Source organism: Thermobia domestica, chromosome 18 (assembly GCF_964235325.1).
Source record: "Thermobia domestica chromosome 18, izTheDome1.hap1.1, whole genome shotgun sequence".
Classification (NCBI taxonomy): domain Eukaryota; kingdom Metazoa; phylum Arthropoda; class Insecta; order Zygentoma; family Lepismatidae; genus Thermobia; species Thermobia domestica.
In genome coordinates this window covers 172508278-172580366 of record NC_137471.1, presented here as the reverse complement: position 1 = coordinate 172580366, position 72089 = coordinate 172508278, and the positions used below count along the sequence as shown (strand labels likewise).

Genomic DNA, 72089 nt, shown 5'->3' with positions numbered 1-72089 from the left:
CCTAGATTTACAAAACACTTAACAGATAAAATGATTGATGAGATCGTTAAAGATGGGATAAAAATCAAATACACTGGTCTAAAAGAAAACTACCCAACTGTTGAGTTCTGTATGTAAATCCAAAAAATGAACGAAAATGAACAAAAATATGTTGTCAGAAGCAAAAAATGGAGTGTTTAGAAATGGATCCTCAAAAAAGTTCATTCTTACTAATAACTTTAATGTAATTGTGAAAAATGTGCAAACCGAAGTTCAAGTTGTTTTTGATATTAACGGTTGTCTATTCAGCTTGAATTACGATCAGTGGACAGAGTTTAAGAAGTCATTGTTTCCTATAGAGAACGAGGTTAACAGAAGATTCCATTATCAGTATCCGAACTTGTAATTTGAAGTATGTTCTAAGTGTTTTATGGTGATAAAGCCATAGAACTGAGATCTTTAAACATACCCAATGCATAAGGAGAAGCAGTACTTTTGAATGTTATTTAAATTTTAAAGATACATGTATAAATAAGAGATTTAATTTGAGTTTTTTGTAATTATATCCTTAGAGCTATGCAATTTATAAGACATTCGATAAATAGGAAATTTATTTGTCTATTGACTGCCGTTTGAATTTTGAAAATCGGTTAATAAACAACGGAGATACGACAAATTCGGAATAGTATCCTTAGAGGTATGCAACCCACAATACAGTCAAAAGATGGCAAATTTATTTCTCTGTCGAATGTCGTTTGAATTTTGAAAATCGGTTAATAAACAACGGAGGTATAACAAATTCGGAATAGTATCCTTAGAGGTATGCAACCCTCCATACAGTCAAAAGATGGCAAATTTATTTCTCTGTTGAATGTCGTTTGAATTTTGAAAATCGGTTAATATTCGGTGAAGTTACAGAGAATTTTAGAAAAAATCAAAATTTCGGGAATTTTTTACGGGTTTATTTTTGAGTTTTCGGAAAAATTTTATTCTTTAAAAAAGTCTTAGAATTTTATGTAGATTATGGTAGTATTTTTTATTTTTCAAATTTATGAATTTTTTTTGCAGTGTATACCAACTCATAATTTTTTTTCTGAAATTTGCCAACTTTTTAATTTGATGAGTTAGCACATTATAACTATGGGGACGTAAGACTACCCTATTAAAAATATTTTGGTTAAACACTATAATATTGGGCAAGTGAGTTGGCAACACTGACATTTTTTCTTTTTTTGAACATTGATGTTTTAGCTATATTTGCTAGCTAGGTGGACATTCTAAGAAGTTACTCAGTTACTCAGTAGATAGTGCTGTATATCATGTAGTTTATCACTTTGCTAATAGATGGCGTTGCTTGTAGAAGTATTTGTTCATATATAAGGACTAATTTTCACTTGATTTCTTTGAGTACATGTTAGCCGAGTGTGCTCGCTCATGGTCTGGCCAGCTATGAGTCGTTATCGGCGTGGCCGTCGCAGGTTCGAGTCGACTCCAAGTCAGAAAAAGGATTTTCACTCTCTCATCTATAAGCCAAGCAAATCAGATTGAGTTGACGTGAATGGAGACTAGCGGTAGTCGGGAAAAGAAAACGAAGGCACAAGAGAAGCAGCAGCAGAAGCAGCAGCAGAAAGAGAAACGGAGGCACAACAGAAGCAGCAGCAGCAGAAGCAGCAGCAAAAAGAGAAACAAACAGAAAAAAGGAGCCTGAGAGGCAGCCAAAATCAAATCAAACAAACAAATAAGAGAAAGGCGTAAGTCCTCTCAGGTCCACCTGTGCACAGGTTTTGCTGCTTTTTACTTTTAAAATTTATTTATGATTTTAAATGTCATAAAAGCCTATGCGACATACTAAACTTTATCTTCTTATAATTCAGCTATTTTTTAACCGATTTCGATCAAACAAAAACTATTTTTTCAATCAAAGACAGCCCTATAAGTTATAATTTTTAGATGTAAGTTTTTATGATTTTAAATGTCATAAAAGCATATGCGCAGTGCAATTAACCAATCTCGCTTTATGCTAACCTTTTGTGTTAAAGTGTAATGGTCAGTGGCGGGTTTGTAATTTTTGGTAGTCAGGGGGTAGAGGGGGAAAGTGCGCTGGTAGTTAAGTAACCAATCTACTTATGTTGTACTATTTAAACAAACCAAGAAATAAATTTGTACTAACCAGACTCAAAATTTTATATCATTTTGTAATACTCGAATGGACGAAGGAATAAATTTGTGTGGGTTAAGCAAAGAAGGCCAATTTGTACCTTTTTGTGCTATTAAAATAAACGAAGGGTTAAATTTGAGCGACCAATTCTATTTTGTACCAAGTAGAAAAAAATTGAAGAATGAATAAATTTTGTTTGCAATTAAAAAAAGCGAGAAGGTCTATTTTAAGTACATTTTGTACTACTCAAAACCAAAAAAAGCAAAGAAAGACCGTATTCTGCTTCTCAAAAAAACGAAAATATAAGCTCAGAATTTCTATACCATTTTTGCTATTCAAATAAACGAAGGAATAAACCTATTCACTTTTATAGCCCCTTTTAGTTTTGTACCAACCACAAAAAAGAGAAGAAGGCCCATTATAACAAGCTCAGTTATTTTATACCATTTTGTATTATTCTAATAAATTTGGGTGGTCTATTTCATTTTTGTATCAATCGGAAGAAACGTGAAGATGATACATTTTATACCTTTGTGACGGATTAAAAAAACGAGTGGTTCATTTAGTAGTGGTGCTACATTTGTATATTTTTGTGTCATCCAGATCACAATTTAAATTGTTTCTCCCGTCATTATATGGGTATTGACGTGTGTTTAGCGAATTAGGTTTACAAAATACTAACGGCGAAGCTAAAGTCCAAAGTTTCCCGGTCATTAACTAAATATTTGAGCATGAGATTTAACAAACCAGAGTTGCGTCATAATTCAATTATAACTTAATCCATAGCAATTAGCGTACTAAAGAAAACTGATGAAGGACGACGAATCATAACAGCATGCATGACCATTTTTGATCACAGTGATGATAGAGGAAAAAGCAGAAGGAATCATATCAAAGTAAGAATCAGCTCATCAAAGAAAACAAAAGTTTCATGTTCCACACCACCTATAGAGAGTGCAAAATTATTCATTCTGTTGCTGGAGATATTTAATCAGCGTTACGGATGCGTTACCTAACACTTGTATTGCTAAGGTACTGCCTACTGCTCAACGACTCAATTATTTTTTAAACTTTCTTTCCTCGTCTAAGTCCAAAAAGACAAATATATATTTTTGCATTTATGTATTTTATTATAATGGAATATAAGATTATGGATTATATTTGGAAATAATAAAACACACATCATGACGTTATATTAACGAATTATTTTACATTGCCTTGAAACACATAATTAAACACGGAGAATGTATAGAATGCTTTTATTGTAGGTATATAAGTAGATGTATCACACTTGATTTGTTTTTGGGGAAGAGTAGAAAAATGACTACCATGGAAATTGCTTATGTTTCACCTAGAGAAAAAGAAATTCAGCGTGAAAACGAGAAACCAGTACTGTTAATCCAGCCGTCTGACCCCGATTTGCCAGATGAATTACGTGATAAAGTGAGAATCATATATCCAACACAAGAAATAGAAGAAGTGTATTATTTTAGACGCTATAATAAATATAATGATGAAATACTCTCGGAAAGTGATGATGACAGTGTTTCAAATATTATCTGTTTTGAACTGGAAGCTAATGAGTGCGGATGTACTAGTGAAAGTATTAGTAATACATGTGTTATACAATTATTTGATGAGTATACACCAAATTCAGTGTTATTATGTGAAGCATGTTCTAAACATAATGAAAATGAAAAAGATCACAACTGTTTGCTGCAGTATGATTACGAATTATTGTAAAAGGTGTGGACGATCTTAATTAAATGCGAAATGAGAGAGAAAATCTATAAACTTTATATAAAGAAGCATTTTAAAAGTTGTAATATTAAGAACACTTATACTTTGGAGAAAAAAATTAATCTGGTATATGAATACATTACAGAGTGTGATTATTATATCAAAGAAATAGTAGAAATGTTTTTAGAAAAAGATAAACAATTATTTAATTCTCTAAATGAACACTGATACACTGTAGCATATGTATTTGATTGTGTAAGAATAGAAAAACATTTTAGGGCTAAAAGTAGAAAGGGTTACTGATAATTGAACTGTTAACTATATTATTTTATAAACGGATCAGTTTGTACTATTGTAATATAAGGAATTTAATAGATTACAAACATTGGACACTGGCAACTGAATTGTCAGTGAAAGTAGTATATTGTTTTCTTTAAAAGAAATAAAGAAACTGATCTGGATGACAAAAAATATACAAAATGTAGCACCACAACTAAATGAACCACTCGTTTTTCTTAATCCGTCACAAAGGTATAAAATGTATCATCTTCACTTTTCTTCTGGTTGTTACAAAGATGAAGTAGACCACCCAAATTTATTAGAGTAATACAAAATGGTATAAAAAATAGTGAGCTTGTTATAATGGCCCTTCTTCCCTTTTTTGTGGTTGGTACAAAACTGAAAGGTGGTATAAAAGTGAATAGGTTTATTCCTTCGTTTATTTGAATAGCACAAAAAGGTATAGAAATTCTGAGCTTATTCCTTCATTTGTTTGAGTAGCAGAATATGGTCTTTCTTTGTTTTTCTCTGGTTTTGAGTAGTACAAAATCTACATAAAATAGACCTTCTCGCTTTTTCAATTGCAAACAAAATTTATTCATTCTTCAATTTTTTTCTACTTGGTACAAAATAGAATAGGTCACTCAAATTTAACCCTTCGTTTATTTTAATAGTACAAAAAGAGCCAAATTGACCTTCTCTGCTTAAGCCAAACAAAATTTGATTAATACAGAATGTTAGTTCTTTCCTTTTTCTGCTTGCTACAAAACTAAATAGGTCGCACAAATTTATTCCTTCGTCCATTCGAGTATTACAAAATGATATAAAATTCTGAATCTGGTTAGTACAAATTTATTCCTTTGTTTAAATAGTACAACATGGTCGAGAAATTGGGTAGACCACTCAATTGTGTAGCACAAAAAGTTATAACATGCTGAGCTAGTTAAAATGGTCTTTCTTCGCTGTTTTGGTTAGCACAAAAGTTATTATTTAGTTAAATTAATATGAAACTCGAAAACTTGGGAGTTCCTTCGTGGTAAACCTGTTAGCGTATGCGCCTTTAACGTGGAAGACCATGGTTCGATTCCCGGAACGAACTCATGCGGTTCGGATTTCACGTTAATTAGTAGGTTTTATTTTCGCTGCTGAACGGGACGTTAAACTCAAAATCAACTTAACTCGAAAACTTTGGGAGGAATACTTGATTTTTGGTTGTTATCTCTTTGATGAGATGGACTATCACTGGTGCAAATGAAATCTTTAGTTTTACGTCCCACGCTAATTCCTGTTAGGCTAAAGGAGACGGTGACGATGAGAAATGAATGAAAGTATGGGAGAAAATTGGAGTATGCCGATCATAGTGTTGCCCACCACAAAACTACTTTTGCGGAGTTTCAACCAGGGACCCCATACACAGAGATGAACGCTCTACCATTGAGCCACAGCGCTTTCTACTAGTGCGGGTGAATTAGTGGTATTTGGTTCTGGCTAATGTATTTGTATGACGTCACTGACCTGGGATTTTTATCTTGGAGGTTAGGATGGCTTGTTTCGTTCCCTTTTATGGATATAAAATTACCAAAACAAGATTTGATCTCTTTCTTGATGACCTATTACATTATGAAATAGTAGACCCAGTAATAGTATAAATTAGTATTAGTATTTATATGAAACTCGAAAACTTTGGAGTTCCTTCGTGGCTAACCGGTTAGCGTATGCGCCTTTAACGTGGGAGACCATGGTTCGATTCCCGGAAGGAACTCATGCCGTTCGGATTTCACGTTAATTAGTAGGTTCTATTTTCGCTGTTGAACGGGACGTTAAACTCAAAATCAACTTAACTCGAAAACTTTGGGAGGAATACTTGATTTTTGCTTAAGGTATAGTTTTCATTCACGGGACTTATGGGATTCGAACCACAATATTCAATTGTGAAAAAGTGTGTCCAGGAAAGCATACATTTATTTGAGACGCATAAGAGAGGGAGAGGGGTGACCCCGGACTTGGTTAACAGTAAAAATTTATATTGTATTCCTTTGTGGATTAAACAAAACTGATGGAAAGATTTAGAAAGCTTCTTTGTGTATTGACTTATAATCTTTATGTTGAAAAAGAATCGTCAACTATATCGTGTTGCATATGCTTACGTATTCGTTGTCACAATATTGTTGGCATTGTTTGTTTGAACAAGTACGGTGTTTAATTGTCAAATAGTGTATAATGGTTTACTTTGAAGAAAGATATATTCATTCTTTGAGAAGGAGAAAAGGGATGAGATGATGTTATTTTGGACCTAGTTAGTACCTCTTGTTTTCGTTTGTGACGTCACATTTACGTTTTACTTAAAACTGATTAGTTCATTGTAATAATGATTAATCATACTTATATAACGAGATAATATTGAGGAGTTATTTCTTATGACAAAACAAGAACATATATGTGTAATGGTTTACTTTGAAAGAATAGAGAATAGGCTTTTATAGGCTGAGTATAGGCTTTTATAGAGCATAAGTGCATGAACGAACACTAAAATTTCATAATTGGTAAGTTAATTTGGCAGAATCAAAGTCATGGTCTCCACAACTAATTTTAGTATTTGAGCACCTAAAATTGCTAAAGATATAATTTGGGAAGGTTTCTAACCTCATGTATTCTCTTTATTACGTTATAGGCATTCACAGGCTAGATTTAGTTTCCGAAGGTCATGAGTTTGATTCTCGATGATGGCTTATATGACTGATATTAACAAATTTTGGTGCTGTTTTATATTTATGCTCTACGTAGACGTTGTGTGAGCTCTTCAAAGTAGAGTTTACTGTCACTTTATTTACGTATAATGAGGATATGCTTACCTTAATGTACTCCTCTTAAGCTTTTTGATAAGAGAGAACCACGATACTTTAAGGTTACCTTCTTGGTCTTGGTGTTATTTCGTGTAATTTATACCTTAAATAACATTGACAGTTTAGTTAAAATCTTCATCTCAAAATATTTTAGCAAAAATTTTTCAGTGAGTGCAGAGGGAATTGTTTAACGTTTAACCGTCAAACCGCATCCGGTTATAACTATTCAATTAACACAATCGGTTTTTAACTATTCGATTAACAAATAAACGGTTTTTAACTATTCAATTAAATTCTGAGTCCACTATTTTCCAGTCATTACAAAAAATTAAGTGAAAATTTGAAACTAAAATTTCTCGAGCTCAAAAGTTTAAAATAAAAAAAATTGAACTGAAATTCTCGAATTAAAAGTTTCAACCTGTGTCAAACTAAAATTTTTATAACTTGAAATTTTCAAATCACAATTTTCGAATTAGAAAAAGTTGAAACCAAATTTTAGAACTACAAAAGTTGAAGCTAAAATTTTCGAACAAAAGAAAACGAAATAATATTTTTTTCGAATTCGAAATTTCAAATCAAAGAAAAATTCAAACTGAAATTTTAGAATTAAAAATTTCCGAGACGAATTTTGGAAAACTATAAATTTTCGAACAAAAAAATAAAAAATTTCGATTTCAAATTTTTCAAATCGAAATTTCACACGCAAATTTTCGAACTAGAAAAATAAACTAAAAATTTTTGAAACATGAAATCAAAATTTTCGAACCAAAAGAAACTGAAACTAATTTTTTAGAACTACAAAGTTGACTTAAATTTTCGAACAAAAATGAAATGAAGATTTTTCAAACGAAAAATTCGAACTGAAATTTTCGAATTAAAAGTTTTAATCTGTCAAATTAAGAAATTATAAGGAAACTTACTAATCAAATTTTTGAACCTAAAATTTCAAACCAAAATTTTCGAACTGAAAATTTAAAGTTTCGAACAAAAGATAATTCGAAATTTTCATACAAACTTTTTTAAAAAAATAAGCAGAGGTTTGAAAGTGATCACTTGATTAGATTACTCCTTAGAAATGAACAATTTAAAACAAACGAACGTTTTCAACTTATCAAAGTGTAAAATTAATGAATGGATTTCAAGGTTGAACTAGAAGTTGGAGGTAGGGATTAACCAATTTTGGGCAAAGGTAACTTTTCATCAATAACTATCCTCTATTCAGGTTTTATAGTCATAAAAGTTTATCATTTCAGATGACGAGAAAACTCCATAATTTTTTTTACGATAGCTATGATCTGTTTGGTCATAACTCATTTCATAGCCATTTTAAAATTTTAATTGTCTTGAAGAAATATTTGGGACTAAGTTTTGAGAGATGAACCGTTTTGTAAGCCATAGCCGAATCGAGACATTGATATTGCTTGAAATGAAGTTTAATCAAGCTTTATCTCATCAGACAGCCCTAACTTACGAACCGTTTTAGTGCATTTTTTATTTCAGATCGGGTTGAGAAGCGCTGTGGTAAGTAACCTTTTCTTAAAATGGTCCCAGGTTCGATTCAAGGTCTTGAAATATGCGTTTATGTTTGTTCTGTGGTAAGGATTCGGGTTTTTACGTAGCGTAACGTCTGTAACCGTTCTAAGAAGCTTTGCGTGCTTTCAAGATGATACAAAAAAAAGTCCGATTATGGCTGGCCGTTGATCTGAAATAAAAATGCACTAAAACGGTTCGTAAGTTAGGGCTGTCTGATGAGATAAAGCTTGATTAAACTTCATTTCAAGCAATATCAATGTCTCGATTCAGCTATGGCTTACCAAACAGTTCATCTCTCTACACTTAGTCCCAAATATTTCTTCAAGACAATTAAAATTTTAAAATGGCTATGAAATGAGTTATGACCAAACAGATCATTGCTATCGTAAAAAGATTATGGAGTTTTCTCGTCATCTGAAATGATAAACTTTTATAACTATAAAACCTGAATAGAGGATAGTTATTGATGAAAATTTACCTTTGCTCAAAATTGGTTAATCCCTACCTCTAACTTCTAGTTCGACCTTGAAATCCATTCATTAATTTTACTCTTTGATTAGTCAAAAACGTTCATTTGTTGTAAACCATTTATTTCTAAGGTGTAATCTAATTAACCCTTGTACGTCCCTCGATTTACTCATACAACTTATGTGTTAGTTTTTCTACTGTGACCTAACAGGATGGAGTTTTGAATTGAAGTTTTACAAAACACATATTTGGAACATAACTAAAAGTCACGAAATATGATGATCACAGCTTACATAGTGTCCGAGATAATCACGTTGAAAAATCGCTTTGGGTCAAAATGGACCCGAGGAACGTAAGAAGGTTAAGTGAGCGCTTTCAAACCTCTACTTATATTTTTTCAAAAAGTTTGTATGAAAATTTCGAATTACCCTTTCGTCGAAACTTTAAATTTTCAGTTCGAAAATTTTGGTTTGAAATTTTAGGTTCAAAAATTTGAATTGTAAATTTCGTTATAAGTTTTTAGTTTGATAGAGGTTGAAACTTTTAATTCGAAAATTTCAATTCGAATTTTTCGTTTGACTTTCTCGATCTAAAAAATTAGTTTCAACTTCTTTTGGTTCGAAAATTTTGATTTCATGTTTCGAAAATTTTTAGTTTACATTTCTAGTTCGAAAATTTCGATGTGAAATTGTCTGATTTGAAAAAAATTGAAATCGAATTTTTTAATTTAATCTTTGTTGTTCGAAAATTTGTAGATTTCGAAAATTTTTAATTCTAAAATTTCAGTTTGATTTTTTTGTTTGATTTGAAATTTCGAAATCGAAAAAAAATTATTTCGTTTTCTTTTGTTCGAAAATTTTAGCTTCAACTTTTCTAGTTCTAAAATTTGGTTTCAACTTTTTTAAATTCGAAAATTGTGATTTGAAAATTTCACCTTATAAAAATTTTAGTTTGACACAGGTTGAAACTTTCAGTTCGAAAATTTCAGTTCAATTTTTTTCACTTTAAACTTTTGAGTTCTAGAAATTTGGGTTTAAATTTTCACTTAAACTTTTGTAATAGCTGGAAATTAGTGAAGACTCAAAATTTAATCGAATAGTTAAAAACCGTTTATTTGTTAATCGAATTGTTAAAAACCGTTTATTTTAAATCGAATAGTTAAACACCGTTGTGTTAATCGAATAGTTAAAACCGGGTGCGGTTTGACGGTTAACCGTGAAACAATTCCCTCTTTGCACTCACTGAAAAATTTTTGCTAAAATATTTTGAGATGATGATTTTAACTAAACCGTCAATGTTATTTAAGATATAAATTACACGAACTAACACCAAGACCAAGAAGGTAACCTTAAAGTATCGTGGTTCTCTCTTATCAAAAAGCTTAACAGGAGTGCATTAAGGTACGCATATCCTCATTATACGTAAATAAAGTGACAGTAAACTCTACTTTGAAGAGCTCACACAACGTCTACGTAGAGCATAAGTCCAAAACAGCACCAAAATTTGTTAATATCAGTCATATAAGCCATCATCGAGAATCAAACTCATGAACTTCGGAAACTAAATCTAGCCTGTGCATGCCTATAACGTAATAAAGAGAATACATGAGGTTAGAAACCTTCCCAAATTATATCTTTAGCAATTTTAGGTGCTCCAATACTAAAATTAGTTCTGGAGACCATGACTTTGGTTCTGCCAAATTAACCCCACCAATCATTAAATTTTAGTGTTCGTTCATGTACCCATGCCCTATAAAAGCCTATACTCATGACGTCATTATTATTTATTCATGAACGGAAACGAAAGGTAGTAATTTGGTTCAGCTCGTCACTTCCCTCTTTTACCTTCTCTAGGAATGAATGTAATCTTTCAAATTAAACCATTATACAGATATATGTTCTTGTTTTGTCATAAGAAATAACTCCTCAATGTTATATCGTTACATAAGTATGATTAATCGTTATTACAATGAAAAAAACAGTTTTAAGCAAAACGTAAATGTGACGTCACAGACGAGAACGAGAGGTACTAACTAGGTCCAAAATAACATCATCTCATCCCTTTTCTCCTTCTCAAAGAATGAATATATCTTTCTTCAAAGTAAACCATTATACACTATTTGACAATTAAACACCGTACTTGTTCAAACAAACAATGCCAACAATACTGTGACAACGAATACGTAAGCATATGTAACACGATATAGTTGACGATTCTTTTTCAACATATGATTATAAGTCAATACACAAAGAAGCTTTCTAAATCTTTCCATCAGTTTTATTGAATCTACAAAGGAATACAATATAAATTATTATTGTTAACCAAGTCCGGGATCGCCCCTCTCCCTCTTTTATGCATCTCAAATAAATGTATGCTTTCCTGGACACACTTTTTGACAATTGAATATCGTGGTTCGAATCCCATAAGTCCCGTGAATGAAAACCATACCTTAACCAAAAATCAAGTATTCCTCCCAAAGCTTTCGAGTTAAGTTGATTTTGATTTTAACTTCCCGTTCAGCAGCGAAAGTAGAACCTACTAATTAACGTGAAATCCGAACCGCATGAGTTCCTTCCGGGAATCGAACCATGGTCTCCCACGTTAAAGGCGCATACGCTAGCCGGTTAGCCGCGAAGGAACTCCAAAGTTTTCGAGTTTCATATTAATACTAATACTAATTTATACTATTACTGGGTCTACTAATTCATAATGTAATAGGTCATCAAGAAAGAGATCAAACCTCGTTTTGGTAATTTTATACCCATAAAAGGGAACGAAACAAGCCATCATAACCTCCAAGCTAAAAATCCCAGTTCAGTGACGTCATACAAATACATTAGCCCGAATCAAATACCTCTACTTCATTTGCACCAGTAGAGCGCTGTGGCTCAGTGGTAGAGCGTTCACCTCTGCTGTATGGGGTCCCTGGTTCAAACTCCGCAAAAGTAGTTTTTGGTGGGCAATATTATGATGGGGATTCTCCAATTTTCTACCATACTTTCATTCATTTCTCATTGTCACCGCCCCCTTTAGCCTACCGATATAATCGTGGGACGTAAAACTAAAGATTTCATTTGCACCAATGTTAGTCCATCTCATCAAAGAGATAAGCATAAATCAAGTATCCCTCCCAAAGTTTTCGAGTTGATTTTGAGTTTAACGTCCCGTTCAGCAGCGAAAATAGAACCTAACAATGAACGTGGAATCCGAACAGCATGAGTTCGTTCCGGGAATCGGACCATGGTCTCCCACGTTAAAGGCGCATACGCTAACCGGTTAGACACGAAAGAACTCCAAAGTTTTCGAGTTTCATATTAATACTAATACTAATTTATACTCTTGCTGGGTCTACTAGTTCATAGTGTAATAGGTCATCAAGAAAGAGATCAAACCTTGGTTTAGTAATTTTATACCCATAAAAGGGAACGAAAAAGCCATCGTAAGCTCCAAGCTAAAAATACCAATTCATTCACGTCAAGCGAACATATTAGCTTGAACTAAATACCTCTAATTCATTCATACCAATTGAGGTGTGGTGGCTTAGTGGTAGAGCGTTCACCTCTGCTATATGTGGTCCCTGGTTCAAACCCCGCGAAAATACTTTTGTCGTGGGCAACATTATGCTTGGGATACTCCAATTTTCTCCCACACTTTCATTCATTTCTCATCGTCACCGTCTCCTTTAGCCTAAACGGCATAAGCGTGGGACGTAAAACTAAAGTTTTCGTTTGCACCAGTGTTAGTCCATCTCATGAAAGATATAGCAATCTCCAAATTTTATGCCATAAAAGGGAACGAAAAATAAAAAGCATTCGTAAACCTGTACTATTTCATAGCGTAATGAATCATCAGGACTATATTTTTAGTAATTTTAAAGAATCATCATAACATCTGATCCAAAACTCCCAATTAGTGACGTCATAGCAGGGCCAAGGTACCTCTGACTCATTCGCACCAGCGTGCATGGCCCCTGAATAACCATAAGCAAAATTTCAATAGGTGACGCAATCCCGGGCCAAAGCATCCCTGATTCATTCACTATGGTCCATGGTGGCCCCAAATTGGATAATCAAGATTTAGATAGAGTGTCCCCAGTACTACTCACTGGTTCAATCCTCGATGGGGTTTGCTTTCCCACGTCGGATCGTTGTCAAACTTTTTCTGAAATTTATTATTCTCATGCGTTATCATACATTCTTTCAAAACTAAGCTAAGTGGTTGACGTAAACACCTCTGGCCGTGGTTCAATCCTGGGTGGTTGTTCGAATATAACGTTAAGCTGAAGGGACGCTAAACTAAAACAATGCGTTTGCAAGTTTAAGAGATTCATCAAACATTAACGTTACGCATATGTAATTGTCAAAACAAAATCTGTATAGCGTAAAAGTTTTAACCAAATATTCATGCACTCTTTTCTTCATCATGGTTAAGCGATTACTGTACATGCTTCTAACGTGGAAGGCCCTGGTTCAATCGTCGTTGGGGTTTGCTTTTCACGTCGGGTCGTTGTCAAGCCTTTTTTGAAATTTAATATTCTCATGCGTTATCATACATTCCTTCAAAACTAAGCTAAATGGTTGACGTACACACCTCTGGCCCTGGTTCAATCCCGGGTGGTTGTTCGAATGTCACGTAAAGCTGAAGGGACGCTAAACTAAAACAATGGTTTCAAATGAATCGAACCATATTATTCTCAGGCGTAGTTTTTGAAATTTTGTAATGCATTCTTTTCAAAACTGAGCGCACACATTTTTAGCCATGGTTCAATTCCCAACGGGAGTTCAGATTCAACATTAAGCTGAAGGGACGCTAAACCAAAATAAACAAACCACATCATTTCTCGTGCTTAGTTTTGGTGTATGGGGTTCCATATTCGATCTCGTGAGTTTATTTGGGTACTCCCACTTTCCCATTCAACTAATTCCACATAGCCTAAATATTTAGTACTAAAAGTAAAACATTGTATTAGTGATCCGCATATGTAGTTCCTACAAATATTAAATAAAAATGATTTTCGATTTTTGTGTGAAAAATAAAATCTCACTGAGCTTTCCTCAAATTCAATTAACAAAAAGTCGGTGCCGTAAAGCTTAAACGAAAACACTTTTAAAAAGCAGACCTTCTTCGCTTGACAGTTAAAATCGGTGTTGGATTTGGAAAATGAAATTTAGATTTTTATTTAGGTCGCTGTGAAAACGTCAGCATCAACCAATCAGAAACGAGGAAATTTATAAAATGACATCACAACGATCCAATCACAACGCTGCTTTCGTCATGAATCACGAACCAAAACGATGTGTAACAATCGATCGTGACGTCATTCACGTTTCTCAATAGTTACAACATCTAGTATCGCAATTCCGATCATGACATCATCCCAAATGCTTTCTGTCAGGATCATGTCACTACCTGTCGTAAATTGTGAAAACATTTCATTTTCCTCATATTCCGTAAGAAAATATCAATGTTTGCTTTTTCCATGAATCATGCTGACACGTTCGTAGCAAAACTAAAATAATACGATACAACATTTCTTGACGCTTGCATTTCAATCATATGTGGTTCTATGTGAACACACAAGAAGTCTGTCAGCATTTTATTTTAATCCACGAACGGAAACGTTACACTTTCAGATTTATTTTCCTAAAGTATAAGTGTATTCTTTTCAAGGACCATGGTTCGAAACCCACCAAGCATGATTAAATCCGATCTCATTTAAGCGGTTAGCGTACACATCTTTGGTTTGAAAGACCTGAGTTCGATTCCTGGAAAACATTTATTAGGATTTTTCTTTTTAGTTTTCTAAAATTTGGTTTAAATTTCTAGTTCGAAAATTATAAAAGTTTAGTTCGATACAAAGTTTGATTTGAAAATTTTTAATTTGATTTACATCTTTAGTTCGAAACTTTTGTTTTTAAAAAAATGTTTTAGTTCGACAAAATTTCGTTTCAATTTTTTAGTTCGAACATTTTTTGAAATTTTTTAGTTTCAATTTTTTTAGTTCGAAAACTTTGTTTGAAATTTTCTGTTTCAATTTTTTGGTTCGACAATATTTTGTTTCAATTTCTTTAGTTTTGAATTTCTTTTTAGTTCGAAAAATTTTTAGTTTTAAAATTCTTGCACTCTGCGGAACCGTTTCGAAAAGAATCGGAGCAGTTTAGGTAACAAAATCTGGCACCACTCTTTCCATTAATGAAGCCCTTACTGAGCGTTTAAAAATCGCTTAAAACCACAACAATGTGTTATAAGAGTTCTAACAATGAAATCTACAAGCGAAGAGGATGGACCCTCTTTCACCCTTGTTAGAAATAAATGTATCCTTTCAGAGATATACTAATTAAAGGACAAGATCTCCATACGTAAACACATAAGGTAAGAACCATCTTTCTTAAAAGGAAACGATAATATTTAAAGTGAACTTCAGTACAGTAACAATAAAAGGGGATGTAATACTAAAATCCCGGTTAAGGGTGACCACCTGATCTCATGACGCCATACCACTCTGAATTTCTGCATGAGGTAGGGCTAAGATTATGTAACTTCTATCCTCCAATCAAACTTGAGGTACCAAACATTCATCTTATCCATAAAAATGAAACGAATGAGTGAGGGATTTCCATGTGTGGTGGGCCTAAAATCATGTGACTTCCATCCTTCAATCAGAATCGTAGTACCAAAGTACACATCAAAGAGAATACCCGAATTTCAAATATCCCAGGGTCTAAGATCACGTGACATCTTTCAACCAATCAGAATCAGGTATCTTAGCACTGATCTTACTCGTAAAAGGGAACAAATTTCAATAATCCAAAGTTAGGGATTTTCCCCGCAGGGTGACTCATGACGTCATACTACGTGACCTGGAAATTTGAATTTCCCGCGTGGGCGGGCCTAAAGTCATGTGACCTCTATCAGCTAATCAGAATCGAGAAAATTTTTGCTGACTCGACTAGATATACTTCGGGGCATACTACTATAGACGTCAGTCTGTCTCCTCCCTCTGACTCGAATTTCTGAAGAGGTGCTCGGACTTCTTTTACATGTGAATTGACGCATGAAATTTCGAGAAATGGGTAGGAAGAAAGGTCGTTTGTAGCAATGTTACATGCAAAAGTATAAAGATAGGAAAGTATCTTGCAAATATTGTTAACAAACATATTTATGCGCAAATGTTGACAAAATGTTGGGATATGCGTCTTCTGGCAGTTACCCAAGCTAATTTATTTATAACATTTACAAATTTAATATGTTTATAATATCAGTAGTGGAGTCAAGTTTAGAAAATCCACTTTCATGAAAATTTAAACAGTTTAGCGGTTGAAAGGTATACAATTTCTGAAACATATTTACTTTCATAGAGCATATTGTAAATAAATATCCATTTATGCGTACTCTTTAAATTTAATAAAATAACATCTTTTAGAATATTCATTTTAAAAACTCCTCTCGGGACAACATTAATAATATCGTAAAACTCATCTAATTTGTAATTTATAGAAAGAAAGCAAAAATAAATAAGAACGAGTAAAAGGAAATAATCGGAGAAAAATTCAACTATTCCAAAATAATTTTCATTGCATAGAAACGATTACTTTTCTTACTTCATTAAATTGGCCTTCAACTTTAGCCGGGAAACAGACATGCAGACAGAGCATAAGATTGAAAAAATTCAACGAAACTGCAAACCTAAGATAGAAATGCATTGAAGAAACCGTTCTCACCGCCATAAAATCAATTTGCTGAGATATGGACGCTTCATCGCTCGAACAACGCCATACGAAGCTACAAATAAGACCAACGATTTGTAACATTAATCTTTCTGCCTCCAAAAGTCAGTCGCGCAAAATCTCTGTGTGCGAGCTCATCCTATTTTGTTTAACTTAATTATCGAAAGACAAATTTAGTATAAGGAAGAAGATATCCAATACGTATAAAGACTGTTTTACAATTCTTTGGATACTTCAGAGTATTTTGGAGATACCCTCGACATCCGCCCAAAGAGAGGGAAGTCACCGGAGAACAACGCCCTCACAGAAGAGAAGGGAAAAGACGAATGATAGCCGCCTATGATGCTGGGACCCCGACTCCTAATTGATCACCGCACGGGATTGAACTTCTAGCAATTTTAATGTCCAATGAATTAGAGGACTTTCCATTCACCTTTGTGGACTAAACAAGTGCCACCGAACAACTACAAACTGTGCAGTAGTGAAGTGTTTGTGTGAGTGTTGGTGCCCATTACGACGAACTGGAATGGGAAACTTTAAGTCCGTAAGTAGTAAGCATTCATTGACATAAATCTGAATCTTTTGCAGTTTCTTTACAAATGCCTATAACTCTGCTTTCCCGTCTGAATGTCTGTTTTTAGGCTAAGTGTTGTTTTCAGTCCGACACTAATCAAAATTTTCTAGAAACTAAATTCCAGATTAGATTCATTTTAGAGAACAAAGGGACTCGCATTGAGCCTCACATACTACCTTTGCTATTACTGAATGTTTCCTTTTGCTCGCAATTTCCTCCACGATATTTGTGTAATTTTCATTTACTCTAATAATCTCCCTCGTAAAATAAAGATGAGGATACGTTCCAGATGTGTAGGTATGTAAACCTCATCTGGAAAAGAGCGTTTAGTGTGCGCTGTGCCTCTGAGCCCAGGTAAGCCTCAGTAGCATAGGCACACAACATGGTGCCGAAACCCGCTCTCACCCTAGTGGTCCTGAGGACACACAATGTGGTGCCGAAACCCGTTCTCACCCTAGTGGTCCAGAGCACACACAACGTGATATCGAACCCCTCTTCCCAAGCCCAGATATCACGTGATGTCGAAAACGTCGTACCGACTCGAACCAGTGGTCCTCTACACTTGATGTTCCAACCCGATTCTTTCGACAGGAATCGAACACGGACCTTTAGTCGCAGTATTTGTGATGATGTCCATGAATACACACTCTGTTGACGTTCTAAGATTTTATCACGCGGTATCCTTACTCCTTTTGGTAGTGTACTCAACCTTTTATTATCTCTTCATGTTATCGCTTAATGTTTAGCTCATTGTACATGTGTTTTGTATTCAGATTGTGATTATTGGAAGAGATCTTACTTACCTACTCGCCTCATACACTGTGATCGGCTTTCTTACTTCCTTGTTGTTATTAATGGCACGACTACGAAGATAAGCATCGTATGCCAGTCTCTTGATTGATCATTGTCCGCATGTCGGCAGACTCCAAGCAATCCCTCGGTGGTTTACTGGATGATATCCACTTGCTAGCAATAAGAAATCGTAAGCAACTAAAGAAAAACGCCAAGGAGCTTAGAGAGGCATTTGCTCTTCGTTTGCGCACTAGAACAATTTGTAGGCACCTTTTTTCTTCCTCATCTTCAACCGACATGGCAGCCCAAAATAATGGTGTAAATACTGGGAACGTCTTGAACCAGAATGTGGTTCCCCCAAGTAATTAACAAACCCACCCCCAACCCCAATGCCACGTTGTTTTCTATCTTCGTTACCAACAATTTATTTTCTTTTCTCACATAAATCACTTCCACTTACCTTTACAGTTTGTATAAATCCCCTACTGCCTTAAAAAGATATGTTCGATACTTTCTTGACAACTTGAACATCACTATCAACTCATTTCTTCCGTAATTAATCATCCTACTTTTTGCTAGTTTTGGCCTCCAATACTAAACAATTATCCTACTTTTAGTGCAAATGGAAATGAAACTTAAAAAATAATATTATTAGTTATATAAAGTGCACGTCAATAAAGTACATGTCCAACTCGTACGTTCACGTTGTGAACAATTTGTATGAAAAATGATGAAAATAAAGCAATACAATACAATAAATACAATACAGTACGATACAATACAATTTTAAATTTTTTAACCTCCAAATTCTTTAAAATCTAGAAGTAAATCATAATATATTAAAACAAAGTAATTAGCCATATGGTTCTTATAATTTGGAAGATAAAGTAAAGAAATTGAAATAAATTCCTTCCCGGGAATTTATAGGCCAGGGAAAAAACCCGGGAATATTCCCATTTTTAAATTCTTTCCCACCCTGAATATTCCCACTGCCCATCACTAGGGAGGATGTAGCAGTTCGAGTGTTGCCAAATAAAGTTATATTAGTTTTTGTAAAGGCTTGGGTCTCCCAACGTTACCAGCGTAGTGTTAATTAAGAATTTCGTTCCAGTTATATTAAATCAAAAATGTATATATTAAAGATTAACAGCATGGGACAACCATAAAATTACATTTGTGTTTTTCATGTACGCAAATAATTATAACTAATGGTCTCTCTAATGGTCTGATTAAGAAGAGCGAAGCGCAAAGACAATGACAATATATTACGCACAATAAACTCGCTATTTCATAAATCTACCAAACTATTGGCGATGTATTATTTGATATGCTTGACTAGGTAATTTCTTAACTCATCGAGATGGGAGTGGCACTGGAATTTATGGGACCCATTACCACTGTTACGGGCGCTATTTACGAGCGATGAGACGTAACTTCTTAGTCCCTTAGACTAAAAAAGGTAGGCAATTCATTGGAAGCGAAGGCAGGCAACTAACAGGAGCAATAGAGGACGGAAAATACTGACAGAACCATTATTTACACTAAAAATGTCACAAAACTCCTTTAAAAATGGATAATGTATCAGATCTAAGATAAGTTTATATTTTATATAATTGCTTCCTCTATGGTGAATTACACAACAGTGGAAACGTAATTGTGCTATTTCTACTGCATTCCGTTAGTTTCGCCCGTTCTACTTGAGATATTTTTATTTATTCTGTTAATATTTAAGTTCCTTAGATGTTATTCTATCTCTAGAAATCAATAGACTTTACTCGTTAATTTTCCAAATAGTGTGTCCATATTATTATTAAAGAGGTTTCTACAGTACTTGATAAGGGAAAATATGCAGTAGGTTTATTTGTCGATTTCTCCAAGGCATTCGACAGTGTTCAACATTCTCTTCTACTGGCAAAACTCCAGAAATATGGTATTAGGGGTGTAGTACATGAATGGTTTCGCTCGTACCTGACAAACAGAAAACAAGTAGTAAAAATACAAAAAATAATTAACAATAAGCAAGTCACATTTGTAACTATACGGTTTAGGTGATTGATCAGTAATGAAGAAAATTTTTAATATTTAAATGAACCTCGCATAAAAGTGCTGTCAAGAATTTTTCTCTCAGCCAACAAACGAATATGCATATATGTATGTGCGTCTCGTCTGCGACGGAGATCGTAGAGTTCCTCTCTCCTTTCCAAATAAGGAGCTAAAATTCAGCACAATGGACAAACGTCGTTTCTAAACATTCCTATCTACGGTTTGTCATAGCTTTTTTTAACCTTGACATCACCAAACTGCGTAGCGAACTGAGCTGTTGCTTAGCAACGCGAGGAGACGGAGAGAAAAGGTGCTTTAGTCTGACATATACACCCTGTGAAGTTACCACGAAAAACTGGTGCGAACGACTGGAATGAACAAGCTACTTAAAACTAAAATAATTTTTTATTTTAATTAAGTGCAGTAACGTTGAACTAACGTTATAATAATGAAGATTATCAACAACTTTAAAATGTTCGTCTACAGACGTTAATCTAAAAGTCGTCTCAGCGACATGGAGTAGATAAACAGCAAAACCAACCTGTTCTGTAATCTGCAACCTTTAGGACGTCCCCGCTGGAATCACTAAAATAGTTTCCCTTCAAATGGCAAAGTGAGTGAACAGTGACAGTGAATTGTGGAAATCAACAATGTAACGAAATATAGTGAATAATTTGTGGCAACCGCGTCACCCGCGTTTTTAATAATAAATGGGCCTAAATTAAAATATCTTTATCATTATCAGTTGTCCAAATTAAAGTGCATAAAATAATGTAATATTTGTTCGTAAAGTTTTAGTGTTGTTAATTAAAGCAAAAAGTGAAAATCTTGAGTATCCTTTCAAAATGACAATTATGGTTCATATTTTTATTTGTTAATTTTAAGAAATAATCTAACACAATTTTCTTTTCAGCACAAATAAACTGCGCCTATGCAACGTAATAATTTTTACATTATTAAATTGCATTAGCGCTAAGAATATAATTAGAGTTAGCTTTGTGCCGGTTTCCCAGAATGTTCTGACCGAACTCCGAACCGTGTTGTCCAGCGGCTATATGGTCAGCTTTGGTAGTCGATCCAACTTGTTGTTAAAATCTAAAGAAGACATACGAACGGTGGAGAATCGAATCCCAGACCATAGTAAATACGTAAGCTCACTTTGGGACCGTAGGACACGAACTACTTACAGTAATAAAAGGGTTACCCCAATATGAAGGGAGTAGAATCGAACCCAGTACTGTTATATATGGCGCCCGATATCGCAGGAACGTTTGGCAAAACTGCATAAAAGCGACGCTAATTGTATTTTTTTAGTAAGGTAAAGTGTAGTGCTTTCTTAGTGGTATTTAATTTTGTTGTTCTGGCATTAGTAAATTAATCATTATGTCCGTAAATAGAGAAATAATACCTGTCCTGCATGAAATGCGAAAAATATGGAAAGAAACAGAGTATTTAATAGTAGAATGTCAATTTAGATATAGAAAAGAACCATTTATGTTGTTAGAAGTTGAAAATGCTTTAAAAGTAGATCAGGAAGTTTGTGAAATTCGTAAGAGCTAAACAGGAAATTGCAAAATCTCTTTTGGAAAGGAACATAAAATATAGGGCTGAAATTGAAGATAAAATTGTTGCTAAAATGCGTGAATTACATAAATCTGATTTCTATCTAAATGTCTATGACGAATGTGCTCTTGAATCAGAATTTATTTCTTTGTCAGATATTAAACGTAAGTTGAAAGTTCATTATGAAAATTCAGACATCGTACGTATTGCAAAAGAAAGGTTAGCTGAAAGGATATACAAAAGACATTCAAAGTATCACAATGTCAGTTGTAGTAAGGATTCCAGTGATGATCAGAAAATAAATTGTAAAGTTGTACCACCGAAACGGTTTAGGTTTGCTGATCCTCCTGAAACTGTAACTTTTGCGCATCCTTTTGTAAACGTTAATGAGTTCGAAAATATTCAAAATCATGAGAATAGTAAAAGCAAAAGAGTACCATTAGAAATAAAATATGCTGAATATAACTTAGAATTTGTTGAACATGAGTTTGTAGGTGTTTTGTGGGACATTGCCCCCGTAGCCCGAAAAATGTACGCACGAACAGTGAAAAATGAATGTGTTGAAAGTTGTACTATTCTACCATGTGTTAGTTCCCAGCCACCAGCTATTGTTTTAAATCAAGCTAACATTGAATTTCTTGACAATAAATTAGAACAGGTTGAAGAAATATATGAGTGTGAATTAAAGGTATAAAAAGAAATAATGCCTGTTGTCAGTCACGTTAATGCTGAGTTAGGCTAAGCCAAAGAATTTGTTTTTTCTCTCTCAAATAACATTCTAGAAAGAAAAGAAACAGAAAGAAAAAAGAATAATGAGCTCAACCCAGCTGTCTCTTTGCAACCTCCCCCGACCATCGAGTTACTCACGTCCAGCGTAGCTCTGTGTATGAGTGAGCAATCAGCTGTTCCAGCTGTTGCTTGTTTGTTTTGTAAAGGAACAAAACGCATTCATGGATGCAATGCGTGCTTCACTACGAAAGGATTTACTAGAGTAGTAATAAATTGCGTTGAAAGTGCAGGCAAGAGTAGCCCATTCACGAAGCCTTGTAGTGTATTATGTTTGTTAAAGCAAAATTGCTTCTATGGCACCTTGCCAACCAGTAAAGTAGAGTGCGTTCCCTTTAACAAAACTTTTTTAATTCTTGTGTCTGTTAGGGTTGTTGAAATATGTCATGAGAAGAGTAGTTCTTTAAGCTGTGAGTTGAAAGTTAAATAAGTGCAGATAAAACAAATGAATTGCGTTACTTCTTGCATAGTTATTTGCACTCAAATTGTGTATATAGAAGACAGTAAAAAACGACTCTGTGCCTTGTAGGACTTATAGTAGTAACCATAACTCAGCAACGTGGGAAAAGAAATTAAAAACCTGTCAAGAAAATTTCAGTAAGTTACGAAATGTTGTTTGTCAAATGGTAAGGAAATATAATTTACAAGTGCGTTGTGGCAAAAAGCACCGGCACATAAAAGGAAAGTACATAACGTCAGACGGAAATTAAAAAGAGTTAAACGTATGCTGTATTGTTGTTCTAAATTTTCCAAGTTTGTTCGTAAATTTTCTTTGAAAAGTAAATATCACAGTCGCACTAATGCTCAGAGAAATAGTCGTAAACGTCAAGTTGCTTTGTCGCACCATGGTAACCAATACTTTACGTGTATGTTTGAAAAGGGTGACCAAAATTTTGAATCGAATCACACTAGTAATTCAGCGATCAATGATTTAGTAAAAGGGTCAGGTGCTGATCACGCATCACCTGTAATTAATAAATATCACGAACCTTTTCAGGAAGAATGTGGTAATTTTGTGACTAAACCTGTTACGTCTAAGCGATTTGAGAATGAATGTGACAGCAAAATTAAGCGTCAATCACCAACTACTGTTAGTAATGTGCTATGAGCTGATCGTGACGTAGTAACAAAGGTCAAATATACAGGTAAACGGAAAAACCTAGTGAAGCAAAAAATGCAACTTAGTATTCATTCTAAATACAGTGAAATCGGTGTGCATAGAAAAACATCACGAAAGAAAAATAATTGCAATTCAAGCAGTAATAAGTTATTTGATTTCTTGTGTAATGCGGCGATCATACATGTTGAGAAACCAATTTCGTGTTCTAAGCTACTGCTTTCTAAAGTAATTCGAATGGGTGAAAATCTTGTAGTAGTTTATAAATTGAGGTTAGTTGTTCGTTGGCAAATGGTACCTTTCGAAATTGTTTTTGTGTTGAAAAAGCCTCGAGTGGGTGTAGGATAAACAAAAACTTCGTTGAGACGGACCGCTTGTATTGTATGAAATCGACACTTGCAATGATTTTGATAATTAAAAAAAAATAGTTATTTGATATGATGTTGGCAGGCATCTGTGATCAGATATGCGACTTCCAGATGGCCGTTAATATTTTATTTTCCAAAGTAATGGAAAACCAGCAAAGATGTATGCTAAGGCATGAGATGAGGTTCTCTCCCATTCTTGTGTAACATTATATTTATGTAACGCCCGGAGTAGGCAATTTTCGTATTATACCCTTCTTTATTCTTTTAAATTGCAACCTTTTATTCTATAAGTAACCCTCATCTCCGGGTTGGAAATAAATGAAAAATTTAATGTGGGTAGGCATCTTCGAAATATAGGAAGGCAGACACGATAAAAGTGTAATGGTCTGACAAACCATCCACTGCTCAGTCCATTCATGGTCAATTTTCAACCAGAATGTAATAAATGTAAAATATTATGATTAACTAGTATTGTTGTAGATTTAAGTGAAAAATTTTCGTACCGTAACCATTATTTTCAAAATATTTACGTGTTTTCATGCTTGAATTTAATTTGTGTCCTATATATTTGTTTCATAGTACTAATGATAATTGAAATAATACCACTACTAATAAAAATAAATGGAAATGAATAACATTTTGTTGTGTTAGTTTTCAAGAATGTTTGAAGTTGTTTTTAATGAAAGTAAATATTGAAAATGAATGTTTTTTGATGATAATAAGACAATTAATTCATGTTATACTTAAGAGTACAAGGCAATACATTAGTAAAAATTTTAGGTTACTATAATCATTTAATATACTTATAAATGTAATATTTTGTGTTCAATGTTAAGCAATGCCAGTAATTACTTGTTCAAATTATTAAATGTGCTATTTTGAAAGAAAATTATAACAACTTTGTTTATGTTTTGATGTGTTTGAAATTGTGGCACTTAAGCGTTTTAAAGCAACAAATATTAATATAATGAAAGACATTGATAAACTTTATTGAAATTATGGCCCATCCGAAATTCGTTTCGTAAGGCCCACGTGTTCGTTACCGTATTTCCGGAAGGACTTTAAAATTTTTTTTCCGTTATATCATCACAAGAAGACTTAACTGATGTTAATCCTTTGAAGACCAGTGGAAAAAATTTGGTGACACTAGTGAAGTGATCAGTGTTGCAGGGTTCTGTTTGTTTTTCTTCCGCTCAAAAACAAACATGCTGCCAATGTAACTATACGGTTTAGGTGATCGATCATTAATGAAGAAAATTTTTAATTTTTAAATGAACCTCGCATAAAAGTGCTGTCAAGAATTTTTCTCTCAGCCAACAAACGAATATACATATATGTATGTGCGTCTCGTCTGCGACGGAGATCGTAGAGTTCCTCTCTCCTTTCCAAATAAGGAGCTAAAAGTCAGCACAATGGACAAACATCGTTTCTAAACATTCCTATCTATGGTTTGTCATAGCTAGTTTTAACTTTGACATCACCAAACTGCGTAGCGAACTGAGCTGTTGCTTAGCAACGCGAGGAGACGGAGAGAAAAGGTGCTTTAGTCTGACATATACACCCTGTGAAGTTACCACGAAAAACTGGTGCAAACGACTGGAATGAACAAGCTACTTAAAACTAAAATAATGTTTTATTTTAATTAAGTGCAGTAACGTTGAACTAACGTTATAATAATGAAGATTATCAACAACTTTAAAATGTTCGTCTACAGACGTTAATCTAAAAGTCGTCTCAGCGACATGGAGTAGATAAACAGCAAAACCAACCTGTTCTGTAATCTGCAACCTTTAGGACGTCCCCCCCTGGAATCACCAAAATAGTTTCCCTTCAAGTGCCAAAGTGGGTGAACAGTGACAGTGAATTGTGGAAATCAACAATATAACGAAATATAGTGAATAATTCGTGGCAACCGCGTCACCCGCGTTTTTAATAATAAATGGGCCTAAATTAAAATATCTTTATCATTATCAGTTATCCAAATTAAATTGCATAAAATAATGTAATATTTGTTCGTAAAGTTTTAGTGTTGTTAATTAAAGCAAAAAGTGGAAATCTTGAGTATCCTTTCAAAATGACAATTATGGTTCATATTTTTATTTGTTAACTTTAAAAAATAATCTAACACAATTTTCTTTTCAGCACAAATAAACTGCGCCTATACAACGTAATAATTTTTACATTATTAAATTGCATTAGCGCTAAGAATATAATTAGAGTTAGCTTTGTGCCGGTTTCCCAGAATGTTCTGACCGAACTCCGAACCGTGTTGTCCAGCGGCTATATGGTCAGCTTTGGTAGTCGATCCAACTTGTTGTTAAAATCTAAAGAAGACATACGAACGGTGGAGAATCGAATCCCAGACCATAGTAAATACGTAAGCTCACTTTGGGACCGTAGGACACGTACTACTTACAGTAATAAAAGGGTTACCCCAATAGGAAGGGAGTAGAATCGAACCCAGTACTGTTATACATTTTCATCCAAAACTGCTATTATCTCTGTTGGTGTTCCTCAAGGCTCAATTCTTGGGCCAATTCTTTTTTTATTTTACATAAATGATCTTGTTCAATATATGTATCCCCAACATATTGTACTATATGCTGACGATGTAAATGTCCTTGTAACAGCGGACAATACAGTTGAACTAGAAAGTAAATTAAAACAAACTGTGGAGCGTTTGATAAAATAGACATCTCAGAATCAACTGCTGATAAATGCAAAGAAAACAAAAGCACTAAATTTTCATTACTCATGTACACCTCGAACAATTCCACCCATTGTGATAAATTCAACTGATGTAGATTATTCAAAATCCACTAAATTTTTAGGTGTAACAATAAGCAACAGGTTTACATGGGATGCACATATTACTGAGCTAAACAGCAAATTAAGCCGTATATGTTTTGTCATTTATAGATTACGTGGTTCAGTGTCAAAAGAAACTTTGCTGTTATTATACTATGGTAAGTTTGAATCATTCTTAAATTATGGAATAATTTTCTGGGGAGCCTCCTATTCCAGTGTTACTACATTTCGTCTACAGAAAAAGGCAATAAGATCTATTTTTAATCTATCACCAAGGTCCTCATGCAAAAGGGTCTTTCAGTCAAATAAAATTTTAACTGTGCCTTGTCTGTACATATACAAAAGTATCATATATGTAAAGAGAAATGAAAGTGGTTTTCTTCATGTTGACGATGTACATTCATACAACACACGACAAAAGAATAACATATTCACAGCATACCAAAACTATGCGTGCACCAAAAGAAGTGTTCTTCCTATGTCCGCTAAGTTGTTTAATAAGCTCCCAAGTTATTTGAAGGATATCAAAAACATACGAAATTTCAAAAATGAACTATATAACTTTTTGTGCAACAAAATGTATTATCATATTAATGAATACTTGGGTGTTAGTTTGTAAAATAATGTAAATCAATTATATTGAAATGTTTTCCTATTATTTGACAAGTCCTATGTACTGGTCTCTGACCAACAGTGTACGACATGGATGAATAAACAATGAATGAATGAATGAATTATTATGTGCACCTAAAGTTAACACCTACAGGAATGATAACGAAAAACTTTGTACAGTTTAACAAAACGAGGACCAAAATTGCAAAATGTATTACGTTACACAAAAATACTAGTCTGTCAGAATCACATATATGAAAGCTGGATAACTCTTACATGGTAATAATAACAAAAAAGTGTAAGATTACTATTAGATAAACGTCCTTAAGCGTGCGTCCCGTGCGCTATATATACACACACTACAATACTACATGGACCGCACTATAATATTGTAAGTCACAGCAGTAAAATGTACTACTGCGAATTCGACATCTAACTCTCTTAGTTTATACTTATCTTCTGTCCCTCATTATCTCCGCTGCGAATATAGTTATTCAGTTTTGAAACAAATCCTAACGTCCATGTGAGATCATAACTAAAAAAACTGCTAGTATAAGGATTTTATGTAAACTAAAGAGCCGATGTTAAGAAAAATATCAGTGTGTATTTTATGTAATGACTCACTGTTCAGTTACACAGAAGGAATTACTCGTTCGTAATCAATTCATAATAGTTATAATGTAATTATACAGAATGTATTAGCTGGAATTTGTTAAAATCTTTATAAATAAATTGAAATAAATTTTTGACATGAATTTAACTTTTGTTCAACTGTCAAATATGCTGAATGTATGTTCATTGGTATATTACAACCTATCACATAGTACAAGTGCAAAGAAATATGGTATTCTCTTTACCAAAGGCTAACAAATGGAACACAGAGAAATATGAAGGCTGTAGAATTATTATTCTCATAAAGCGAAGAAAGAAAAAAAAATCGCCGAATACTGAAGATTGCGTTGGAATGGAAAACTCCAACACTCATATTAAACCTATAAATTATATTAGTTTAAACGCTTGTAGAAGTTATATTCGTGCATTTTCTTTTTAAATTTGGTTTCTCAGAACAAATTTCCATCAAACATGAATAACTGCTTTTGTATTTCCTAATTTAGTTTTAATAGCGTTCCGGTGTTTATCCATAGTCTTACATTTTTATTTCTTTTTCTTTAATGATTCCTGGTCAATTACTGTGTTCAGTACATTTGTCTTCTCTTGGATTTACTTTAATAGAAGATCGGAGTAGTGAATCTGTATGCTCTGTGCGTATTAAGGGAAGCATAGGAACAAGGCGGCTGTGTGATAAATCACAGTCGTGTCCCTTCTGAAAAAATACGAAGGGAAATAATTAAGTTAGACTGACATTTATTTCTGTATACGAATGAGGAAACATCTAACAAAAAGTAGATATTGTAATATGGGATCAGAAGTCTTGATTGATATTTAGAGAGATTTCGCAAGATGGTCTTAGATGTTATTTTTTGTTGACGTGTTCTTACTTGCTTTTTCCAGCGATCAGCTAACTCACACATACACCCTTTAAATTCTGCTCTTTCCAACAATGCAGTCACAATTCCTTGTGACTGGGAAAAGGAGACCATTTTGATCGGAAGCTGGACCATCGGGAAAGAGTGAACAGGACAAAAGATAAGCTCCTGGCTATTGATGCGCCCGATACGACTCAAGTGTGACGGATTTCTTGCATTTCTCGCAAACACACTCAAACAAAAACATGACTCGTGGCGTAGTCGCTAACGTTCTTGCCTTTGGTGCGAGAGGTCCCGGGTTCGATTCCCGTTCAGGAAACTCGGTAAAAAAATGTAACAATTTTATGAGGCCAGCCATCTTGAATGAGGTTTCACCTCATTCACACTAGGCAAATGCCGGGATGAAACCTAACAATGATTTTTTTTCATGTTAGATTTATCTCTTTGAGACTCACTTTTTAAGCTAAATTTTAGACTTTCAGTCAACCAGCTATTGCGTTGAGACTATTTATCGTAGGATCATGATTCCTACTGCGTTTTGTTCGAAATGAGGCAGAGTTTCAAACATTATAGTTAAATTTCCCTATTGTGTACGCAAGGCAGGAAATTCTCGCCAAATGGAAAAAAAAAGTGGAAATGAAAAAGAGTTGCCTCGTTTATCACGAATATCTTCCCTGAGGTACACGATACGAACATGGGAATGGTACCAAAAAGTTTGTTTCATTGTGGAGAGAATGACGTACTAAAAATGCACCGAAGAATAAGTCTTGATGCTCTAGCCGATTTACCAATTTTCCTCGGATAATACTTTTCAGTCTCTATTTATTTATTTAGTCAGCTTCAGCATAAAGACTACTCATTGTAGGAACATGAATCGTACCACATCTTCGAAATGAATCAGTCTTTCGAGCGGTAACACTCGCATGTCGTTAACGTGTACGTGAAACGAGAAAATTCCCCCTGCCAAAAAAAGTGGTTTTTGCAGATTGTTTTTAGTTTCGGCTCCTCTCACCGCCCCCTGTGTTAACGCTCGTATGTCAAAACCACCTAAAACATACTGCATAGTTTATGTAATATCTGCAAAATATCAATCTCTTCTTGAAAACTGAGGGATGGAAAAAATATTAACCCATACGGAAAGAATATCTCACTCTACCTTACGTTATAAAATGAGACATGATATTATATAAAAATTTCCTGACATCGCTTTTTATCCGATAGTCATGAATCGTACCTCATTACCTAGGTATTGTTATATACTAGGTAGTACGTTTTAAGTGATTTTGAGATAAGAGTGTTAAAACAGTTTTGCTCAGAGGAACCCAAACTTGGAAATAGTGACTTTTTTCTTATAAACTTCCTTTTTGGAGGGAACTTTCTCTTTTCAGGTACATGATACTCTCCCCTGGTACATATATGGCAGTTGTACCGTTAGAAAGGGTCATTCATTCTAGAGAAAGAAGTACGATTCATAATCCTCGGATAAAAAGCGATCTGTCGGGAATTTTTTTTATATAATAACTTGTTATATTTTATGATGTAGGGTAGAATGGGATATTCTTTCCATATGAGTTAATAATTTTTCTCGCCCTTAGTTTTCAAGATATTAGATCGGTGTTTTGCACAGATATTACACACACTATGTAGTATATTTTAGGTGATTTAGAGATACGAGCATTAACATGAGGGCGGTGAAGGGAGTGTTGGGCTCGGAGAGGCCCAAACTTGCCAAATAGTGATTTTTGTTACAAAATTCCAATTTGGAGGGAAGTTTCTCTCCTCAGGCACATGACACCAGTATGGGAGTGGTATCGTTAGACAGGGACATTGATTCCAAAGACAACGAGATACTATTCATGATTCTAGGATAAATAGTGATAATACTTTATATACTTTACTAAACTAATTGTCTGAAAATGTGTAAATTTGGGAAACATTCAAAAATTCGAAAATTTTTTGACACCTCTATCCTAAAATGAATCGCACCCAGTTCTCTTTGGAATGTTAAAGCTTTCAAATGGTAGCACTTGCATGTTCCTATTGTGTACACAAGGGAAAAATTTGGAAAAGAAAAATATTTTTTTTTTCAATTACGACGCGATTATCTCACTTCTGGTACACAATAGCGAAATTTGAATAGTGCAATTCGAAACCTTGCTTTATTAGGAACACAACCGCATTACAGACCGTTATCCTAAAACTAGTAGGGATGTGTCAGGATTTTTTAAAAAAATCCTCTAAAATTTACCAGTTTTTCCTTCAATGTGACGTCACTACCCTCAAGCATCGCACGCATGACTGCAAAATGACCGTAAAACATGTTTTTTGATGCTTCCAAGCTTGAATTTCTGGAAAAACCAAGTGTGAAATGCTTTACTAGAGATTTATAAAGCAAATTCCAAAGATGACGCCATGGTAGAGATGTTTATCAAAAGTCTCCAAAGGCTTAAAGCGAACAACTCTGACAGGGATCAGTAAAATCAGTAGACTTGCGGAACTTTATGGACACTTTAAAATTTCCAATTTGATAAATGACGTTCTAGAACATCTTCTGTTCCAGGGTTCGTTCCTCGATAGCCACATGATTGTAAGTCTAGGATTTACAGTTATTCTATTTCCTGGTGCTGAAAAAGAATAATCGCATAAATTACTTTGCTTTAGAAGCAATCAAACGTGAAAACATATTTCGGTTAGAGTGTCACTATTTGAGAAGTTATAAATATTATAAACAAACAAGGAGCAGTTATAATCTTATAGAGTATTTGTGTCCGTTTTGAATTACATTCTCAAGTATGTATGTTAAATTGATATATAAGCGAATGATTTTACAGAATAGATTGAAGTGTCGCGCTGGGAACATTGTGTCCCAATTTTAGATGGTTCGTTTGCTATGAGAGGGTTCCTTGGTTTTCTGACCCCTCTACGCGAGTTTCTTGGGTTTTCTGCGTACTTTCTCCTTTCTTTCCAGATTCTTGTTCCATCGATTATTTCAGGATGTACTTGTATTAACTGATCCGTCCCTGCTAGTCTAAAGACGACTACCGTGGGATAAAACAAAATTTTGATTTTATATAAATATTTGATTTTGAATTTTTATTGAGAAAATTTAATGGAAAGAATGGGTTGAGTAGGGTTGGCAATATCAATCGCTTTTCACGTTTTGAGTAACTAATATTCTTCCAGTGTAAAGTATTTAGAATGACGTAATTATGTGTGTAAGACATATTCTCGATATATGATTACGTAATAATACTTTTTACTTTATTTTTTGCAAAAAAATATTACAATTTAAAGAATGCTTTCGAAGTAAAACATCGTAGAAGCCCCAAAATCGAGAAATAATTTGTGACGGGAAATATTATCGACGCTACCAACATCGGATATGCGACATTCATGCTTTAGAACTTTAGATTCGCTCCTTGGTTGGTACTTCTAGTAGGGTAGTGTTCGTTTTTTGTTTTAATCTCATTCCCAGGCAGCATAATTATTCAGGAGATGTCTACAAATGGCGGTGGCAATTTCGTCCTCGGGAAATTCGCCACCGGCAATTTTGTCACAAAAATATTACTATATACGTAATTTCCTCACTGAAAATTTTGTCACGATAATTTCATCAGCAGTGTCTTTTAGAATATAATACAAGTACAATGAATGCTCTCGAAATAGGTTTTCAAATGGCTTTCCTTAATCTTCAGCTGAACCAAAACTACGCTGCACAATCAAAATGTATTATTATTAGTAGTAGTAATATTAGTATTAAATAGATAGTTAAATATTTTATATATATTTGAGACAAGTTTCCTGTAATTATATCACAGAAATATTATCATATAGTAAATTTTTTCACGGTTATTTTTTCCGCTTTGTTGAACTAAATAGAGGCAAAATAAATGACCAAAACAGCTTACGTTATTTTAATCAAACTTGGAAAACAATTCGGTTGGTATTGACCACTCTAAAATCGAAGTTTCGGGCACTCGACGCAGGAGAAAATAGTTCCAGCTTCAGCACCAGTAGAAGAAAATAGTTCCAGCTTCAGCATATGTTAAAAGCATAGTCAACATGGAAAACTAATAGGTTTATATATCACTATTTACAAATATTAAGTTCCGCCAATATCAACATTTCAAAATAGAAAATAGCAAACAAATATGGATAGATATGCCTATCCGGGCCCGCAACTAGAAAGAACTAGAGGGGCCTGGAACCCTAAAGTTTTCGTGGCCCCTTCACACCTCAATACAAATTGCTATCATCAATACTGAAAGCACGATTTAGATATTTGTAAGAGTTTTGTAATGAATGCCCCCCCCTAACTTATTCATGGCCTCCCTAGCCTCTGTAACTGATTTTGGGTCTGTGCCATTTCCTTCATTTTCCCGAAACTAGACGAAAATTTGCATCGTTCTTGTACCGTTTTCTGAGCTCAAACTCTTCGACCTTCCTCAACGTTAACTGTCACGTGATAAGAGTTAGCTTTTTTTAGGAGCTATTCAAAGAAGAATATTATATTTCAACTCTAATAAACAATGGCAAATTGTTGTTGGATATACGTGAAGAAAACAAATTTATAAAAAGGAAAAAGTATAAATATTTCTGGAAGTTTCTCTTAAATATAAACTTAACGAGTTATTGAGAAGTGAAACATGGATGTCGGAGGGCAGCTTTTCAATGGCTCCAAAAAAAAAGAAAAACAAAGTAAATGTTATTTGAGGTGGAACATATTTTACTAGGTATACGCCCTAATGCAGAGCAAGACATAAAATTCATATGAAAAATCATATGAATTCATATTTCGTGAGGTGGTGCATCAGTACAGTGAACTTAGTGAATATCCGGACCCTGTAACAGTGGTTATGGATTCGATATAGCGGAAATGCAGGCTGTAAAAGAACTTCTGGATATTGAAGTATTCATAGAATTCAACAAGTTGAAGCAGAGGTTTCAACTGTGTTCCATCAAGATGCTGTGGGTCAATCACCAAAACAGAAAACTAAAAGTGTATTTCAGATTTTGCAGAAACGGCTCCAGTCTTTGTGTATAAAGTATAAACACAAGAACTAAATGTTTGAAAAAAGTTTTGCTTGTTGTTTCCTATAATGTCGTAGATAGTAAAATATGAACATGTAAAGCAGTTATTGAATTATAATAAGTTATATTTTGTTTGCTATTTTCTGTTCTGAAATTTTGATATTGGCAAAACTTAATATTTGTAAATAGTGATATATATATATATATATATATATATATAAATCCATTAGCGGACCATTTTGCCTGTGCTTTTAGCATTTGCTGAAGCTGACATTATGTTCTTTTACTGCTATTTGTTCTTATGTCGAGTATCCTTAACTTCGATTTTCAAGAGTCGAACACAAACTAAGTTGTTTCCCAACTTTAGTTAAGATAATAATAGATGTTTTGGTCGTTTACTTTGTATCTACATAGTTCAACGAAGGTGAAAAAATGACCATGACAAAATTTTCTACATACTAATTTTTGTGAGAAAATTGCCCCGATGAAAATTCCGGTGACGAAATTACCTAAGTTCGTCTACAAAACGGGCTTATGTGGAAATCTAAACAGTTAAGGTGCATAAAAATTTGTGGAGGTAATATCACGTCCAACACACGCTCAAGTAACACGTACTGAGATTTCCTACCTCCATTTTTTTTGTCTCATCCTGGATTACAAAGAAATATTTATCTTTACTTACTTCAGTAAATAATTTTCAACGCACCATAGTTCGTTTCGTTCCTGCATGTAGCTTATTAAAACATATATTTGGATTATTCTCAACTTACTAATTTTCAAAACATATCTCTGGAAATTTGTAATTTTGTTTAATACAACCTGTTATATTGTCTCGAAATTACATTCAAAATGTTTTCGCCGCACTATTAGCTGGAATCTGTGATTTCTTAACAACTGCTACTTACCGTATATCGAGCTTTTATGGCTAGTGTTTCAATTTCTACATTTTATTTTTATTTTATATATGATTAAAAATTGACATGCTTATTATTTAATTAATTTCCGTATGGTATCTCTTAACACCAAACTGCATGAAATATATTAGGTAATCACTCTTAAACATTGCATTATTTCATACCGGTTATATACGTTAAATCAACGGGCCTGGCATTATAATTAAGCAGAAAGAGTTAGAAACTTAAGCATTTCTTGTAGTTATTAAATGTCTCCCGGCGATGTACAGAAATTTGTTCTCGCTACTTATGTTCGAATAAATACGTATCTTAATATATTATGTATTATTGAATTATCAATTTTTAAATATATCCATATACGTATTTCGTAAGGCCAATAATTAGGTATATTTTACCTTCAATTTATTATTCTGTTTTCTTTAGCCATTATTGTATACAAACTATTCATGTTTTCATCTTCTTTTGTGTTTTTTAAAGGTTTTTGAAGGGAAAGTTTCGATTTATTTTTGGAAACACCACATGGCTTACACTCTACTAATTACGGAGTTGAAGATAATTAGATACATTGTGATAAAGTACCTGTGACAACTATTATGATGGAAGACGAACATAAAATTACTGAATTAATTTCTATGTTGTCTGAGGTAGTCAACGAAGCGGAGATAAGCAAATCTCCTGATGAAAATTCAGGTGAAGAAATTTTTGTGAGATTTGGGAATAATGAAGAAACGAAGTTCACAGTAATCCGGAGAGAGAATCCGATATTAGGTCAAAGTGTTACATGTTCCCGGACCACAGAACTACTTACTGAAATAAAGTCTGAGCCTAAAATCAAAGACAATGATACAAATTTAACTGTTTCCATTGATGAAGCGAAAAATGAAGGTTCCACCACAACTGTAAAATCGCCTTTTTCTTTTTTAAGTAACTTGATAGAACGTGAAAAAGATACATCTGAACTTGAAAGGTAAGGTTTTTCTCTTCTTTCGTTCTGTATGTTGTGGATCGTATTTTGAAAAAAAAAAAGGTTTTTCTTTTTAATTTTTGGGTAATTTATAAGCATGGTCGTTTAGATACAAGGTTCTATATTGCAGAAATTCGCCATTCGATTTTCGCTAATTTAGAATGCACTGATGCAGAGCCACTAAGTTTCCAGTAATACTATTCCATTATAATGTAAACGTGCAGTCTATATAGGAGAAATATAACCGCAGGGAGAGTGTAACAGTAAAATAATTTTTTCATAATTTTATATTGATTTTTGGATTATCCCTCGTAATTATTTGATTGACATTTAATAGGAGCATGTGTTACCCTTCTATGCGTTTCAGTCACGATGCTTAAATAGTACTAACAATATTAATATAAATTAACCGTAATAAGCCTTCCAAATAGCGTAAATTGAAAATAATAATAGCAAAATAATGAAATGAAAATTTTCGTATGTAAATTATGCTGGTCTTGAAAAAGCTAAAGCAGTAAACAAGAAAGAAGCAAAGAATAAAAAATACAGAACAAAATCAAAATTAATATGATAATTAAAGACAATAGTTCAAATATTTATACTGAAATTCGCATTGCATTAAAAATGTCAATCACACTAACAACTGTGAAAATTTGATGAATGCTAAATTCTTACCTCTAAACCCAGATTAATATTAATAGGTACTCGTAAACGTTGTCTACTTGGTGAGTATTGTGGACACTCTACAAAAAGTGACGCGTTTTCAGCGGCAAGAAATAGCTTTCGTAATGGTCTTGCTACCAAAAACAAACAAACAAAACAAAAAGATAAAAGAAAAGAGTCCTCTTGCTGCACGTAATAGATTCTCACGAAAATATTCTCGATTGAAAATTTTTCGCTTGAAGAAAAAGCTATTAAACTCTTAATTCCATAATTTATAGTTTGTATCCTGTTTAATTTAAACGGTATTTACTATAATATATATTATTTAGTACTTTTTAAGAATAAATAAAATCTTTCAAGTACTTAGGCTTACTGATTCTCACTACTTCTTGCAATGCTAGTATTTATTTGAATAATAATCATTTTCCAATGCGAAACAGGATAATTTAACGATACCTTTTTGTACATATCTTTTTTCTTTGTCTAAGTAATAGAAATGCTACCTCATATTATAGATCTATATCTTATGATTAAATTTTATTAATACATGTGCGATGTATTCAAAATACAGTTCAATGAATAAAAATAAAATTTTTGGTTACCTTTCTTCTTTTGTAATACGATTTACATGTTGAAAAAATTTTAACTATCTATCAAATGCGCTTCGAAAATCCTTGGTAATACTGCTTTTTTTTTAATTTCTCATGATTAACTCCATATTTACTAATTAAGTGTAGTCTTTAGTGCGCGTATGTCTCTACATTTTGTTATCCTATACTTTTAGTATTATTTCACATATATTATAGTCTTGCTACATCAGGTAGTTATCGTACAAGCTTTTTACTGTTTTAAGAATTTAATTTTATTAGTGACGCATTTCAACGCCTAGTTCCGTCGATATTATTTATAAAGAGAAGAAGAGGGACTCTTATAGGCGAAGCTTGTGCTATTCTATTATCTACATAATCCGCACTAGATTATACATGCCCGATTGTAGTTCCATATATTCCATTTTACAAGCAGCCTTCGTTCCGACGAATTCACAAGGAAGAAAGGGACCAATATTTGGTAACTTAGTAATACAATAATTGAAATTTTTCTGAATTCTTGGCTCGTAAGGTTTCGAAATATACTCTGTACACAGAGTTATTCTAAAGTCCCATACCCTCCGTTAGAAAATGAGCGCTTGTTTAGATACGCAGAATTTGTTAGTGTAGTGACACATTAGGCTAAGAGGAAATTTTTGTGGTGCTTGTAAAGTAAACGGCTACTATTTTGCTGTCCATTTTGAATGTCGCTAAAAATTTTGAAATTTTTCATGAGATATATGAAAGGAATAAAATTTTATAAAGAGAAAGCAAATTGTATAATCATATTTTATATAACTAATAACTTTAAGATTATAATCACGTGCAACTCACATTTTTATCCAGGTGCTGAACTACACTATTAGCCAAACATGACCCCATCTAAGTGTGAGCCGAAAGAAGTACCCGTGCTGTGGCTCGTGATTGCAAAAGGCATTGGACATGCTGTAGTTCCGTACGTTCTAGTAACACAGTTACTGAACAAATTCGAAGAGATACGTATAGCTACCGACAGGCGCGATCAGCTTTCTCTTTGAGTCCATTCCGGATATTCATGGGACGTAGAATTCACAGATTTTATTTCATTTTCAGCCACTATTAAGTCGGCCCAAAAGAGCAACTGCCGAAGACACATAGCATCGTTTGTTAAATTTCCATACGGCAGCCCACGTAAATTATCACTGGAATGCTACGTAAGTCAAACTCCCATTTGCAAGGTGTTACTGACGCATAAGTGGCAGTTTTACAGGCTTCACCTGTAAGTCTTTCAGAGGATGACTGAGATTGGGGGGTGTAATTTTGTGAGTGGGTAGTGTTACAATTGCGAAAGGGACCCAATTTGGCAATACTAATTTTACACATCGATGAAGTAAATTTTCGTGTACAGGAGTGGTAAACAAACTAAATCTACAGTTCTGGTCTCCAGATAACCCAAACTGGACAGGTCCGTGTAAAATGGCTGTTGTGAGGAAAATTGCATTGTGGCCACGGATGTAAGATGTACTTATTATTAGCACATTTGGTATCCCACTGCCATCTTAACTGCAGAGCGTTACTGGGAAACGTTATAAAAAACTCATTCTACCCTCAGCGCGTGCTCGATGCAGCAGTTTTCTCCTATTTTACCAACATGATAGGGCGCCACCTCAATATTGTCTGCAAGTTCGTCAATATTCCGAGGCGAATTTCCTGGTCGACGTCAGCAAGTGAAAGATACAGGATGCGTGTGCATAAATCACACCTGAGATATTGCTCCATGTTCATTCAGCTTGGGAGACACGTCTACAAACATGCGTAAAGCAACACGGCCAGCACATTAAACTTATTTTTTTGTAAGAGATAATCTGAGTGATATTCACGTTATTATAATTGCATAATTATTAGAGTTAAATCTGATTAACACCGATAAATTTCCATTATCGCATGAACCCATGCCATTCAAACTTTTTGAGCCTAATTCGTTATTTCGGATAGCAAGATCGCTGTCGTTTACCTGACTCTTATCACAAAGGCTCCTTCTCGACCTAAAAATTTTCTATACTCATCAAATCCCTTTGTCTATAATCACTTGTAAATAAGCGAGAGACGTTCATATTGTGCATAGATGGATCAGTACTTGAGTTGTGCTTTGCACACTGAAAAGTCAGAAATACCGTCTTCGTTAACAATGAGCATCTTATTCAACTCAGGAAGTAAGTTAGCTAATATAAACTATCGTTCATGCGAATGGAATCCCATAAAGTGTGGTGCGAATACAGATCTTTGGAAATCAATATCGTTGAATTAAATTTATGTGAAATGTAAAGCATCGTTTTCAGGAAAGTCTTTTACAGTGAATTGTGATTGGTGAAACATATTTGCACAGGAAGCACAAAGTAAAATTTCCTGCAACAGATAAATGAGCTTCCAGAATAGAAGTATTAGATTGTAAGTGTAGGCTGTTGATTCAATTTCTGTAGGTAAGATCTACATCCGTTAATGTTGCGCAGGAGAGTCAGCGTGTTTGAAATGTTAAGATTAAAAACAAACTGAACCTGGTGAACCAATGTCCGTTTCCTACCTTCCATTAATTCGTTTTGCATGCGCAAAATTTCAGCAAATTCAATTTTGGTTTGTGAACTGATAGATATTTCAACTTTCTGTGATTAAAATAGAGGAATGTTCAACAACGGTGAAGTGTTTAAATGAAGTGGTATTAGCTGGTGACAATTTCATAAACAAATGTGGTTTAACGTTAAATAATGCAACGTGACTACGTGGTTCAGTGTCAAAGAAACTTTGCTGTTGTTGTACTATGGTAAGTTTCAATCGTTGTTAAATTATGTAATAATTTTCTGGGGAGCCTCCAATTTCAGTTTTACTACATTTCGTCTACAGAAAAAGGCAATAAGATCTATTTTTAATCTATCACTAAGGTCCTCATGCAAAAGGATCTTTCAGTCAAATAAAATTTTATCTGTGCCTTGTCTGTACATATACAAAAGTATCATATATGTAAAGAGAAATGAAAGTAGTTTTCTTCATGTTGACGATGTATATTTATACAACGCACAAGAAAAGAATAACATATTCACAGCATACCAAAACTATGCGTGCACTAAAAAAAGTGTTCTTCCTATGTCCGCTAAGTTGTTTAGTAAGCTCCCAAGTTATTTGAAAGATATCAAAAACATACGGGACTTCAAAAATGAACTATTTAATTTTTTGTGAAACAAAATGTATGATCATATTAATGAATACTTGGGTGATAGTTTGTAAAATAATGTAATATCAATTATATTGAAATGTCTTATTATTAGTTTGTAAAATAATGTAATATCAATTATATTGAAATATCTTATTATTTGACAAGTACTCGTCTATGACCAATAATGTACGACATGGATGAATAGAAAGAATGAATGAATGAATGAATATAGAGATTTTGGTTTCATACAAACATCAAATTTCTTGACTTTCCAATTTTCGAATAAATGTTTGACGCGGAGGAAATCGTAACTGGTAATGAAGTTTGCGTACTTTTATTTAGGCCACGTTTAGAGTCGCTTTGAAAAAGAAATAATCTGTAGTCCAACTAGAATGACGAAAAAAGATAGTTGTACAAGTTGTCATGATGACTCTAAATTGCTGTGGATCATTACTTATATCAATTTTTGTTAATGGCAGCCATTGCATTATGAGATGTGGTCTTGCGCTTTGACTGCAGACACATAAAACAAAGCTGAAAAGTATAAATGTAGGGTCAGTTACAGACGAAACTGCCTAGCCCACAAAGTTTCGGGGAGCAAACTGAAACTATCGGAGTCTTACTCATAAGCTAGTCATCTAATTTCCTACTAGTATCCAACAACGTGGGAGTAACGTCTGATACTATACCCCCTATCTGCATGATTTTCTTTTTTTTCGAAAAAAAAATCTATTGGAAATGCTCATATGGAAACTTGAAAAATGAATTAAAACTTGAATTTTAAATTTTTCACCTAATTCCGTAGAGAAATACGTGTCATGTATGACATACACACAACTCTCAAAGATCATGCCAGTTGACACCAAAATATCTTATTCATACATGTCAATATCTCACACAGCAGACAAAACAGTCATTTGGTTCCTTTGAAAAATCAGGCAAAAGATAAAGTGAATAAAGGGTATGTGCCATATATGGCACGGCATGCGGTAAGGAGTTAATGTTTTTGCATTCAACTTTTATGGAACAGAAATAATGCTGAATTATTATTTTCTGGAATTTGGGCTTCAAAATCCTCCAAAAGCGAACAGTACACTGGCGAGAACACAAGAATAACTTTAAACTTTTTTTTAGCTCCATTATGCCAACATCACATTTCTAGCCTGAATTTGGATCACTAAAAGCATATTTACGATTTTCGGGATCTCTCGCTAAATGTAGCGTTTATCATTAGTTAGTAACAATACTTCACTAATGCTTCTGTTCATTAATTCATTTTTTCACTTTGCTAATATTTTTTTATATATAATCTATTAACTTTTCTATTCGTTGCCTTAACTTCCTGTTGATCACTTTTCCCACTAAAGTAGTTTCAAGAACCAATAATAGTTAAATGATCTATCTCATCAACCTTCGACTGAGTTTGAAAACCCATCTTACAATAGACCAGAAGGAACTTGTTAATTTCCTTTCCACTGTAAGATGAATCAGCACCTACTTTAGTACAACGTTGTATACTCTCTTGCCAACTATTATCGGAAAATAAATAATTACATGTAAATCGACAACACGTCGACTCATATTAGAAATGTACGTGCAAACTATGTTAAATTGTAGCATTGGGAGTGTCTCACCGTAGGAATATCCCAAAAGATAAACTTTAAAGGTCGAATCATATCCAACATTACAACGGCTTAATCTCCTTCTTGTTCTTGTTTAGAACATCTCAAAACAAAATTAATGCAGAGCTAATCTATGATTGTGGAATTGTATTATCTACTAAGTAATGGAAACCTATATATATATATATATATATATATATATATATATATATATATATATATATATATATATATATATATATATATATATAATATCAGTATCTGCATTCCATTGAGTATTTAATGCAGCAATGTATATTTTTAAAGTTTTTTAGTGTATTTTATTTAATCTGCAGTTAAGTAAATATTTTGTATGTTAAAGAATTTTAGCCTTTATTCATTTGAACTAGTAGGATATTTAATTGCAAAACATGAAACCACTGAAGACGCAACAATCGTATTCTCTATTGCATGTTTATGCGCCGAGGCGTCCAGTTCATAGTCTTTTGTTTAGGCTTCTTTTAGAGAGTTCGGCCCTCAGGTACAGTTTGAATCAATTAAAGGTTTACAAAAGAATTTGTCCAAATTACCAACAAATTCGTGCGTCTTGTAATTATGCATTCAGAAACACTGGTCGGGGTCGACTAACTGGTCCTGGTATTCAATCCAACGCGCCCCCTTCTCCCTCCTCTCCTTGTCTAAAGCAGTATGTGTGACGAAATGTACCGTACTCTTTTTATTCAGACGGGAAAAGGAGAAACCACGGTTACAGGTTTTATAGCTCAAAAACCATTCTTTTCGTTTGATCTGAAATGCCTTTTTAAAGCCTGAAGAAAAGAATCACACAAAATATTTTCTGAGCTTTATAAAAGGGTATTTTCTGTGTTCTTTCCCTTCTTGAAAGACTACATATAACATCAAGCTTGGAAGATGCTTCTTCCGAAACCTATGAAAATCGTCATTCTCGGCAGTATTGTTTGTGTTTCCCAAAGTTTTTAATGCAAACGCAGAGCTCAAAAAAACTACTAAGAGAAATTAGTGTTATTCAATGAGTAATTTCATTTGTTTCCTAGTAATTGGAAGCAAATGTTCCATGAGCGTCATTTTGTGCAGGATAGTAGGGTGTAATTCTCCCCCACATTTTTGATAAATACATTTTTTGATGAAATGGATAATAATACACTAATAAAACAGAGTGACACTCTTATGTTGAACGAAAATATATTCCTCCCCTAACCCGAGGGAAATTTAAAATGAGGCTCTTTTAACAACAAGCCTATATACTTATGATAGCACATTACTAGAGCACTTATTTTTAGCTTCCACAGTCGAAGGATTGATCCCAAGCTATGCAAGTTCATAGCGGACGACATTAACAGAGATTCAGTTTACGTGTTGTGACGAAAATTATGATTTTGTGAAAAAGAAGAATAAAAGTTTCCGAACTGTGAGGATCGCATTAGGCAGTTGTCTAAATAGGGTGCAGAACTCCTTTTAATCCGTCAAATGTCTCCGACTTGGGTAGGTTCTGGGGAAATTTGAATTAAAAAAAAAAAACTTCAGCTTCCGAGACAGGTTTCAGACTAAGAACATGTTAGCTATCGGACCAAGACTTTATTCTACCACGGAAAACTGTACTCAGTCATTCATACATTTCTCTTAGGTTTGGATAGAAACTAATAGAATAGTAGAGGGTAGTCATCTATCAGACTAACTTTCCACAAAAAGTAGTATAATCTATATGGAAATTCGTTTCGTACAGAGATTATAATCACCTATCCTATGGCAATTCCTAGTGGCAAATAGCTCTAAATACAGACTTTATTTATATTTTTCTATAACAGATTTATTTAAATTTTTCTATTTATTTATAGTACTATATACATATAAAATCATTATTACGAGACAAGACCCTACTTTACCCAAACACTCAATAAATCATTCTTTTTCCTAACGGTTCCGAGATCGCAACAATAGAGAATCAATCTAAACTGATAGTTAATTAAGAAAGGATAACGTTTCTTTCAGTTTTAAAGAGTGCTATAGAGAACATCGTACGCTGAAATCTATTCATACTATATATTCATGCTACAATATATATCGTATGTGGAATAACTTGCTCAACCACGATACTAGAATAGAACATTCGTAATCTGAAACTAAATAATCTACCCTCTTTACCAAAAGTGTTCTTGAGCAAATCATAAGTATTTGTTATATGGTAGTTTAACTAAACTCTTTATGAAAGTGGGTATATTCTTAAAAATGTGTAGTTGACGAGATGCAAAAGGAGTCTATGCATTATGAATATTCAATTAATAAACTTATATCCTAACAGTACCTTTCTATGCTGTCAGACAGAATGATTTTTTTTCAGTTCGTATTGATTGCAAGACTAAAGACAGCATTTTAATATTGAACTATACTTTCTTTTTATACGTTTAGTGCATTCGTCTTAAATTAACCTCATATGTTTTGATTTATAATTTCTGTACTTCTCTCGAATGGTAATTATTATCTCTAGTGAGAAAGACTGGCCTCCATGTGTATCTTTTTTTTTTTTTTTTGTTTGTTTGTTTGTTTGTTTAAGTTGTTTCGAAAATACAAAACACTTACATTTGACATTTTTCAGGTCACAAATCACCTGTTCTTATAATTGTAATAAGACGCTCCACGAAAATTTTGACGTGTCAAAACCTAGTGCAGTAAATACGGATGTAAAACATACACATGAAAATAACAGAGGACATACTTGTCCTGAGTGCGGAAAAGCGTTTAGAGACAGAAACTGTTTAATAAAGCACACATTTACCCATACACGTGAAAGACCACATTCTTGCACTCAGTTTGGTAAAAGTTTGGTAAAAAAACATCATTTAAGTAATTACATGCTTACTCATACAGGTGAAAAATCACATCATTGCGTCCAGTGTGGAAAAGCATTTTCTTTGAAAGGTAATTTAAAGACTCATATGCTTATCTAGTGATGGGCAGTGGGAATATTCCCGGTGGGAAGGAATTTAAAATGTGAATATTCCCGGGTTTTTTCCCTGGCCTATAAATTAACGAAAAGGAATTTATTTTCATTTCTCTACTTTATCTTCCAAATTATCAGAACCAATTACTAATTACTTTATTTTAATATATTATGATTTACTTCTAGGTTTTAAAGAATTTGGAGGTTAAAAAATTTAAAATTATTTGACGGTATTTTATATAACTAATAATATGAGTTTTTAAGTTCCATTTCCATTTGCACTAAAAAGTAAGGTAATTGTTTAGTATTGGGAGGCAAAAACTAGCAAAAAGTAGGATGATTTACGGAAGAAATGGGTTGATAGTGATGTTCCAGTAGTCAAGAAAGTGTCGAACACAATTTGTTTTAGGGCAGTAGGGGATTTATACTAAACGGAAAGGTAAGTAGAAGTGATTTATGTGAGAAAAGAAAGTGAATTGGTGGTAACGAAGATAGAAAACAACGTGCCATGCGGGGCTCTAACCCGCGTTCATTCGCTAACACTCGCTCTGCAATGCTGTCTGAATTTAATGTTGGTAACGTAATTTAACGTATGAAACCACAAAACAATCGCATCGGAATAAAATATCGCAAAAGGTAGGTGCAAAATCTGACCCCCAATGCTAAAGAACAGCCAAAATTATCAAAGTACTAATTTACAAATGATGAAAAGGAACCATTTGTAAAGTAATTTAGAATTATTGGGAAATAGAAACGAAGTAGTATTAATAAACCCTGAACTACCATTAGTAATAGACGTCGGTCTGTCTCCTCTCTCTGACTCGAATTTCTGAAGAGGTACTCGAACTTCTTTTACATGTGAATTAACGTATGGAATTTCGAGAAATAGGTAGAATGAAAGGTCGTGTATGGCAATGTTACGTGCTAAAATATAAAGATAAGTTAGTATCTTGAAAATTTTGTGAACATAAATCCGTATGCGCAAATGTTGATAAATTGATTAGAAATGTAGCTTCTAGCATTTATCCAATCTAATTGATTTATAATATTTATAAATTTAATGTGTTTATAATATCAGTAATAATGTCAAGTTGAGCAAATCCACACATATAAATTTAAACTGTTTAGTGCTTTAAAAGTATTAGGTCTTACTATATAATTTTTTCAAACATAATTAATTGATAGAACATATTGTAAATTAATATACCTTTATGTGTACTCTAAATATAATAAAGTGTTAATAAAGTAACATATTACCGTTCAGAATATATATTTTAAAGAATACTCTGTGGACATCAGTAATAATATGCTGTGATATAAAAATTAATTCAACTTTGAAATCATAATATAGTATTAGAAATCAATTATCTATCTGATTGAACATAAATTCTCGGATAAATTCCCATTTTGGGAATCTTCCCGAAAAATATCTGCTCGGGAATTTACCCATCACTATGTGTGAGATTTTCCTCCTGTGTGGATTAACATGTGTGTAGCCAAAGTTGAACGTTGGTTTAATGCTTTACCACACCATTGGCATGTGTGTAGTTTTCCACCTGTATGAATTACCATGTGCGTAGCCAAACTTAAACATACTCTAAATTCCTTTCCACATACTCCACATATCTGAGATTTTTCATCTGTATGCACTAACTCACCACTTGACATAGTTGAGCCTTGACTAAAGCGTTTATCACTCTTTTGGTACGTATGACGCTTTTCACTTTCCTGTGTCACCATATTTCCTGTCCAACGTGGTCGATGAAATCCTCTGCCAAACTGCGTCGAAGTATCAGATTCCTCATAAGAATGAGAGATGGCTTCATTTATTGTAGTAAACGTATCCCCTTCTCCGTGGAGAGCAAATATGTTATCGCGTCTGTAACAAATTCAACAAACGGAAATGTGAATGGAGATAATGATTAAGTAGCAACAAAAAATGTAATCATTCGCTATATTACATGATAAAGTTACGCTTCATTTGTTTTATTACATTAAATATTGTAGAAATATGAAATGGAGTACCACTGAAAAGTCTCCATATTAATAATGTCTCAAAATAAGTGGCTGTAGTTTCTTTCACTATATCAAACTGACCTAACATTTATATCGTAGCGGTCATAAGTCTATCATGTGGAGAAAAAGCAAACTTGCGATCTAAAGGTTGAAGAACAACTCAACGTATTAATAGATACTGTACCGAAGATCATTTACTTATATCATCATAAGAGGAACACGAAAGGCGTTTTGAAACGAATTAAAAAATTACATACAACTTTCCAAGCTAAGTCAGAGAAACTTAAAGTAACAAGACTAAAGACGAATCATTTACAGCGTAGTGATCGCGGTTCAGCGGTCTAGGCGCTTGACCAGTAAATTCAAGGTTCTTCGATCGAATATACTTCAAGCATTTTTTTTTACTTTAGGAATTTTTATGGAGATAGATCGGCGATAACACACGCTTCATTACATTCAAACATTTGAATACTCGTTTCTTTAAACACTTGAACTATCAAAGTTTCAGGAATAATACTAGTAATAATAATTATCTCCAAGAATATTTAAAAATTAAAAACTTATTATCGCTGAGGTCGTACCATTACAAGCAAAAACGTGGTATTAGGATATATATATATATATATATATATATATATATATATATATATATATATATATATATATATAATTCGGTTTTGTGTAATGTTGTTAATGAAAAGACTAATTTCTCATCTCGATTCTAAAACAAACCAAACAAAATCGGATTGAAACATTTTAATTCGAGACGGGACAAGGTTAACTTACACTATCGTCATGCTTTGGAGATGAGAATCGACGCGAGACGAAAGGTATTGTAAATATTTTTCATCTTATTTCGAATCCCGAAATAGTGTATACCACTCTTTAAGCAACAATTGCTCTGTAGACTGAATCTTATACATTATTTTGTTAGTTTGTGTTTCAGAGCTCACTGAATTATGGTCTGTTTATATATTTTTATAGGAAAGCTTTTATAATTACACCTGGAAATTTCGGAAGGTAGTTTATTAAAAGCTTTAGTGTTCAATTATATTCAGGTCTTTTTTTTACGGTTCTTTTCTTGAAAACGTACAGTAGAATATATTCTACACGAAATATTAACGGAAATCTTTCATTTAAATTTGAGTACCTGTAAAGGTGTCTCATGAAGATACGGACCCCCTTTCCCGATACTCCTTCGACATCTTCTGTAGCTTAGCCGGCATAAGCATTACTTAAAAACAAAGTTTCTTACGGCTCTTGCGAGTTCAGAATCCCTACTTTCTACACGAAATATACCTTCAAAATTTCCGTTATAACATTTAGCTCGTTGTAGGGAAACTTTCCGTTATAACATGTAGCTAGTTGTAGGAAGGTATCGAAAAGGTATGTGCTGTTGGTCCTGACACTTTTCTCCAATCCCAACTATTTTGTAACTTATGGCTTACGCTACGGGCGATTTTACAGCCTTTAATACAATGTGTTCAAATACGGAATTTGTTACCTATACTATTATTATTACTATTATTATTACTGAATATTTGAGACCTTCGTACAACTGTTTATAGAGATAACGTGTTGAGTTTTGAATCTGATTAGCCTAGTGTCGACAGTCAATTTCCATCAGCTCCTGCGCGGACACAAATAATTAAAAATAAAGCAGAGGGATAGATAAAAACCTGAAATAAGTAATGTAGATTTTTCATGTAAGTTAAGTAAATATGTTTTTACCTTGAGAGCGACAGAGATATTAATGTAGCTCATAAAAAATTTTCATGTTGATTTTTAATGCTATGTAGATGTGAGAGGATGGCAAAAAGCTGATTCAGTATACGAACACACATACATGTTTTACACCATGTACCTTCATGTGCATTTATGAATAAGAGAAAATGTTTTAATACTAATACACAATAACACACTGAGCAAAGCTATGTGATAATATGTAAAAAAAAAAAACAGTATCACGTGACAGTTTCAACACTATATCTGTGCAAAGAAACAGAGATCATATAGAGAATGCTTCGGACAGCAGGAATTAGGACGTACTGGAAAGGACGAAGCAGAATAATTGAAGTAGTCAGAAGAACAATGAGAAAACCAATAGCGAACAATGATCAACGGGTAGTAATATATAGAGTAGGATGCGCAGAGTGTAAAAAAATTTACATAGGAGAAACAAAAAAATGCAGTAAAAGGAATAAACAGCACCAGGATGATGTAAGTTTGAAAATGGACAACATTGCGATATACAAGCACCAGAAAGATACAAATGACAGGATAGGGTGAGAAGGAGCAGAGGTCATAGAAGTAGAAAACAGAACTTCGAGAGAAAATGGAATGAAGCAAGGGTGATTATGAAGGCAGGAGGCAAGGTGAAGAACTGGAATGCAGGATTCTCGATAAATATGGAGTGGGAGATTCTGCTTAAAGAAGAAGAAATGAAAAGGAAGATGAAAGAAAGAGAAACAAAATAATAAGGAAAATAAGGATTATTAGAAAACAGAACGCATCCAGCGGAAAAAAATGTAAACTTTTAATTCAGCATGTGTGCAGCTAAAAAGTGAAAGCCACACAAGTGTTACTTTTTAATGAAGGGGCGGGGTATAATTAAAAGTTGATCTCCGGACAGTATATACAAGTGATGACGAAATCCCAGCAGCCAGAAGGAGCGGAAGTTTGATGGAGACACAGTTATTGTGTTGAAACTGTCACGTCATACTGTTTTTTTTTACATATTATGACATGGCCTTGCTCAGTGTGTTATTGTGTATTAGTACAAAATGGAAACAAGGCCTGATAGAATAGTTATAGAAAATGTTTTGTATATGGTATTAGTTTATATTTGTGTTAATTTTATATTGAAGCACTTCGCAAGTAAAACCTGAGTTGTGAAAAGAAGGATTTGTTGTTAATGATCGTAATATCAAAATTCTTAGTGTCTCATATTTTAAGTTAATGTTTCTTATTTTCGTATTAAACTCAGTTATTTATATTTTTGTACTTTAAATTAGTTGCACGTAATTCATATCAATATGGAGGCTAGTGTTTTAGAACAATTTCAATCAATGTTGACAGAGGAATTAGAGAAAAAATTAGAAACCATTGCTCAAAAATGGTAATGAATATTGGACGTCTAGGGCAAAAAATAGATGAATCAGTAGGTGAACTCCAACAGACTGTAACAGAAGCGATGTGGAAGCGTAGAAAAAAGCAAATTGAATGCCAAAGCAGACAGTTTACGTAATAATATCAAAGTAGCCAATAACTCCTTAACTGAGGTACGCTCTGAATTAGTTAACGCGGCCAATCATGTTGATTCAGTTACTGCTGTGTTTAAAAATAGTGTAGCGGAATGAAAGAAAGGTCTCACTGTGTTCTATGAATACATGCGAACGGCATAGATTGAGTGTAGGCAAACCAACAAAATACAACAGTGCAAAGAGGTGCAAGGCTGAGAAGAAACCGTAAATACTCTTGAATTCGAGGCGGCTCACGTTGTGAAAGATATGTGCCAAATAAACCAGAAAGTCGATTACAACCAGGAAAAGGAAATATGCAGTGTAGAGATAGCGAAAAATGAAGAATCGTTACGTGTACCTGCAGACAATATTTTCTAATGTAATTGTTTTGCCGGCAAGGGATACCGATGTTTCACAAATGATAAGCGGCAGCGTTGAGGTTACGCGTATCCGCCCTCTCGTAAAAGCCAGTGAAGGCTTGAGAGTTTAATTGATGATTTTGTGTGATAACGAAGTTACAGTGTTATCGGTTTTGTGTCGCAGCCAAATGGTTTTGCGCGATTTCACAAATTCAAATTTGTCTTTGTAACCGTGTATGTCTAACGTAAGTTGCATTTTAATCCTGTAAATCCATTCAAACTTTATCAGCTTTAAGTATTTTAGAAGGAAATTACTTGAAATTCACAGTTTTAAGTGTAGACCCGCCAAGCGAATTGTGTTTTACGTAGTGAACGTCTCGTACATAATATATCGGTCGGAAATTTTTACCGTAAACAAGCCTAAAAGTAGCACCTCCAAAAAACCACGCGCAGTTGAAAATATATTTCCATTATAGAACCCAAATGTAACACTAAGGTTAAGAAGAATACTAAGATGGCAAATAATACCCAGTTGAGTTTTCGTAATACATTATTAACGTAAAATCGATATCGAGGAGCATAATCAGGAGAGTTAAAATGAGCAGACGTGATCATAATATCAGTACATCAGATGCAAAATTTATTAATTTTCAGTTGCCGAAATGTTTGAATTTTCAAGCTAGTACTTCACTATTGCGAAATTTTAAGAGAGAAAATTTAAGTGTAGTGCTACTCAAAATTTAGACCAGTTCACTGCTCGTAACGATGAGAATGTTCGTCGACCTCCACGTACAGCGTATTCTCAGCGCGCACAACCACGCATTAGGCGTGCAGTAGGAAATAAGTTGAGGATAAAAGGATAGTGCTTTGGTAAGCGTAATTGGGAACGAACTAAACTCGGTCAAAGAAGAACTACATGCAAATTAAAGTCGAGCTGTAGGCGAGGTTATTTCGAGAGAAACATGCGGAAGAAGTGTACATCGACTCCGAAGAGTACTAGAAAGTTTAAGCGAAAACACGTACGAACATTGTATAGTAAACTACGTGGCAAAATATAATAGCAGTAAACGGAAACATAAAAAGAAATTTACGACACGTATGCAGCGTAAATCCAATCGTCGGAAAGGAAGGCGTGTCATTACTTGGAGATTTAGTAAGTGCGCTGTAGAAAGGATAAAAATTCCGCTAATTAAACAAACTAGGTGGAAAAGTTCATGTACACGCGCTAAATTACAGCTTACAAGCGTAACCGGCACAGATGGAAAATTAAAATCTTTGCCCAAGAAAAACGTGATCTTCACCCGAACTCGGAATATACCCCGGAAGAGATGAGAAATAAGAAATACCCAATTGACCTTTTAAATTTTTAGAGAATGAAAAAAGGATTATTGTTTATTTATTTGATTATTCTTTTAAATTTCGAAGGTTACTTTTCATAATCAAAGTGTGTGCCCACCGCCACTGACGCACCCGTCCAGGAAACCATCAATATCGCTCTACAATCAGGTACGTTCACTTAGATGTCATGTTTTATGGTTTCCTTACAGCTTTTGGAGATGAAGATGTATGTTGAAAGGAGAGGAAGTACAGCATTGGAAATTTTGAACAGGTAATTGATTTAGAACGCGATTTCGGACTTTGAAATTGTAAAAATACCACACTACTTTTGAAAAGTATGGCTATCCCGTTTTGGATGCGGACTTTCAGAATCGAATTCCGGTTATGATGCTTAAGTTTTGTATTTTTTTTTCTTTTCAGGTGTTTCTAGTTTTGGGAACAATATTTCATAATAAAATTTTATTATCAAATCTTTCTTTGAGTTTTTTTCATTCTTCTTTATGTTTATATTAACATCTAGCTGTTCCCTATAAAATCAAGCGTTTAGAGAGATGTTTGGCAACTAGAGATAATTACGAACATAATTAGAGAAATACTAGTAATAACTACAATTAATCATAAAACTAAAATTTTGGGCAATTAAAAAAATGTACTCTTCAGATAGTGATATTTTTCATGTAATGTTGTGATTATATAATAAGAAAATATGGGATATTTGTAATGTAAGATTAAGTCGGTGTCAAAATACTGTAAGTTCAACACAATTTAGAATAATATTGAAAGTAATTGAAGATAACCTTGAATATTATAAAGTTGTTCGTTGATTTGCTCATCGTTCGATATATATATGCCGTCTACTCTTAAAAGTCAGTCTGCATTCACTGTGACTAACCTCAAGTTAATTGACTTCAGAGATAGCAATATTATAAGTTAGGAAGATTTGAAAGTTAAAATATAATTCATCCCCTAGGGTCATCAATAGTTTCGTTACAAAATTCAAGCGACGAACCGAGTGCGACGCCTGATTGGGTTCCAGCTAATGTGTAGATTCGACAATTGACTACAATTACAAAAGGCCAACCACAATCTTGGCAAGTGTAATTCTTTTTTACTGTGTAGATTAACATGTGCAACCAAATTTGAACGTAGATTATATGCCAACCACACTCTTGGCATGTGTGATATTTCTTTCGTTTTTGGATTAACGTGTGTGTAATCAAATTTGGACGACGTTTATCCACAACCACACTCTTGTCATGTGAGATTATTTGCTTCTGTGTGGATTAACATGTGTGTAGCCAAACTTGAACGCCTATTAAATGCCTATTCACACTCTTGACATGGGTGCCATTTCTCTCCTCTGCGCAGCTAAACTTGAACGTTGATTAAATGCCTTACCACACTCTTGGCATGTGTAAGGTTTTTCTGATGTGTGTAGCCAAACTTTAACGTCGATTAAATGCCTTACTACACTCTTGGCACGTGTCAAATTTTTCTCCTGTGTAGCTAAACTTGAACGTTGATTAAATGCCTTACCACACTCTTGGAATGTGTAGGGTTTTTCTTCTTTGTTGATTAACATGTGTGTAATCAAATTTGAACGACATTTAAAACCGGTATCACACTCTTAACATGTGTGATATTTTCTCCTTTGTGGATTACCATGTGTGCAGCCAATTATGAACTTTGATTAAATAACTTACCACACTCTTGGCACCTTTAAGTTTTTCTCCTGTGTGGATTATTATATTTTGCAGCCAAACTTTAACGCCGATTAAATGCTTTACTACATTCTGATCATGTGTAAACTTTTTTCCTGTGTGGACTAACTTGTGTGTAGGCGAACTTCAAAGTTGAAATGCCTTATCACGTTCTTGGAACCTGGAAGGTTTTCGTCGTGTGTGGATTAAAATGTGTGTAGCCAAATTTGAACGTCGATTAAAAGCCTTACCACATTCTTGGTAGATGTGAGTTTTTTCACCTGTGTGGATTAACATGTGAAAAGCCAAAGTTGAACGTTGGTTCAATGCCTTACCACACTCCTGGCAGGTGTGTTTTTTCTCCTGTGTGGATTAACATGTGCCTAGCCAAGGCTGAACGTCGTTTAAATGTCTTAGTACACTCCTCGCACGTGTAAGGTTTTTCTCCTGTGTGGGTAATCATGTGTGAAGCCAAATGTGAACGCCGTTTAAACGCCTTACCACATTCTTGGCACGTGTGAGGCTTTTCTCTTGTGTGGATTAACATGTGTTTAGTCAAACTTGAACGTTGGTTAAATGCTATACAACACTTTTCGCACGTGTAACCTTTTTCACCTGTGTGAATTAACATGTGTCTAGCCAAATTTGAACGTTGGTTAAATGCTTTATCACACTCTTTGCAAGTGTGTGGTTTTTCACCTGTGTGGTTTAACATGTGTTTAGCCAAACTTGAACGTTGGTAAAATGCTTTACCACACTCTTGGCACGTGTGAGGCTTTTCTCCTGTGTGGATTAACATGTGCGTAGCCAAAGCTGAACGTCGACTAAATGCCTTAGCACACTCCTGGCACGTGTAACGTTTTTCTTCTGTGTGGATTAATATATGTGTAGCCAAAAGTGAACGTCGATTAAATGCATTACCACACTCTTGGCACGTGTGAGGCTTTTCTCCTGTGTGGATTAACATGTGCGTAGCCAAAGCTGAACGTCGACTAAATGCCTTAGCACACTCCTGGCACGTGTAAGGTTTTTCTCCTGTGTGGATTATCATGTGTGAAGCCAATTGTGAACGTTGTTTAAACGCCTTACCACACTCTTGGCACGTGTGAGGCTTTTCTCCCGTGTGGATTAACATGTGTGTAGCTAAATGTGAACGCCGTTTAAACGCCTTATGACACTCTTGGCACGTGTGAGGCTTTTCTCTTATGTGGATTAACATGTGCGTAGCCACATCTGAACGTCGACTAAATGCCTTAGCACACTCCTGGCACGTGTAAGGTTTTTCTCCTGTGTGGATTATCATGTGTGAAGCCAATTGTGAACCTTGTTTAAACGCCTTACCACACTCTTGGCACGTGTGAGGCTTTTCTCCTGTGTGGATTAACATGTGCGTAGCCAAAGCTGAACGTCGACTAAATGCCTTAGCACACTCCTGGCACGTGTAAGGTTTTTCTCCTGTGTGGTTTATCATGTGTGAAGCCAATTGTGAACGTTGTTTAAACGCCTTGCCACACTCTTGGCACGTGTGAGGCTTTTCTCCTGTGTGGATTAACATGTGTGTAGCCAAATTTGAACGACGATTAAATGACTTACTACACTCTTGGCATGTATGAGGTTTTTCACCTGTGTGGATTAACATGTGTGTAGCCAAAGTTGAACGTTGATTAAATGTCTTACCACACTCTTGGCATGTGTGTAGTTTTCCTCCTGTATGAATTACCATGTGCGTAGCCAAACTTGAACATACTCTAAATTCCTCTCCACATATGTGAGATTTTTCATCTGTATGCACTAACTCACCACTTGACATAGTTGAACTTCGACTAAAGCGTTCATCACTCTTTTGGTACGTATGACGCTGTTCACTTTCCTGTGTCACCATATTTCTTGTACAACGTGATCGGTGAAATCCTCTGCCAAACCGCGTCGAAGTATCAGATTCCTCATAAGAATGAGAAATGGCTTCATTTAATGTAGTAAACTTATCCCCTTTTCCGTGGAAAGCAAATATGTTATCGCGCCTGTAACGAATTCAACAAACAAGGAAATGTGAATGGAGATAATGATTAAGTAGCAACAAAAAATGTAATCATTCGCTATATTACATGATAAAGTTACGCTTCATTTGTTTTATTACATTAAATATTGTAGAAATATGAAATGGAGTACCACTGGAAAGTCAACATATCAATATTGTCTCAAAATAAGTGGCTGTAGTTTGTTTCACTATATCAAATTGACCCATCATTTATATCGTGGCGGTCATAAGTCTATGAACAGGTATTGTCGGCTGCCTAGACACGAATGCACAGTATGAGAATTACATCTGTCTTATCTGTAGTTACGTGGGGAGAAAAAACAAACTTGCGATCCAAAGGTTGAAGAACAATTCAACGTATTAATAGAAACTGTACCGAAGATCATTTACTTATCTCATCATAACAGGAACACGAAAGCGTTTTGAAACGAATTAAAAAATTACATACAACTTTCCAAGCTAAGGCAGAAAAACTTAAAGTAACAAGACTAAAGACGAATCATTTGCAGCGTAGTGATCGCGGTTCAGTCGTCTAGGCGCTTGACCAGTAATCTCGAAGTTCTTCGATCGAATACAAGTCAAGCATTTTTTTTTTTTACTTTAGGAATTTTGAGTTGATTTGAGTTGATTTTAGTTTAGCGTACCTTTCAGCAGCGGGGCTATATGAGACGTGGACCTACTGATTAACGTGAAATCCGAACCACATGAGCTCCCGCCGGGAAACGAACCCGGGTCTCCCACGCCAAAGGCACGTACGTAACCGCTTAGCAACGGAGGAGCTCTTTAGGAATTTAATGGAGATAGACCGGCGATAACACACGCTTCATTACATTCAAATATTTGATACTCGTTTGTTTAAACACTTGAACTATCAAATTTTCAGGAATAATACTAGTAATAATAACAATTATCTCGAAGAATATTTAAAAATTAAAAACTTATTATCGCTCAGGTCGTACCATTACAAGCAGAAACGTGATATTAGGCGCACAAAAAAATATTTCGGTTTTGTGTAAAGTTGCCAATGAAAAGAAGAATTTCTCATCTCAATTCTAAAACAAACCAAACAAATCGTGATGAAACATTTTAATTCGAGACGGGTACAAGGTCAGCTCACACTATCGTCATGCTTTGGAGATTAGAATCGAGACGAGAACAAAGCTATTGTAAATATTTCTCATTTTATCTCGATTCTCGAAATAGTGTATGCCACTCTTTAAGCAACAATTGCTCTGTAGACTGAATCTTATACATCATTTTGTTAGTTTGTATTTCAGAGCTCACTGAATTATGGTCTGTGTATATATTTTTGTAGCAAAGCTTTTATAATTACATCTGGAAACTTGAGAAGTTAGTTTATTACAAGCTGTAGTGTTCAATTATATTCAGTTCTGTTGTTACGGTTTTTTTTCCTGAAAACGTACAGTAGAATATATTCTGCACGAAATATTAGCGGAAATTTTTCGTTTAAATTTGAGTAGCTGTAGTGGTGTCTCATGAAGGTACGGAACCGCTTTCCCGAGACCCCTTCGACATCTTCTGTAGCTTAGCCGGCATAACCATCACTTAAAAACAAAGTTTCTTACGGCTCTTGTGAGTTCAGAATCCTTACTTTCTACACAAAATATACCTTGAAAATTTCCGTTATAACATTTGACTAGTTGTAGGGAAACTTTCCTTTATAACATTTAGCTCGTTGAAGGGAAACTTTCCGTTATAACATGTAGCTAGTTGTAGGAACGTATCGAGAAGGTATGTGCTGTTGGTCCTGACACTTTTCTCCAATCCCAACTATTTTGTAACTTATGGCTTACGCTACGGGCGATTTTACAGGCTTTAATACAATGTGTTCTCATACGGAATTTGTTACCTATACTATTATTATTATTATTATTATTATTACTGAATATTTGAGACCTTCGTACAACTGTTTATACAGATAACGTGTTGAGTTTTGAATCTGATTAGCCTAGTGTCGACAGTCAATTTCCATCAGCTCCTGCGCGAACACAATTAATCAAAAATAAAGGAGAGGGATAGATAAAAGCAAGAAATAAGAAATGTAGATTTTTCATATAAGTTAAGTAAATATGTTTTGATCTTGAGAGCGACAGAGAGATTAATGTAGCTCATAAAAATTTTTCATGTTAATTTTTAATTTTATGTAGATGTGAGAGAATAGCAAACAGCTGATTGAATATATACACACACACATACATATTTTTACACTATGCACCTTCATGTGCATTTATGAATAACAGAAAATGCTTTAATACTAATACACAATAACACACTGAGTAAAGCTATGTGATAATATGTAAAAAAAAACAGTATCACGTGACAGTTTCAACACAATAACTGTGCAAAGAAACAGAGATCATATAGAGAATGCTTCGGAAAGCAGGAATTAGGACGTACTGGAAAGGAGGAAGCAGATTAATTGAACTAGTCAGAAGAACAATGAGGAAAGCAATAGCGAACAATGATCAAGGGGGAGTAATATATAGAGTGGAATGCGCGGAGTGTAACAAAATTTACATAGGAGAAACACACAAAAAAATGCAGAAAAGGATTAAACTGCACAAGTATGATGTAAGATTGAAAATGGACAACAATGCGATATACAAGCATCAGAAAGATACGAACCACAGGATAGGGTGGGAAGGAGCTGAGGTCATAGATGTAGAAAACAGAACTTTGGTGAGAAAATGGAAGGAAGCTAGGGTGATTATGAAGGTAGGAGGAAAGGTGATGAACTGGAATGCAGGATTCTCGAGAAATAAGGAGTGGGAGAAGATTCTGCTTAAAGAAGAAGAAATGAAAATGAAAAAGAAAGAAAGAGAAACAAGATAACAAGGAAAATAAGGATAATTAGAGGACAGAACGCATCTAGCAGAAAAAAGTAAACTTTTAATTGAACATGTGTGCAGCTAAAAAGTGAAAGTGAAAGCCGCACAAGTGTCACTCTTTAATGAAGGTGCGGAGCCTAATTAAAAGTTTATCTCCAACAGTATATATGTGATGACCAACTCCCAGCAGCCAGAAAGAGTGGAACTCTGATGAAGACCCAGTTCTTGTGTTGAAACTGTCACGTCATACTGTTTTTTACATATTATGACATGGCCTTGCTCAGTGTGTTATTGTGTATTAATACAAAATGGAAACAAGGCCTGATAGAATAGTTATAGAAAATGTTTTGTATATGGTACTAGTTTATATTTGTGTTAATTTTATATTGAAGCACTTCGCAAAGTGAAACCTGAGTTGTGAAAAGAAGGATTTGTTGTTAATGATCGTAATATCAAAATTTTTAGTGTCTCATATTTTAGGTTAATGTTTCTTATTTTCGTATTAAACTCAATTATTTATATTTTTGTACTATCAATTAGTTGCTCGTAATTCATTTCAATATGGAGGATAGTGTTTTAGAACAATTTCAAGCAATGTCGACAGAGGAATTAGAGAAACAATTAGAAACCATTGCTCAAAAATGGTAATGAATATTGGACATCTAGGGCAAAAAATAGATGAATCAGTAAGTAGGTGAACTCCAAAGGTCTATAACAGAAGCGATTTGGGAGCGTAGAAAAGAGCAAATTGAATGCCAAAGCAGACAGTTTACGTAATAATCTCAAAGTAGCCAAGAACTCCTTAACTGAGGTACGCTCTGAATTAGTTAATGCGGGCAATCATGTTGATTCAGTTACTGCTGAGTTTAAAAATAGTGTAGCGGAATGAAAGAAAGGTCTCACTGTGTTCTATGAATACATGCGAACGGCATAGGTTGAGTGTAGGCATACCAACAAAATACAACAGTGCAAAGAAGTGCAAGGCGGAAAAGAAACCGTAAATACTCTTGAATTCAAGCCGGCCCACGTTGTGAAAGATATGTGCCAAATAAACCGAAGAGTCGATTACAATCAGGAAAAGGAAATATGCAGTGTAGAGACAGCGAAAAAGGAAGAATCGTTACGTGTACCTGTAGACAATTGTTTCTAATGTAATTGTTTTGCCGACAAGGGATACCGATGTTTCACACATGATAAGCGGTAGCGTTGAGGTTGCGCGTATCCGCCCTCTTGAAGAAGCCAAGGAAAGCTTGAGAGTTTAATTGATGATTTTGTGTGATAACGAAGTTACAGTGTTGTTGCTTTTGTGTCGCAGGCAAATGGTTTTGCGCGATTTCACAAATTCAAATTTGTCCTTGTAACCGTGTATATCTAACGTAAGTTGGATTTTAGTGCTGTAAATCCATTCCAACTTTATCAGGCTTGAGTATTGTAGAAGGAAACGACTTCAAATTCACAGTTTAGAGTGTAGACCGGCCAAGCGAATTGTGTTTTACGTAGTGAACGTCTCGTACATAATATATCGGTCGGAAATGTTTACCGTAAACAAGCGTAAAAGTAACACTTCCAAAAAACCACACGCAGTTGAAAGTATATTTCCGTTATAGAACCCAAATGTAACACTAAGTTTAAGAAGAAAAATAAGATGGCAAATGATACCCAGTTGAGTTTTCGTAATACATTATTAACGTAAACTCGATTTCGAGGAGCATAATCAGCAGAGTTAAAATGAGCAATCGTGATCATAATATCAGTACATCAGATGCAACATTTATAGATTTCAGTTGCCGAAATGTTTGAATTTTCAATCTAGTACTTCACTATTGCGAAATTTTAAGAGCGAAAATTTAAGTGTAGTGCTACTCAAAATGTAGACCAGTTGATTGCTCGTAACGATAACAATGTTCGTCGACCTCCACGTACAGCGTATTCTCAGCGCGCACAACCACGAATTAGGCGTGCAGTAGGAAATAAGTTGGGAATAAAAGGAAAGTGCTTTGGTAAGCGTAATTCGGAACAAATTAAACTCGGTCAAAGACGAACTACATGGAAATTAAAGTCGAGCTGTAGGCGAGGTTATTTCGAGTCAAACATGCGGAAGAAGTATACAACGACCTCGAAGAATACTAAAAAGCTTAAGCGAAATCACGTACAAACATTGTATAGTAAACTACATGGCAAAATATAGTAACAATAAGCGCAAACATAAAAAGAAATTTATGACACGCATCGCAATGCAGTGTAAATTCAATTGTCGTAAAGGAAGGCTTGTCATTACGTGGAAATTTAGTAAATGCGCTGTATAAAGGTGAAAAGTTACGCAAATTAATCAAACTAACTGGAAAAGTACACGTAAACGTGCTAAATTACAGCTTACAAGAGTAACCGGCACAGATGGAAAATTAAAATCTTAGCCCAAATTCTTAGCCCGTGAACTTCAACCAAACTCGGAATAAACCCCGGAAGAGATGAGAAATCAGAAATACCGAATTGACCTTTTAAACTTTTAGAGAATAAAAAAGGATTACTGTTTATTTATTTGATTATTCTCCCAAATTTCGAAGGTTACTTTTCATAATCAAAGTGTGTGCCCATCGCTACTGACGCACGAGCCCAGAAAACCATCAATATCGCTCTACAATCAGGTACGTTCACTTAAATGTCATGTTTTATGGTTTCCTTACAGCTTTTGGAGATGAAAGATGAATGTTGAAAGGAGAGGAAGTACAGCATTGGAAATTTTAAACAGGTAATTGATTTAGAACGCTATTTCGGACTTTGAAATTGTAATAATACCACACTACTTTTGAAAAGTATGGCTATCCCGTTTTGGATGCGGACTTTCAGTATCGAATTCCTGTTAGGAAGTTTAAGTTTTGTATTTTTTTTTCTTTTCAGGTGTTTCCAGTTTTGGGAACCATACTTCATAATAAAATTTTATTATCAAATCTTGTTTTGAGTTTTTATTCATTCTTCTTTATGTTTAAATTAACATTTAGCTGTTCCCATACAATCAAGCATTTAGAGACATGTTAGGTAACTAGACATAATTACGAACATAATTAGAGAAGTACTAGTAATAACTACAATAAATCATAAAATTAAAATTTTGGGTAATTAAAAAATGTGCTCTTCAGATAGTGATTTTTTCATCTAACGTTGTGATTGTATAATAAGAAAATATGGGAAATTTGTAATGTAAGATTAGGTCGCTGTAAAAATACTGTAAATTAAACACAATTTAGTATAATATTGAAAGTAATTGACAATAACCTTGAATTTTATAAAGTTGTTCGTTGATTTGTTCGTCGTTCGATATATATATATATATATATATATATATATATATATATATGCCGTCTACTATGAAAAGTCAATGTGCATTCAATGTGACTAATGATACCTGAAATTAATTGACTTCAGAGAAAGCGATATTATAAGTTAAGAAGAGTTGAAAGTTAAAATATAATTCATCCACTAGGGACATCACTACTTTCGTTATAAAATTAAAGTGATGAAACCAGTGCGACGCCTGGTTGGGTCCCAGCTAATGTGCAGATTCGATATTTTCTAAAATTTCAAAATTTTGTTCTAACTTTTAATGTTTGGCATAATTAGAGAAAAGTGTCATAGTACCGTCAGATGGGGTTAATTGAGACTGAGACAGTTGCGTATTTTCTGTATTCGGAGTTTGCTACACTGTAAACATTTTTCGGGCGCAGTGAACGCTATTTTGTTCTTGTAGATCTAGTAGACTTGTACGTGTGTGTCGTGTAAAGATCATGTGCAAGAATAAGTGGCGGGGAGCTTAAGCTTAGAGTATAAACGTAAGCATTTTCTGACGGCGTTTCAACTTCCATGTGTGCATACTTCAAATATTATGGTTGAATATCTAATCGACTTGTATTTTACTATTACAAGTTGTGGAAGCTTCTTAACACTTTTTCGTTTCTGTTGGTCATATTTTGCCTTGTAGAGGGCGTTTTCTGACGAAAGGTGTGTTGCTGTGGTGACTGAGACATGCCAAGAGTATGGAAGAAAAAGGCGGGAAGTAGGTCCTATCGCAACTACAATGCAACTCAACTACAAGAAGCAGCAGAGTATTCGGAAAAGCATCCCTGCCAATCACTAAAGACTGTTTCGAGCAAGTTTAGTGTTAATAAGGATGCGTTACACCGCCGACTAAGAGGTACATACTAAGGAACCCCAGGAGGTCAACCTGTTCTAACCGTTGACGAAGAATACAAATTAGCAAATGGTAATGTTCACGCAGCAGAATGGGGGTTTAAATTCACTAAAATGGATGTACGTTTGATAGTTAAAGGATATCTTGACCGATCAGAAAGAAGAGAAAGAAGATTCAACAATAAACTGCCTGGATTGGAGTGGACAATTTTTTTTCTTCGTCGGCACTCGGCTGTTGTAACACAGAGATTAAGCCAAAACATTACTCGTGCCAGGGCAGGAGTTAGTGTGGAAACAATCAGTGCATACTTTAACAACTTACAAGAAACTTTGAAAGACGTTCCACCTTAAAATATTGTTAACTTTGACGAAACGAACTTTGTTGACGATCCTGGTAAATCTAAAATTATAACCAAGCGGGGAGGAAAACATCCTGAACAAATTGTAAATTCATCAAAGGCATCTAAATCTGTGATGTTTGCTGGTACTGCCGATGGCACACTACTACCGCCGTATGTGTGCTACAAAGCCGATCATCTTTGGGAATCATGGTGTCAAAATGGACCAACAGGAACACGTTATAATCGAACAAAATCTGGTTGGTTCGATCAGCATGTGTTTGAAGACTGGTTTATGACTACTGCACTCCCGTACTTCAAAAGGCAAAACTCCAACCTTAGAAAAGTACTGATAGGTGATAATGTCTCCAGCCATCTCTCCGATCTTGTGATTCAAGAGCTTCCCAAAGAGGAAATATAATTTGTGTTGCTGATTCCGAACAGTACGCATTTGTGCCAACCATTTTAGACGTTGCGTTTTTTGGACCTCTCAAGAGAACTTGGCGTGGGATTCTTTCTGCGTGGAAGAAAAAACATCGCGGTTATCTGACCAAAGACTTCTTTCCTTCCCTTATGAATAGTACTTTAATGAAAATAGAAGAAAATTCTGCTCAAAACCTTCAGGCCGGATTTGGAGCTACAGGCATTTTTGCTTTGGACAGAAATCAGGTTTTAAAGCGAATTCCAGATAAAACCAGAGGTCGGCCCTTCTTCCACTAATTGATCTGGTGCTTTTATAGATGCACCGCAATCAGCCAGATTTGAAGATAAAACTAAAAGGGAACGTAAAAGGCGTATTGATATTCAACCTGGAAAAAGTGTTACTTTGGGCTCGATGGATAAAGAAACCAATGACACAGGAAAAAACTATAATGACTTACGTGTTGATGTCAGTTTGGAGGCAGTTGAAGATGGAAGAGACAAGGAAAGCGAAAATATGCCCAACCAGCTTAATAGCAAGGAAGAAAATTTTTCAGCTTCTGGTACGAAAGGGAATGTTAAAATTGGAGATTTTGTAATTGTTACATTTCAGTCTCAAAGGGGTCGATGTTTAAAATTCATCGGAAGAATTTGTACTATAGACGGAGAAACTATTAAAGCCACTTTTCTGAAGGAGAGCACAAAAGAAAGAGGAGTTTTCATTTATCCACAAAAAAACGATACATAATCGTTTAATGTACAAGATATTGTATGTAAAATAGAACCTGTTAAAGTTATGAGACGTGGACGCATCTGTTTGATGTCTCTCTCTTTTAGCAAATAGTTTATCAAGTGTATTTCTAAGAAAGTGTATTTTTATTTGTTGCATTTCAGGCTGTAGTCTTTTTTTTTTTTTGTCCTACCCGTAATGTTGTATTGTAGTGTTAAAAATATAATTTCAAAAACGAAAACTAAGTCTCACCTTACCCTGATGTTAGAATTACTTGAGACGTACAAAGACAATTACGTATGTCTCATGTCACTTAACTGCATGGGGTGACATGAGACAGTCTATATTTAAAAATAAATAATGATTAAGAAGAGTTGAAGGCTTGGCAATACCATGAATGACAAGTGTGGTAAATACCTCCACGAATTCCGTACCAAACCGAATCTTTCCAACCATACAATGTGTCGTGACACATACAAATATTCAAAAATCGTCTCAAGTCGCCCCATTTGACGGTAATAAAATTGATGTTCGGATATTAGATTTTGATATAATACTTAGTTTTGATTTGGATTTATAGAAAATAATTAGAGTTTTGATTTGGATTTAGAGAAAGTAAATTAAATGTTATTCTTTTTGATGTTTGAAAATAACTTTTGTTTTGTTGTGCCGGGAAACATAAACCGGTCTCGAGAAAAAGAAAAAGGGAAGACCGTTTAAGATTCCACGGTACCCTTTACTACGATAAACACAGGACACTATGATGTATCGATAGTACGGAGTGTCTACGTTAGTTAGACAGTATATGGTAAAATTCAGGTTTATGTTATGAGAACATATTAAGATTGCTACGTACGAGTAAGCCCTGAACAACATTAATGTTTAATGAGCAAGTTAATATTACTGTTATCTTGTGTTTCACTAATGTGACAAATGCTCTCGGATGTGACTTTATTCTCGATAAAGATAAGTGCAATTGCTAGTAAGCCACACATAAGTATTAGGTAGGGCTCTTTAAAACGTTACATTTGTAAACCTACCAATTTTGTAGGTACGAGCGGGCCTGAAGTAATACTAATGATTAAAAAATTGATGAAATGCGGGGCTGTAGCATTAAGTCTCCTCCCAGGGTGTATTTCTTGTCGTCCTTTTCATTATATTTATTTTCTTAAAATGCCTCCTCAAGGCCTGAATGATGACAGCCCAATTAGGGTTGGGAAATTAACCCTGGTGTGTCACGACTTGAATGACGAAGGCATGCAACCAGGTTGGAATGTAATGTCTTAGGGTAGAAGCGACCCTGCAAGCTTCAACTGGAAGAGATCGTCACCACCGTTGGTTTTAGGAACCAATTCATTAATCTGTATTTTTGATGAATGACTTACAACCTGTGTTGTCAACTAATAACGCACAGAATGGCGCTCCGTAAGGCTTCACCGCCGTTAAACTCAATTATTTGTATTAAATTGTTCAAACGGTTATTAGTTAAGTTGTATAATGCAAGTTACGTTGTATAATAAACGAAACTGACTTAACATTGACGGAAATTCTTTTCAAATTTGGCGGTCTCTACAGTGACTGCTTTCTATACCACTACAACAACAAACCGTCCCTGTAATTAGAACTGATGCTGACCCCAAAATTAATACCAAAATAAAGTTACATGTTTTATCGTAGAGTGTAGTTAAAACTTCGTGTATACAGTTCATGGTTTTACCTACACATGACTGTGAAACTGTTTTCATATTTTGTGGGAAGAAATGCCCGATGTGCAAAGTAACCCCTTGTTAAAGTAGCTAGTAACCACTATAAGCGACATGAAGTATCAAAATTCAGAGTGGCAAATCATAACACGGAACTATGAAAATGATTGGGAATGAAGGGATCCATATAATTAAGAAGTTACGTCCCTAATGTCTTGTGTTACATTGGAACACTAATATACAAGCAAAGAAAGCATTACCTATAAAATACTTACCTTTCAGGATGTTACCTATAAAATACTTAGGAACGTACAAGAACACATTCAACACGTAAGACATGTAAGTCATCCTAAATACAGAATTTTGCGCTATCCTTGTTTACCCACATTTTGCGTAATGCCCTAATCTGCATAGCAATCTTATTTTTACCGGCCATCTAGTACATGCTGGTTAGCGTAGTTTTTACAATAATTCATATATCATGTACGTTCAACAAGCCCCTAAAGTGATCCCATATTGAGAAATGCAGGCCCATACACTAGAAAAGATTCCTTGGAATGTGAAAAGTCAACTTCCTTGAAAAAATGAGTGCAACTATGAAATGGACTGATGTATGAACCTCTACAAATAATGAACATCTATTGTTGGTTAAAATATTCTTTATCTTGTATTTTACTTATGTCTTTCGAAGCCCGACGGAAAAATCAGGCTAGACCCATTTGAGATAAATCCTAAATAAAATCACAAACGTCCATAGTTTATGTTCGAATATAATACATTACAGGTTTAATTTTAGGATAATTACAATTCTCATTATTTGTTATTTCACATAAGTCTCTATATAAATAAAACAATATCGTCGAGCACCCATATTTTAAATATATGCCACAATTAGTGAGAAATGTGTAACAAATAATAAAGAAATAATTATTTTATCAAGATATGAACTACATAAGAATTGCATGGATGGTATCAATCTTATTATTATTTTTATTTGGTATACAGCTAGTCTATGTGTGCCATGTCATTTCCAAATTGTAGGCTACTAACTCACGTTCATGATATCTCTCATACCTAAGTATTTATCGTGAGGTATTGCTTTTAACAAACAAAATTTCCGAAACCATGTAACCGTATTGTCAATCTGAGCCAATTAGTTAATGAAAAATTGAACATTACCTTTCTGGCCGAACTGAATTTAAACTTTTTGTTGTTAATTGTTGGGAGTCATTAGAATACGACGCGCAAGTCTCCTGAACCACTATTTTTCTTAGCGTTTCTATATTACTTTCAAATGCAGGATCTTCTTCTAGTGCTAATTCTGGTTTCACCCTATCAACGTTTAGTTTCAAGTCCAAAGAGCATATAGCTGTATCCTTGTCCACTGATACCTCTTCTTCCGTTGTAGATAATTTTATCTCTTTGTTGTCATTCATTAGTTCGTATGTCCACCCTTTCCCTTCGAGCGGATCTTCAAGAGGTAAGTCATAAGCAATTTCTTCTTTGCACATCAATTCCAACTTAACAGACGCCTTACCAGCCATTGTGAATTGAAATATAATAAGAATTTAACACTGTTCTTATACTCCCTTTATATTTTACGTTGCCAGTGTTAATGACATGATTTACAAGTACGTTCTCCAAAAGCAACTTTATATTTCCAATCATCTTCTTCTTCCTCTTATTTTTCTTCATCAGCTACAATTGCTCTCTCGGCAATTGATTGTTTGTTTGTAGTAAGCATCTTAAAAGTTTTGCATAGTATCATTATCACTGTATTGAACAAGAATATTGGCAATTTAGAAAGGTTATTAAACGTGTAAGATGTAAAAATTAGAATAGTTGAAAAATGATAAAAAGTAACAAGATGTGTATAAAGTCATAAAACAGATAGAAAGTACTAAGTATGATAAAGCGAAAATACGTGAAAAAAAAAAGAATTGTCGCAATCAGGAAAAAGTCAAATTTCAGGCCGTGTCCAAAAGATACAAGTTCGCATTCGAAGTACGCTCACTTCCGGAAGTGACATCACCTAGTGTTCAAGTTCACAAGTGTGCGAGTGCATAGTGCGTACTGTGCGAGGATATACATAGTGATGGGCCCTGGGAATATTCCCGGTGGGAAGGAATTTAAAAATGGGAATATTCCCGGGTTTTTTCCCTGGCCTATAAATTCCCGGGAAGGAATTTATTTCCATTAATTTACTTTATCTTCCAAATTATAAGAACCATATGGCTAATTAATTTATTTAATATATTATGATTTACTTCTAGGTTTTAAAGAATTTGGAAGCTAAAAGATTTAAAATTATTTGATGGTACTTTATATAACTAATAATATGATTTTTAAAGTTCCATTTTCATTCGCACTAAAAAGTAGGGTAATTGTTTAGTATTGGGGGGGCCAAAACTAGCAAAAAATAGGATGATTTACGGAAGAAATGAGTTGATAGTGATGTTCAAATAGTCAAGAAAGTATCGAACACATTTTTTTAGGGGAGTAGGGGATTTATACAAAACGGAAAGGTAAGTGGAAGTGATTTATGTGAGAAAAGAAAGTCAATTGTTGCTAACGAAGATAGAAAACAACGTGTCATGCCTTCATTCGATAACACTCGCTCTGCAATGATGTCTGAATTTAATGTTGGTAACGTAATTTAACGTATGAAACCATAAAATAACCGCATCGGAATAGAATATCGCAAAAAAGTAGGTGCAAAAGCTGGCCCCCAATGCTGAAGAACAGCCAAAATTAGCAAAGTACTAATTTACAAATGATGAAAAGGAACCATTTTGTAAAGCAATTTAGAATTATGTAGAAATAGAGATGAAGTACTATTAATAAACCCTGAACCACCATTAGTACTAGACGTCGGTCTGTCTCCTCTCTCTGACTCGAATTTCTGAAGAGGTACCTACTCGGACTTCTTTTGCATATGAATTAACGTATGGAATTTCGAGAAATAGGTAGAACGAAAGGTCGTGTATGGCAATGTTACGTGCTAAAATATTAAGATAAGTAAGTATCTTGCAAATTTTGTAAATATAAATACGTATGCGCAAATGTTGATAAATTGGTGAGACATGTATCTTCTAGCATTTACCCAACCTAATTGGTTTATAACATTTATACATTTAATGTGTTTATAATATCAGTAATAGAGTCAAAGTAGTATGGGCCCCACTTTGCCTAACTTTTTGGCCCCTGGGTCCCTGCCTCAGGACCCATGGTCCCTGGCCCAGGGTCAATGACCTAGGGGTACATAGGACCACCCCCTCTAAATTTTGGCAGGGGTACATAGGACCACCCCCCAGGACCCATGGTCCCTGGCCCGTGTCAATGACCTAGGGGTACTTAGGACCACCCCTCTAGATTTTGGCAGGGGTACATAGGACCACCCCTTAAATTTTGGAAATTGCCAAATCTAAAAATTGGGTGTGGTAGCCTAGGACCACAGTATGTACCTCTATCAGTATTGGGGGGTCTATGTTGTTCCCTTTCATGGGTAAAAAATTGCCAAAAATTCAAATTTCGGGGGTTTTTGACCTAATTTATCCCCTTTGATGGGGTATTATTATCATATATGGTTATATGTGCATATACAGGGGTTCATTACCTTTCATAAGACATGGGTATATTGGTGCACCCCTTGAAATTTTTGGGAGGTGTATCTTGGCCCACCCCTTCAATTTTGGAAATTGCCCAATTTAAACATTTGGTACAATAGTATAGAACCCTAGTATGTATTATTATAAATTTGGGTGGTCCACTTCGTTCCCTTTTTAGGGGTACAAAATTGCCAAAATTTTAGTACAACCACATGTTTGGGTTTTTGGCTCATTTTATTCCCTTGGATGAGGTCCTATTACCTTATATAGTTATATGGGTGTATACAGGTGTTTATTTTCTATTGTAAGACATAGGTACATTTGTGCACCCCGGCAGGAGTGCCTTGGCCCACCCCTTAAATTTTGGAAATTGACCAATTTAAACATTTGGTATAATAGTATAAAACCCTAATATAGATCACTATAAATTTCGGTGGTCCACTTCGTTCCCTTTTAGGGGTACAAAATTGTCAAAATTTTAGTACAACCACATGTTTGGGTTTTTGGCTCATTTTATTCCCTTGGATGAGGTCCTATTACCTTATATAGTTATATGGGTGTATACAGGTGTTTATTTTCTATTGTAAGACATAGGTACATTTGTGCACCCCGGCAGGAGTGCCTTGGCCCACCCCTTAAATTTTGGAAATTGCCCAATTTAAACATTTGGTATAATAGTATAGAACCCTAATATAGATCACTATAAATTTCGGTGGTCTACCTCGTTCCCTTTTAGGGGTACAAAATTGCCAAAATATAAACGTAAGCATTACGTTGTACCTCGTGTTTGGTTTTTGACCTAATTCATTTCCTTGGATGAGATCCTATTACCTTATATGGTTATATGGCCATGTATAGGAGTCCATTCCCTATTATGAAACATAAGTACATATGTGCACCCCCGGGAATGGTACCTTGGCCCGCCCCTTAAGTTTTAGAAATTGCCAAATTTAAACATTTGGTATCATAGTACTGGACCCTAATATATATTACTACAAAATTTGGGTGGTCCACCTCGTTCCCTTTTAGGGGGCATTTTGTTCCGCTTTAGGAGTGAACCTTGCAATCGTCCCGAGTTTGATTCTTGGAAATGTTGAGTTTAACGTCCCCGCGAAAACGGTGAGAGATGATAGGACGAAACATGAACTTACTTGACTGAGGATTGAAGCAGTGACCTCATACACTAGAGACAAGCACTGAGCCATCGTACACGTGTGTTGATTACTATGCAATGGTCCCGAGTTTGATTCTTGGTGTTAGTTTCAGGAAATGTTATCGTCCCACTTGAAACGATGATGAGAAATGAGAAAACATCATAAACTTACTTGCTTTCGGATTGAAGCAGAGACCTCACACATCAGAAAAAAAACGCTGAGGCACCATGCCAATTTCAGTGCAAGCAATTTTTGCGTATGAAAAAGAACATGAACAGATTATGTTACATTACTACACATTTCTGCTCGTTGTTACGCATAGAAGCTTGTTATTGTGAAATTGCAGAATCTGCTTATACTACATCAGCATTTTTTTCTCAGCTGACGGACTTTTAAAGCTCAACTTTACATTTATGTCAAAGACAGTTTCGTAACATATCGATGAGTGTTACATTTTTTCAATCAAGTTTAAGAAAAATGAATCACATTTTAGATGTGGTAATTTGAATGTCGTAAGAAACTAACGAGTCAACGGTATGATGTCATTATCAAAATTGCGATACTAGATGTCGTAACGATTGATGTGTAAGGAGAAAAAACGTGAATAATGTCACAACCAATCAGATTGCTTCTTACATCACGTTTCGGCTCATGATGAAAGCTGTGTTTTCATTGGTTCTCCGTGATGTCATTGATTCATTTTCCTCGTTTCTGATTGGCTGATAGTGTTGTCACTTTATAGTTGAACCGTTTCAGACCTAAATAAAATTCTTAATTTCATTTTTGAAGTTCTACTTCCACGAAGATCTTGAATGAACGTAGGTGTACCTCTTGTGTCAGCGTGACTTTACTCCGTTCCTTGAATTTGAGGTAAGTATCAACCGCGTTTTCTTAATATCAATGGAGTGCTTTTGCATAAGGATAACATTGTTATCACTGTTTTTATTTTAACATGAAATATTTAGCAAATGGAAGAATAACTTGACCGGGGATCGAATTAGGAATCCCGCACATTAGAAGTAGGCGCGAGAAAATTGTTGATTTTGGTTTAGCGTCCCTTCAGTAGTGGGGTGCTAGGAATACAGCTTAATGTTGAATTTGAGCGCATACTGGGTGTTGAACCCGGGCCAGAGTTGCGTAACGCTAACCACTTAGCTCAGTTTCTGAAAGTAAACAAAGAAACTACGCACGAATTTGTTCCCTACAACGTGAGACGTGGACTTGCAGTTTAATGTGGGATCTGATCTCCCGCCGAGAAACGAATTCGAGTCTTTCTTGCCTTAGCTCGAGAAAAGCAAGCGCATGAGATTTTGTTTTCGTTTCATGTTCGTCATATGTTTAAAGTTCAGTGTCAGAGGAAAAATGCTTACTACAATGATTCTTTCAGCACAGTTAGAAAAACAATTTCATTCATTCTTTTTTATCACTACAGAAACTTAGGTCATTTACATGTTGGTCCCGGGTTTGATTTCAGGTATAACGACAATAAAAATTTTAACAGTAAAACTATTTGAGATATGATAATTCTTCTAGGATTAATCGTGTAGTCATTTTGATAATGTAGTGATCTCTGAATTTATTTTTAATTCGTGCTTTTTTTCTCTCTCG

At 34.5% G+C, this 72089-nt stretch overlaps 1 protein-coding gene across 1 annotated transcript; it reads right to left on the bottom strand.

Moving 5' to 3' along the window:
* Positions 1–52603: 52603 nt before the first annotated feature.
* LOC145676013 (uncharacterized) lies at positions 52604–67739 on the bottom strand. The gene is made up of 2 exons (XM_081746851.1): positions 66899–67739; positions 52604–55477 (listed from the first exon to the last, which is right to left on the bottom strand). The coding sequence occupies exons 1-2, from the start codon at positions 67261–67263 to the stop codon at positions 53788–53790; spliced, it is 2055 nt and encodes a 684-aa protein (XP_081602977.1). The 5' UTR covers positions 67264–67739; the 3' UTR covers positions 52604–53787.
* Positions 67740–72089: the final 4350 nt, after the last annotated feature.

Excerpts from the sequence above, each read along its gene's own strand:
- LOC145676013 (XM_081746851.1), bottom strand. The coding sequence starts at position 67,263 with ATGGCTGGTAAGGCGTCTGTTAAGTTGGAATTGATGTGCAAAGAAGAA. Across the intron at positions 55,478-66,898 it reads AATTCAGTTCGGCCAGAAAG|GCGCGATAACATATTTGCTT; the intron begins GTAATGTTCAAT and ends AATTCGTTACAG.